The sequence below is a fragment of the Opisthorchis viverrini genome (genome assembly GCF_000715545.1).
Source record: "Opisthorchis viverrini unplaced genomic scaffold opera_v5_233, whole genome shotgun sequence".
Taxonomy (NCBI): Eukaryota; Metazoa; Platyhelminthes; class Trematoda; order Opisthorchiida; family Opisthorchiidae; genus Opisthorchis; species Opisthorchis viverrini.
The window spans coordinates 466,996-530,222 of record NW_008751886.1 but is presented as its reverse complement, the minus strand read 5'-3'; the positions used below and the strand labels follow the sequence as shown (position 1 = coordinate 530,222).

Below are 63,227 nucleotides of genomic sequence, written 5' to 3'. Positions count from 1 at the left end.
GTCGTCCGCTTGTATTTCTTGGTGTTGTGGGACAAGTGACAACCGGAACAAGGCCAATCCAGCTACAGACAAACAGCAACGTTGCTCTTTTTTTGTTTTCCTGAATTAGAGGCCAGACTCAGAACCACCGGCGATGGGCGATACACCTGTGCTACTGGAGGGGTGGCGAGTATACGAACGCACCATGGTGCAACGTAACAGGGCGACCCTCCCTGCAGGGCGTACCCGTCCACCACACGAGGTTTTCATCCCTCGTGCATGTTGCCAGATCTGCAAGGCGGAAAACCATCCAAGCAGTCATAAGTGTGGCTTGTGCATTCGTAAATAACTCCAGCTACCAGATATTTTATCCGGTCGGGGGAAAGTCAGACCAGTAAAACAGCTCAGTCATTTCGAACAAGCGAACAGCAAACAGCCACTGGAAGAGGCAAGTCGCGGGAGCAAATGAATCATCAACTACCTTTTGGGCAATGGGAGTGGAATGGAGATTTTCATAGCCTGTGTACTAGGGCTAAACGAACACGAAGCATTGGTGTGAACCACTTCGTCAAGATCAGTCTTGACAGAGCAATGGTTTTCGTTAAATAAGTGTGGACCAGGGTGATGGTACTCAATGACTGCTCGCTGAATTCCTCATCCAGCCATCTGACCAGGGAAGCATCAAAATCTTCCATTTTGTTATTTCTTTAGTCTCTTCCTGACTGTCCTTCCGTATTTTTCACGTGTACTTACTCGAACTTTCTCTAAATACATTAGCCGTACATCCGGTTTTCCAAGCGCTCCAAGGTTGCTTCTGATCTTCAAATTGGCCAAATCTGTTTCCTTGACCCTTCTTGTAAGCTGACGCCATCGTTGTTCAGCACAACGTTTAGTGATCTTAACTCACTGCGCATGTTACCTGCCAACCAGGCTTTACGCATAAAGATTCAACGTGGACATAGGCACTTCTGGCAATAGCTTTGGGAGCTGTCATTTTTGGTGTGCAAAGCAGAGTTCTTGTGTCCTCCAGCAAATCAGAGTGGTGCCGACGCAGAACAAACAACGAAGTACACTTGTAATTGAGGAACGCCGGCAGGTGCACCACGGCATAGCGCTTGACTCCACGATAGAAAGTGTAGAGGCAGTTGATAACGTCACTCCCAAAACGGAATTACTGAGCCCTAAAAGGATATATATATATATGGCTGGAAACCCCCCAACTTACTACCGTAAACTGCGATTCTTCATGCCCAGTATCATTTCCCTTCTTCCATTCAATATTAGTCACATTACTATACAAACGTTTGTTTCGCTGAAATATAACCGAAACCACCCGTTCCTTGGGTCCAACGTGACCGAGACTTTTGCTGAGTGGCTGTTGTTTTGACTGCCGGTTGCTTATAATTGGCTGCTGCCAACTCTAAACATGAAAAAATTTCAGCTTCAACGCTAAATTCATCAATTCACACATTCTGATTAATATGTTATCACCAGAGGTTTGGACCACCAAGAATGTAGAACTTTTCTTCTTGGCGTGGTGGTTCAACGGAATACATAACTACGGAATTTCGTATTGTAACTGTGAGCCAGGATTTACTTGAACTTTTCTCCTTGTGACATTGTATCCGACTTACCTTAGTTACCCGTTCCTTTCACTGGAGACGCCATAGGGCCAGTAACCACCACATAATTTGTGAGCCCGAATTTTTTACTTCGTCTCACTTTTACCGGCATTTCAGAACCTCCATAGCTCCCACTCTTGGTCCAGTACTTGGTGCAGTAACTTACTTTTTCAACCATGTCTAACGAGAACGAGCTCAATAGTGACTTTCTTAAGAACGCCGTCCACGTGGAACTCGCAGCCTTTGAGGTCCACAAGTCCGGGGTGTGATTTATCCAACTGGAATGGTTCTTCTACTTTCGCCGCATCACCTCACAGCAGATCATGTTTTCTTACATGGCTTCTCAGCTTCCGACTATGGCTACCGCAGAGGTTATTGACGTGATTGATCCCATGCAGGCATCAAGTCAATCCAACAAAATCAAAGCCGCAAAAATTTAACGGAAAGACACCTCAGATGAAGTAGATCTACAAAAATTGTTTGCAGGGGTAGAAATGGGCGATCGAACGCCCCCACAGTTGCTACGACACGTACAAAGCCTGGTCTCGGCAAGTCGTTTGGCGATACGATTTTGAAGTAATTATGAATGCAGTGTCTTCTCTTAAATATTCTCCAAATTCTGGCTAGCCAATCCGATTTCCATCTGTCGTCACTAGCCAAGACGATGGACAAGATTCATGAATGCTTCCCTGACCGTTTAACAGCTTCAACCTCAACACTACATTCAGCCCAGTGACATCCCTGTTATAGCACGCCTCCAGTGAATGCAGACGCAAATCGACCAACTTGCGACCACGGTTAGCATGGTAGTCATCTTAGTGAAGCGGACTACTACGTCACACAAGTCCCGATCGGTTTCATGTAAACTGCGCTCTCCATCTCAGAATTGTAACCATTTATGATATTACGATACAAATTTCAGACAAGGCTCTACGCTTTACATCTTCATGCGCCCAAGCCTCCGCTGACAAGGAAACTCATTGTTTAGTCAGTAGTGGCGGTAGCCGCCGCTGGTCTTCATCTCGTTACGAATAGAACCACCGGAATACGATTCCTCGTCGACACCGTTCTCCTTGTGACATTGTATCCGACTTACCTTAGTTACCCGTTCCTTTCACTGGAGACGCCATAGGGCCAGTAACCACCACATAATTTGTGAGCCCGAATTTTTTACTTCGTCTCACTTTTACCGGCATTTCAGAACCTCCATAGCTCCCACTCTTGGTCCAGTACTTGGTGCAGTAACTTACTTTTTCAACCATGTCTAACGAGAACGAGCTCAATAGTGACTTTCTTAAGAACGCCGTCCACGTGGAACTCGCAGCCTTTGAGGTCCACAAGTCCGGGGTGTGATTTATCCAACTGGAATGGTTCTTCTACTTTCGCCGCATCACCTCACAGCAGATCATGTTTTCTTACATGGCTTCTCAGCTTCCGACTATGGCTACCGCAGAGGTTATTGACGTGATTGATCCCATGCAGGCATCAAGTCAATCCAACAAAATCAAAGCCGCAAAAATTTAACGGAAAGACACCTCAGATGAAGTAGATCTACAAAAATTGTTTGCAGGGGTAGAAATGGGCGATCGAACGCCCCCACAGTTGCTACGACACGTACAAAGCCTGGTCTCGGCAAGTCGTTTGGCGATACGATTTTGAAGTAATTATGAATGCAGTGTCTTCTCTTAAATATTCTCCAAATTCTGGCTAGCCAATCCGATTTCCATCTGTCGTCACTAGCCAAGACGATGGACAAGATTCATGAATGCTTCCCTGACCGTTTAACAGCTTCAACCTCAACACTACATTCAGCCCAGTGACATCCCTGTTATAGCACGCCTCCAGTGAATGCAGACGCAAATCGACCAACTTGCGACCACGGTTAGCATGGTAGTCATCTTAGTGAAGCGGACTACTACGTCACACAAGTCCCGATCGGTTTCATGTAAACTGCGCTCTCCATCTCAGAATTGTAACCATTTATGATATTACGATACAAATTTCAGACAAGGCTCTACGCTTTACATCTTCATGCGCCCAAGCCTCCGCTGACAAGGAAACTCATTGTTTAGTCAGTAGTGGCGGTAGCCGCCGCTGGTCTTCATCTCGTTACGAATAGAACCACCGGAATACGATTCCTCGTCGACACCGGTGAAGAAATTGCAGTCACGTTCAAACACTTTTCAAAGGTGCGGGCAAATCACCCTACCACATACTAATTTTTCAAACTGCGTTGGAGGAGAGGTTATAATTTCTACATTTCCCGAGCATCACACCTATTTCGATGCCCCCACATATTGCCGCGGCCACACAGCAGACGGACTCAAGACGGACTCGGAACGACAGCGCCTTTGTCCCTCAGCTGCACCGCGTCCGTAATCATAAGGATACTTCTAGCAATAAGAAACCGTTATCTGGCTGCGGTAGATTTCGTTAACACTTACTGACGACCGTTCCAAAATTGGACGGAATATAGCAACGAGCAAGTAAAAAAGGCCCAGTATCCGCACAACGCCCTCAGCTGCACAACCCTTGCGTGTGGCGCTGACCTTTTGCGCCAGAAAGTTGCATTTTGTTGTATGTATCAATCAAATATCGTCCCAACCTATGTTCATATTTTTGCAGCACCCCAAATGTGACTGGCTACTGAAGCAATAATACTTCTTGTGGAATAAGTCTGATGGAATACGTTCTCAGAATAGCTGAGACCCCGGGATGCTTAGATTGGGTCCGAAAGTTTAAACCGGTACGCCGAACCGTGTCCCTTGTCTCTTTTAGTCCATCAGAAACACGTCGTATTTTCCGGAAATTCACTTCTATTGTGTAAATACTGAGCGCCAGTGGAGAATAGCTCAACTAGCGTGAACCAGAATCAGCGCAATAAACGAAAATTTTGATCGACCGTGCACTTAAACATAACGGTTTCAAAAACAACTTTTTAGATCGGGTTCCAATGTCCAGTTCATTCTGTTTCTCTGAAATTTAAAAGTATTTATGCCAAAATCATTACATTCGGATTGTATGCATGACGGTAGTCAGTGGCAATAACTTTGCAAAATTTAGCTACCTTTAGCCACCAATGGCCACCGGTGACCATGTATTTCCCGGGTGGGCAAACTGAAAGAGGATGTTTTCGGGTCGCGTAATCTCGCCGTTAAGATGCAACGATCTTTTGCTGAATGGTCAGTATCAATTTCTGCTGACACATTGGACTGACTGCTGCGGAGCGGAAATCCCCTGCAAACGAAAGACAGACATCGGAATAACCAAGGCAAGAAGCAGACAAGTACGCCGCAGAAGCTAACTTCTCTGGCAGCACATCCATTAGCTCCCCACATTTAGGCGTTGCAGAAATAATGTTCAAGTGCTAATCCACAACTGCTTGTCTTTTTGTTGAGGATGTCGGTATCCCTAAAAACCGTTTATTTAATTTCGAGGTATCGCCATTTTAAATTTATAAATCATTGAATTCCTAAATTTTGCGCCTTCTTCGCCATGTTGCACCTCCATCCAAAAAACCGCACCTCTTTCCTATTGGCCAACAAGACTTTATGCGGCTAACTGATTAACTGCTCCCCAAGGTCACCCTATATATATGCTTGGGAGGAAGCAATTGTCAAGCCAATCTATAAAACTGGTGGCCGACTATTGCCCGGCTGCTAACAGTCTACTAGCCCTACCAGAGAACCGTGCAAGCTGATGGAATGAGTTTTGAAGCGAGTTATCTTAAACCACGTCAGTACCAACAACTTGATATCTTTAGTGCAACACGGATCCCCAAACCGTTCTCGCGTGAACCGTAAAGACGATTGACACATAACGGATGCCATATTTCTCGACTTCTCAGAAGCATTCGATCGAGTTTCATACGTCCCACTGCTCCAGAAGCTGGAGTCTTACGGGATTCGAGGGACAATTCTTAGCTGGATTAAGGCTTTCTTATCAGACAGAACATTCATAGTGGAAGTAAGTTCGATCTCCTCTTTGACGCTAGTTTCCATCGGAGCTCCTCAAGGCTCTGTTTGGGACCACTTCTATTTCTGATCTACGTCAGCAAATTTCCAGATGTTCTTTCAAGCCCTTGTCTACTTTTTGAGGATGACCATTTGAGCTTTTGTGGTTCAAATGCCACTGCCTTCCAAATGGATGTAGACGATGCAAAGCAGTGATTGTTCAACTGGCATTTTTCGCTGACTAAAAATGCGTCCATTTATCATTTGGAAGAACGCATTTGAATTCCATGGTTTGAATGAACCAGAAGTCATTACAGGGATAGATACCGTAAAAGGTTTAAGTAACTGGCTCCCTTGAATCACTTTTTTCTCATAAAAAAGTCGGCTCAAAAGGCACTCACCGTCCTTCGGATGATTCGGTGAACCTTCCCTCATATTATTCGCACGGACTTCCGGACACTTGATGGGGCCTGTGTCAAACCGCTTATTGAATACGCCAACCTGGTTGTTTCATAGGACCCTCATTGAGCGTGTTCATCAAGCTGCTACGAAAATAGTTGCCGGCCTTGAATCCGTTGATCATGAAATGCATCTCGCGATACTTGACCTGCATCCACTGTCGTTGTCTCCGAGGTGACCTAATACTTACACCCTGCTTGAACAAGATTCGGTCAAGAGGGTTTTCACCGATGACCAAAATAAAAAACAGTGAGGGCACGGTAAGGAGATTTCCAAGCTTATAGGGCACATTTTCTTAAGCAAAATGTTCCCTCATTTCAGGTTGTTGGCGTGTGAAATAACCTTTCGTCAAAGGTTGTTCTTTCTGCACCGGGTACCCAGTTCGAAGCAATTTTAGACACCTTTTTAGGTTGAGTCCTCGTGGTGGCAAAATTAATGCCTTGAGCAAAGAACATGATGGGAAGTGACCACTAGGAGGAAAAGATTCAACTGATAGTAGACACTGTGTTTGATTGGTTAACACACGTTGTGACGTACTTGGATTAAACCATTGTGGCAGCCTCTGATCAGGATGAACTCCATCGCTTAAAGTCAGTACTCGGTCGAATCCAGGAATACAACTGATGAACTCACAGCGAAAGACGGCAGAAGATACGGTTATGACTTCTATTTCTGTCGAGCCGGAAATTTGCATCGTTCTCGCTGCATCCATTCGAGCCCTTCAAGTTACCTCAAAAATGGTCCGTGAAGAAACGTGTTCCAACAAGTAATACACTATGACTGAACACTCCGTCGTTGTTAGTAATACGTGTAGAGGACATTCGCGGACATTCAACTAACTCCACTTAATTTGTCTAGTACAATCGTTTTCACTAGATCACGCAATTTGCCTACTCCGCAAGCACCAAAATCACGTGAAAAACCCTGCCCCGCCCGCAAACTTGACCAACAACAAGTCAGTTTCCGTCTTGCACGTACCAAAACGATGCTGTTTTTACGTTTACCAAACCCTGCTATACATAGAAGGACACCCACTCGCACGCGCATGGGCGCCGGCAGGAAGTCAACCAAACCCTACCATTCCGCACAAAATTGCGGAACACGTGTAGCAGCTGTACTGCGGAGAAAACACTTCCCCTTCGTGCGGAGCTTCGTTCAGAAACTCTCATGAGATAAGTCACCTTTTGACTTATTCCATTGTTCGCACTGTATTTATAATATACATGGTGAAACTAGTAGCTCTAACCCATTATCGACCATAGTAAAAGCATATTATCATTGAGCATATACTTTCTGAGTTATATTATGGCTGCCAATTATCATAATCTGTGCACTAATACACGCATCATTCAGAATTCGTTCCATCTGCGATTTCCTCTGTCTGAAGTCGATGGCTACCCTTTTTCGGTGAACATGTTATAATACCAGCCGAATCGCAAGCACCTAGTACAGGCGCGACCGATCGCCAAGGGTAGCAAATATGGGTGGTGCTTTACTCTTGCTACAGGTGGTTACGGAATAGTGCTATTACCACAAATTCTTGATTTCTCATGTCCAAAATTCCAAACGATGCCGACTGCTCGATCATACACAGCGCGAGGCATATTTCAACGTGGACGGGCTGGCCAACTCCTTTAGAATAGCTAGATTTAATATGATTCACAAGCGCTACCTTCTTTAAGCCGAAGCATCTCTGTGGTTTAACCGAAATCGTCGACCGATTCCCGGGGAACCGGAGACCATCTGGCCACTGCGTGAATGCCGGAGTCGCTGTTTCAACATACAACTCTACGTGAGATCGAAGTTCAACGATTAATTTACCTACAGTGATGTCGGGGATATTAGGGGCCGGGCAATTTGATTGCACACGTTTCATCACCAATCGAGGTGACATCATCAGTGCGTGACATTAGTGCGCTCCACAATAACGCACTGATGATGTCACCTCGATTGGTGATGGAACGTTTGCAATCAAATTGCCCAGCTCAGCGAACAAGCCAACGACCACCATCTACGCTTCCTGAGCTACCAACATTTTCCTCTATAGAAGACAACTGTTCTTGGACCTTAACGTCATGGTAATGCAAACAGTACTGAGCAATCCAATTTATTCTGCCTAACGGTTTGGCATGCGCTTCACATCTACAAAGTGCAAAGGACTATGCAAGACTAGGTGAGCTCGAACCCTAGTTGCACACTTGCGAATGAGCCGATTGAGGTAGTAGACAAGTTTTCTACCTGAGCAGCAGTATCAGTCTCGGTGGTCATGCGAAAGATGATAATTCTGTCCGCATTGCGAAGGCCAGCGAATCTTTTGCGAATCTGCATTACATATGTGTGGGCGTGAGACCAGCATATCCATCGAGTTTACAATGCTGCAGTGCGCTCCACATTACTATACGGGTAAGAAGTCTGACCGCTGCTCGTCGAGGATGTCGAAAATTTCAGTGTTTGACCATTGTTGTCTGCGGAGCATTGTTCGAGTCTGGTGAGAACACTGGATCAGCAATGCTAAAGTACGTCGAATGTTCTGAAGGAGTAACTCACCCATAATAGATAAACTGATCACACCGTTGGCTTGGCCACATGCCCTGCATTCCAGTCGACCGACTTTCTCGAAAGGTTCTTCTCGCACAACCATATGAAGGGTGGAAACGAGCCCGGGAAGTTCAAACAGTGACTTGGCAGCTAAGTCTAGAAGCCATAACCGGTTAAATCAGCTGTGCTGGTCATTGCCATCTTCCCGGATGGAGACCCTGAGACTGGGCGCATCAGTGGTTAGAGACATTGTCAAACAGCCCAATCGCGCCTTCAATAACACCAATGCACCCAAGCTATTGCCTTTAATGCATAGATACCTTCCCGATCTCCCCACTTAGAAGTCTACTGACAACCCTGTGTTTATGCACCGCGTACGCAGGATGGGCCTCGACGTGCCAATGTGAAGTGTGCGTGACTACAGTCAAACTGAACACCGTGGCATCTTCACGAATTCTCTGCTAGGGGTCGGAGTCTGAAAGCCTACCGGACGCGACACGTATGCAATTCCAGTGACGTCCATGGCGTCACTTGTTCTACTGCCGTACTCTGAGCCAACCTCGCGGATGGATTATTCTCCTGCGTGTTGCACAAAAGGTCGTTGGTTTGTTCTCTGGGTCGAGCAATTTGACTGAAAATGTTTCATCAATCGAGGTGACGTTAGTGCATTATTCGGGAGGACAGTGGAGCTTAGCGATGGGTAAGTCATGCGTTGAGTGCATCGGTTGTTGATATACGTGCTGTTGGTCACGGATATGAAAGGAAATCGTTTTTATGAGTGAATTCATCGGAGTATTGCTTTATTCATCCAAGCACCGAAAATTAATTATGACAAGGTTATCAATAATAATAATCGATAATAAATTACATGTGGAGATATGTTGAAGCTAATTGTTGGGACTGCTAGGAACGGATGTCATGCCAAACAGAGCAGCAGATCTCGAAGTCCAAAGAACGAAGGATCAGTGCTTATGTTGTAGCTTCTTCACATACTCCGTTAGACTTTCGGCATATAGTTCGGGTCGTTGTGTCATCTAAGAAAATGAAGCAGTGAAACCGGAAAGTGGGGAATCATGAGTGATCCATAAGCCGAAATACCTATATCAGTAATAAGCTAATCAATCATTCCTAAAACGAAGGATGGTTAAGTTGAAGTATCAGAAAAATTTCAGTACACGTGTGAAACAGATACTGTGGCAGCAGCTAACTGGTTTTGATGTGACTGTGAAAAAGAGTTACTGTTCAGTGCAGTTCAGACATTTAAGGGGATAGTAAACTAATCTTTCAGATAGCTCATGCTTACTTACTGACAAATACTCAAAGGAGCATTATAGAGGCGAGTTTTGCAACCAAATACCAGGTGCTACGCAGCTACGGAGATATGCCATGGGAAGACAAAAACTCATTATTAGACTTTTGCACTCATTTGCAAGTCAATTTTGTATTGATGGGGGACTCACCTGGAACCTAACTGCATCTGTCGTTTATGCTCTTCTTCAAGTAGAACATATGGTTGACGGAAACTCGGTTACTGTGCCTACCTGATGACACTTATGTGACCCTTATCATTCCAGAGGACCGAAATCTGCCAGGACGAGATCCTGGAATTGTGCCGGCAACATACACATAGGTGACCCACTTTTATGTTCAAGGGCTGCATTCAATGCGGATAGCCAGCTCGTTCTTCATTCTCAAGTAGGAGATGCCCCAGAAGTTTGTAGACAAAATGGATCCTTTGCATGCGCACACTTGTGGGCATGGTAAAGTGCACACAAAGCCCTCTAAAGGCTTCCGTGCAAACGGTATTGTTCGACAAAGATGTCCACTTTGTCTGTTCTTGTTCATTCTTATCATTGATGAAATAACATGACGCTTGGGGGTATACAGGACTCCGGTCTTCAAGTCGATATTGACGAAAACTCCATGAACCTCGGTTAATTATGCAGGTGTTGTTAGTTTCATCTTCGAAAATTGGAAGGAATATAAGTGTTTTTTGGTTTGCCAGAGCATTCCTTCTGGCGTATAGCTTGCAAGTGTGATGAGTTCAGCGATCCAGAGAGAAACGTTGGAGGTTGCGGAAGGTTTTACACATCTCGAAAGGTACATAACTGTACGAGGGCAAGGTCGGTGCGCAAATATCGTACACCAGGTTCACGTTTGCAAATTTGTACCACTTGGATATCGAAAAGGTATACTGCTGAGTCTAATAGTAGCTTGTGACTGTGTTTAAGCCTTTCTCGTTTCGTCACCATCCCTGGAGATATCACCGGTTCGTATCCACCTAACTACGCACTAATGTGGTGTGTTTGGCGATTGGGCGCTTAATTTACTTCAGGAATGCATATTGTTGTAAGGGCTGCGATGAATGGGTCGTCTGCTATGCATGCCGAGTTTTCGTCCAAGAAGAGGGGCTTCAGAGCTTCATTCCCCATACCGAACTCGGTGTGGCGTAAACTGATATACGGACAGCTTATGGATAGACAGAAGGAAGTAGTGTTTACGAGGTAGATGGGTGCCATCTACCTTTCAAAGTCGCGGCCGTGTGAAATAGGGTCAGCCCAATTGGTGTTAGCCGAAGTCCGGCATTTGTTTTACCAGTTTCTGCTCAGAGTGGAGAGGGATTCCTCAGTGGTTAGAGAACGAATTTACGGATCACAGGGTCCGTGGTTCGAACACGACCTCTCCTGTCGACTTCCTCTGTCCAGACTTGGGCAAGCTGGCATTATCCCAGCCCTCATGCTTCCTGGTGGCATGGCAGTTAGGCACCGAAAGAGTGCTATAGATGAACGATTTCCGCTCAGATCGTCTGACAGTGCTGGTAAAGACCTCCGGTGAGTTTGTGCTGGACCGGTTATCTCCAATTTCATCCTACATACAAATCAAGTTTCTCCTCAAAGAAATTGATGTGATGGTGGTTGAAAGGTGGTCTTACCGCCATTGTTGATACTAATGGCTGGTCGAACAATACTCTGGGTGTTATCGGCAACTCAGACACACCACGGTAAACACTGCTTGAATGTATTGACTTTTGGTGGAGCGTCTTCACAAGCGAAATGTTCCGTTAAATGGGGATGCGGTAATCAAAAACACTTTGGGCCGGAGAAAGTCCTTAACTCGAGTTCCGGTCGTGTACATATGCGTGGAATATCCGACGACAGAAAACCACAATCCTATGGTACAGATACCAATCTTGAACACTGGTCCTGAAGTCCACATCGATAATGCTTTGATGTGGAAGGTACACATATTCTGCCTTTGATCGTAACTGGGAGCCGACGGGTTAACAAAAGTGAACTTTATAGGTTCATTCCAGGACGGAGGCGTTTTACCGGGTCTTCGTGGGAGCAGGACATTGGACAGACCGACATGTATGTTGGTGATTTGGCAACTCAACAGCTGTTGATGCTATCAGAGGCTGTCCATAGTTTTTAGACCACACGTAGTTGCGTGTAATCAAATGTCATACAAGCCACCAATGGCTATGAAAACCAGAGAGAATAGTGTAGGCAGATCAAACCTTTGGAAAGTTGTTGATGTTGATCAGTCAGCTTGAATATAGTGGCGAAGGTGAGAGGTCCGGACCAGATGATTTCGTCGCATGTAAGTTTCACTTTAATACCACACTAATGGAACCCGACCATTAACGAACTGTTGAGGTGGTAGATAGAATGACAATATTCCAGCGGGCATAAGGTCATTGATACCGTCACCACGTCCACGCATGAAGTCTAACAATAAGAATTTCATAACTTTGAATAACTTTGATTTAATTATCAGCAGAGTGGTTTAATAGATGTGTTAGCCATCACTAGTGTGATATCTGAAAGTACGGCTGTTCGAAGAAAGCTTCACCTGTCTAAATTACAACTTATATGCACGATGAGCCATTCTCAGACAGAACCACTTGAGAAAGAAATGTTCATTCGAGAGAGGGATTTTCGTCGGTTTGTGGTCCTTAACTACGGAATCTCATTCAGAATGTCTTCCACAGTGGAAAGCTTGATCCTAAACCAACTCACGTTGGTGGTGGTTCCTTTAGATTACCTTCGTTACAGAAATGACTTTAACCTGACCAATATCAAATGATTGAACTACAACAGCTTAATGGCTCAACTGAACAAATATTCGTGACATGACGGTAAGCCCTACAGTGGTTTTCAATCACTTGAGGATAATTCCATCTAGTTTTGTCGGGTCTGACTGACAGTCATTTTTGCCAGTAACTGAGCTCTGCTGGTGAAGACACCTTTTGTTCCCAAAATCTCAGGTAGTAACATAATGAAAAACCTACCTCATGTCATCCAACTCTACTGCTGAGCGAACAACTGTAGCGTTAATCGTGTTAACTTTTGGTGAATTCTATTCACACGAAGAGGCCGCATTGGCCAAGTAACTGACACTGATGACTAGTCAAGTCTTTTTTTACTTCCATGCACGTTTGTGATCCCAACAGCAGTGCATAAGTCTACACAGTTCATACAAATTATCCAGCCTGGTTTGCACATTACAGATGCGAGTCGAAGAACGCAAAAATAAAGATTCACTGAACAGATTTCACTTGGAAATTCACTACTGCAACAGTGGTGAATGCCATTTAAGGTTCGCGAATGTTTGCATTCGAATTGATTTATTGATTGAATTTGAGACGAAGCAACTAAACCAAGTTTGACACCATTCGGAAATGGCTGAATAATGAAGCTAAACACAGCGTACATTGGTGAACACTTCAAACTGGTCGAATCATGGTACATATCGAGCACGTTGGCTATGAAATTAAATCCTCTTGCATGCTTGAGGAGGCCACTTTGGTCAGTCTATTCAGGAGAAAGTGTTGTATACGTTCACTCACTAGACAGTCCTCGATGAGAAAAGTCAGTTCTTTTGGGCCTTTGAATCGAAACTATCTGTCTTTAGGATTTTTCCGGTAACCGTCCCAAATTAGCTGGCGCCCTGAAAAGCAGGCGGCCCTAAACTGTTCGAATTACATTGAGGAGCGTTGGTTAGTCGGCACGCAACAACTTTGATGTGTTATATAATTTGCTGCAACAACCGGATAGGGATGGTGTTTTCCAAGGACAAATTACTTGATAAAAACAATGTGTGGGTATTAGAATATCCATAGGTATACATCGTAAAATTCCAAACATGTAGCTTCAAAAACAGCTGCGCAAAAAAACCTACCTATCAATGAGTGCATGATACATGGAAGGAGGCAATTCTTGAGAAATTTGTTTCTGGCCTTCCATTTATGGATTCCATGGGAACAAGAAGAATCATCATAACGGGGTAGATTTAGCTCAGCTATTTCGCTCATCTCACCAGCTGTCGAAATGCAACCAGAATCAGGTCGGGAAAGGATAACGGGAAGATAATTTGAAGAAGGAATACACAGGTCAGTGAAAACATTACAGCGTGCAAAGGTCATCAGACCCCGGAACGGGTTGAATAGAAGTACTAGGACTGTAGGCCGCAAATTCCAGCTACTTACGCAAGTCGTATTTGTGGCAATGGATAGCCGCAGCTTCAGCAAATTGCTCTTCTGACAGTTTCTGGGCATGTCAAGTTACGTCAGTCTATACAGAAGTTGCACATTTATGCTCGTGTTAATGATACGTTCGTTGTACTGAACAGCAATTTACATCCCAACAGATGGTGCAGTGTTTAAATCAACGTCACGCAGATATTGAATTGATGTTTGAACACTAAGAGGTGGGTCGTTGCACTCGAATGTCCAGATGGTGAATCAGTCTTCGGACCAACATTCCAGAAGCCAAACTGGACAGGAAAATATCTAAACTTCAAGTGTCTTGTTCGAATAAAGTGTAAGCGAACTTGGGTACAAGGTTTTTTTTCGCAAGAGCCTGAAAGACTTACTCAAATGAGATATTAGAAAGGGACGTGAAGACCATTCAAGTCACAATACAAGGAAACGGCTGTCCCAGTTTGAAGGGATCGTAATGATGGACGTAGGTGGCGGCGACTTAGCCAAAATCTCACAAAGTATTCAAACGTGCGACTTTAGCAGTACTCAACAAAACACAACGAAAGCCTGTAGGAGCAGACTGGACAAATCATACTCTTTGATTAGCTCCTTCTATGTATGCCTTTTTCAATGTAGCAAATACGTTAGAAGAACCTGGAGACGGTTATCTGAGCACATCCCAAGGAACATGGGGCATAATAGCTTGAAAGTCCCGTCAGGCGCCATCCCTTGCCACTCGTTGTATTGCAATCAGTGCAATGAACCAGGAGAATAATTCAGTCATAAACCGTCAGGAAACCAACCATTAACTAGGCTTCGCCGAAGCTGCGGTGATTCGATGCTACAAATCCGGATGAATCACTGGATCATGCCTACAGTCCTAGTACTTTTATCCAACCCGTTGCAAAGTCCAATGACCTTTGCACGTTGTAATGTTTTCACTGACCTGTGCATTCGTTCGTCAAATCACCCTTCCGTTATCCTCTCCTAACCTTGGTTCTGGCTACATATAAACAGCTGGCGGGATGTGCGAAATAACTGAACTAAATCTATCCCGTTATGGTGATTCTCCTTGCTCCCATGAACAAAAAAACAGTCCGAATGAACTAAAAGTCAGGTTGGTTACAATGTTTCAATCCCCTCGGAGAGCCTTTCTCAAGCTCCATAGAACAGTGCCACTGTCTGACCTTCACCCAATTCGGCCATAGCAGATCAAAACGTTTTCGAAGTCTTCGTCTCTTTATCCAGTCACCGGGCACTTGGCCTGCATACGTAACCCTGTATTGCAGTAAAAACGTTTCCAGTCTTGTTTGTAGAGGATCTGTGTACACCTAGCGTTGATTTTGGCTTTATATTTATCACAGATTCTAACAGTGCCATGCGGTTTCATTATTCCAACAATCGGTGTAGCCCATATTGTAGTCCATATTGTAATCGGTTCATTTCTTCTTCGAGCTTTGGACGCATCAAGTAATGCAATGACCGAGCCTTCAGGAAACGCAACTGTTCCCGATGAAACGTAACTATTCTCCTTCTCTCCGGAATTTCTTCTTCTTTGGACGCATCAAGTAATGCAATGACCGAGCCTTCAGGAAACGCAACTGTTCCCGATGAAACGTAACTATTCTCCTTCTCTCCGGAAAACTTTTCAGTCTTCGGTACTGAAAATACTTCCTCGCAATCTTGCGTGAGAGATGAACCTCAGGGAGTGTTAAGAGATGGGTTAGCATGAGCATGGCTAACTGTCGTAACCAGTCACGTCCTAACAGACTTGGAAAATTTCCTTCAGTGACGTAGTTGCTTCCGTTTACTGTCACACATTTGTATGAGAGATTTTCGTTTTCCGTCCTCAACAATTCCACCTCTTCTCCTGTATATGTTCAAAGCTGGACTGAGTTTTGCTGAGGTGTACGTTTCTCGGTTGGTCCCAATTTGTCTTGCCATGTTTTTTTCACTACATAATATAACGGCGCTACCCGTATCCAGCTCAAAAGTTGTTGGTGCATTGTTCACATGTAGTTCAACGTGATACGATAATTGAACACGGTTGGTAATAAAACTTGCATGAAATACGTACTCTGGAGTCTCTGACCCTGCGGACTGATTTTCAGAATTAGTCACGAACACTGGTGTTGAGCGAAACACTTTCGCGAGGTAGCGACGTTGCTTACACCGATTACACATAGTTTGCGTGTGCCTGAATGCCTCCGGAACGACAACATTTAGAGTGTGGTCTTTGTCCGATTTGCCTTAAATGATGAATCCATCGCTTCTGATTTCACGGTTGGTTGTACAGATTGTAGAAAGTTTGAGTTATTTTCTGCTGCTCCCAATGACACCGGAGTATCGTGGGCTGTTTCCAATGTTAAGATACTATAGGCAAACAAACAGCGTTTGTTACACCAACAACTAAACGACCTATGAGTGAAGCGTTTCAAAAACTTTCGTAGCCACAGTGCTCTGTAAGTTTCCGTAATTCCGCTAAAATTTCGCATTGAATTCTTTTTTCTCTTGTACCATTGTATGGAGCTTTACTCTCTGAGCGATAACCGGAGTTTTAGGATTGCAATGAATGGGAACAAGGTCATCAAAAGTTTTCCTACTTTGTCAATAGTGATCAAGCTGCGTATCGACCAGTATGTCGTTGAACCACTTATCGTAAGAAGTAAATTCATTTTCTGCTTATCATCCGTAATTTCGTCCGCCAGAAAGTGAAAATCCACCCGTTCCAAGTATTGGTTCCCAGGATTTTCAATAGCAGTGAATTCCTCAAGCTTTCAGATAGACATTTGACTAAATGGATTCGTCAGACCCGCGCCAGCTAAAAGTAACTCAACAAACAAGTAATTAAGGACGCGTATTTCCTGTGTACATGCGGCCAAACAGGTCCCCCTTTTAAAGATAAGTATACAAGTCCGGTCACAGGTTTATTTATCACACAACAGTTCTCTGATAGATTGATGAACGGGCAAGCACGCGTACAAATTCTCGGATAAATTCGATCAGCGACTACATTCGGACCTTACACGCTGCTCATAAGGTGGACGAAAACTAAATTCGTGTATAAAGGAGAGCACTTGTCGAAATAAAACTACTCTGTTGTTGACGCGCAGAACTACCTCCACCCCTTACCTCCACTACTCAGGTGATTCATGACTGTTCACGTTCTTGGCTTTTAGCCGACACGCCATTCCCTTGAGGGAGGCCCTCCGATTCGACTGACTTTGGTATTAGCCTGACTTCTGGTTCACCTGAATGTTTGTGTTCTTTTTACAAATACAGACAATCCTAATGACAACTACCGCATTGCTAAATGTGTTCACATACATGTGAACCGGTGCAGTGTTAGTTAACAAAATGGTCCGGATATTCACACTGGAATACTTTTCAAGTAATTGAACCCAATATACTTAACTGATGCTTTATAGCGATGCCAGTCTTTTTATGTTGGACCAGCAACTCTCTAGCCTCTTGCTAACTACCTGGTCCGAAAGTATCCATATGCTTAATCAGATATGTCCAGCTCGATGGCATACCTTGACTGTGAGCTTCGTTATCAGCGTTGCTAAGTCCTTTATACCAGGACCTGCGGTGTCATCGTACCAAATAAACTGTTTCCATTCTCGATAGTATGTCGGCTTATTAATTGGAAATCGCATTTCTTTAGGTACACGAGGCCCAATCTGAAAGCACAACTATCACAGCAGAAGCTCCTGTTCCGACTATCCAGCAGCGATGGACTTTTTTTTGGACCTTGCTTCAGCACTGTAACCTAGATAACTTTGTTAAGATAAATTAGTGCAAAGTCTAGCCCAAGCGAGGTATTTTGGTCCATTCATCGATATCAGTGCTACAGTACTTCAGACAATCGGTGATTCTACACAAGTGAAAAACGCTAGTAGTAGATTTGCATATCATAAGCAATTTGGGAATAGGCAAATTTGAAATTGTGTCCTGAAAATGCGACAATTTTGAAGCACCTGGCGGGGTATGAGCTGCCCATAAAGCACTCCCAAACACTTGTTGACTATTGCCAACCGTGAAATGCAAAAAGAGAAATGTGGCCTCAAAGTCTAAGCACTTCATTATATAGTAAATACAACGACTGATTTTTTGAACAACAATTCCATCACTGCTGACCGGAAAATCTGCAGTGGTTTACACCGAAATGTTGCACAGTGACTACTTGATTTATTTACCTGCGTAAATCATGCAGCGAAAAGCATGAGCTGTTTGTTCTCCAGTACGATCACGTAATGAAAAAGTGTTTCACCAGCCACAGTGCGAGAGTAAAATCTCATGTGCTCACACGTTACCAATAGCTTATCCATTTATTCCTCAAATTCTGTGTAATGCATTCGTAATTTTCTATGCACATTTGGCTAGCAAGTTTCTGGAGTTTTTCAAAATTTCTACTTCAAGCCAATTATTTCTGGAAGTGAATATCGAGCTTTAATGTTGATGACAAAGTTTATTTACGCTTTTAGAAATCAAGCCTTCTAGCTGAAGGACAGTAATAAAAATGTGACTTGAAACACTTTGTGGGCCTCCAAATACGACCTGTCTCACTTCGGTGGATTCCCGCACCGTTCAGGGAAAAATGGATTGAGTTGTGCTGCGCACGTACCTTTTTTTAATGTCCTGGCTTAATTACTTAACCGGTGTCTAGTCTCAGCTATTTTCCATTGTCGTATTGAAGGTAGATAATGATACGGATTTATCGTGTTGTACCGTGAACTATCCAAGAGGGAATGTTGGCACGCCTGAGAGATAGAAATGTTAGCATGTACTATTGTTTAAAAAGTGCATGTGGGCGGTTCACCCATGGTGAGTGTATGTCTCCACGAGGATTTAAACGTGTATGTGGTCGCAGAACTCATCATTTCAATGTATTCTTATTACAAGCTTGTCACGCCAGACAACTTGTGCTTTTATATTATGGAGCTTAAAATATAGCCAAGTATGCCTATCGACCAACAGTACCAGGTCTTGTCATTGTGCAATTTCAGCTGTGTCCGTGTTGTAGCAGGATGCCTAGCTGATACAGAATAAGTTGATATATAACGGTCTGTGTTGTTGAACATGAAAATGCATGCTTTTATCCTTTCCGAACAATGGTACAAGCTGAGCTTAGATGTGAAGATATTTTAAACGAGTCCGCTGTTGAGTAGGAACCTTGGAGACCGGGTGCTCTGAACAAACACCCGTCACCTTTCCGAGATTTCATGAGTTTTTGTCTTCACGAGTAGTGGTCCACTGAAACATACGTGGCCATCGACCGTTGACATGTTAACACCGGTGTACTCAAACCTCAACGGATAACTTCAGAGACACTTTGAGCCCTTGTACGCACGACGTACTGGTGCGGCTTTTATGGTATGTTTCTGCAGTTTGCTCAAAACTGGTGTAGAGTCTAGCTGATGTATGACGTTCAAAAGCAAGATGCAAGCAAACAACACAACCAGGAAGCCCAGGGCAGTCTGGTTTTGGAAGACGGATCGGAACATATGATTGTCTATCATTGTTAGCTTTCAGGTTTGTAATCTGAAGGCACAAACCATCTGGTGTAACAGCGTCACAGCGGATCTTGATCGAAGTGTTCAAATTCCGGAGGAACGTGCAACATTCATATGCATTCAAATCCTAACCGACCCATGTGTCTTTTTTTTACGCACAGCGTACCTAATTTCTGTGCTTTCTCGGAACATACGGGCAAGAGTAAACTCACACGAAAGCCCCAGGAATCTCGTACTTGACGGCAAGAGTTGAGATCTACTTCCGCAATCAGCAGCCCATTATGAATACGATCAAGACCCTAAAAAAGACGAACAACAATGTGTGACTAGGATGATGACGATGATATTAATAGTAATAATGTTGTGATGGGGATGACAATAATAATGAGTATACGCGGCAGAAAATATGTAAAGCCGCCTCTAATGCGAGGTCAGGTTTTGATTTTTTTCAGCGGATAGTAATGAGACCATGACCTCGCTGTTACCAGTTTCTAGTTCTTTAGGCTTACTTGGCGCGTTGATGATCGAGACAACCAGCGAAGTTTAATAGGGCTTGGTAATTAACAAATATTTTGTAATTGCATTAGCAACACGGTAAGCTTGAAATATATGGTACGATATGCACTCGTAGAATAATCTGAAGTGCTCCTTACCAATAGAATACGCGTCCCAAAAGTATAGCACCATCAGCATTGATAGCGTACTTGCAGTCGGGGCTTTGCTGCCACGAAAGCTTAAAGAAAACAGCACGCCGGTACATGGTTGGAAGTAAGGAGAAGAGTGGGGAATTGATACAAAACGGTCTTACGCCCCTAAGTAAGCCGATCAAAATCAACGAGTATGCTTTTGTGAGCAGCGATAAAATAAATCCATTCGTGAATTAGGTCAACGGGAACTACCTCGTATCTTTAGCGAAACTTTTGCAACCCGGGCTCATACCACCCACCTAAAAAGTTACAACAAGCTCGTCACCGGGACCAGATACGTTTCACATACTGTTGGGTTAGCAGTTGCGTTCAAGGAGAACCTTACCTGGACAAGCACCAAGAATTCACAGCAACTAGCTTGATTTTGGAAGCTTTTAATTCATATTAACATGTGGTAGAATGCCTGGTAAAATGCCCAGTATGTCTCCTAATCACTCCAGTCTGGCCAATTTTATTTGCCACTTCAGTGATTCTGGTTGAGGATAATCTACACCCAAAGAGCCCATACTGGAACACAATTTTTCAAAGGCTTGAGGAAGTGTGAGATCCTCAGATCGGTGGTTCTAATTTTCATGGAAATAATATATAATCGTTTTCCAAACTGTCTTGTACAATACGGTGGTATGATCTCAGCGAAGTGTGCTCCTGATAGCAACAATTCAGTAAATTTTAGAAGGAGTATTTAGAGCATACAGCAAATGCAAACTCGGACGCGTATTGAGGTTGGCCAATAACGAGATACTTTCAAGTGCAAACTGAATCACTCGAGCCGGTCTTCTAATATATGTCTTGTTAACCAGGTCTTTTAGTAATCTTCATGTATCAAACCTGGACTATCCTTTTTTAGCAGTTTGTATGCCATCCTGGCCTCGATATGACTGCTCTTCTTCAAAACTGCGGCAAGAAACGCATGTTTTTGAACTTCTCAAACCCACACACTCGTCATTTGGTGATATGCAACCGTTTCATTCATATTGCGAATTTGAATTACGTGTCTCCGGTGCCCTTGAACCACTTACCAGGCTCTATCTGCAGGAGAGGTTCTATCACGAGAATGTCCTCTCTACGGAAACCAAGAGAGCACTGGTTGATTGTTTCCTCAAGCAACTATTATCTCGCTGAGTTTTAAACCACGCTGTTGTGGATTATCTGATGTCCAACAACACTGAAAATGCAAACTTTTCCAAGAATGATGTACCTTGAAACTCAATAAATGGGTTTTCTTGCATGGATTCATCCGACTACTTTTTAGGACCACAATTTAAGCCAAATGCCCCTAAAATGAGGCTTAACAGCAATTTGCCTGGAACACGATAAACCCTTTCGTTGCGATTTGAGTTATATCAGCTGTCCATCACGAATTTTGTGAGAAGCATTACCAACGTCGGAAACACGCATCCTCTGTTGTTAGCCCATGTTTCAACGCTGTTCGCTACAACTCAACCTCCACCTTAGTGTAGCCTTTCTTTTTTTGCCTGCCGACTTTGCTGATTTCCTGACCATGGGCTTGTGAGATCAGTAGAGCAACCGAAGCGTTCTCAAGCTGGGCGACATGTTGGCCATTTTTTGTGCGTATGTCGCTCAAGTGGGAAGCACGGGCACCGTCAGCTTCTTACATGCTTAACTGGTCGCACCGATACAATGAATTAACCACCTAGTGTGCACCCAGCCTGGTCATTACGGTTCAAGGTGAAGCACCATTCATTTAGATCAGTGGTGTAAAGCCTCAAACAGTCGACGATTTTAAAAACAGCAGAATGGTGAAAATTGGGATCTGATTCACGACAAAGCATGGAAGTGACATATTGGGAAACATGAGCCAAAAATACGACCGTTGTTGCATCTTTCCAAAGGCTCTGATAAACAAACTGTCTAAACCGACAGTTCCTACTCCTGGCGTTTCATAATGGCCAACCACCATATATTAACAATAGACGAATGTGGTCATTATCGACCGTGGAAACTCAAGCACCGCGTTATCTGATTTATCAGTGTCTCGATCATGATACCACCAAGCCGCTCAAACGGTCCATATCGGTTGATATCAGTTAGGTATATAACATGCACTCAAAGTCGTGCACTTGCTTACGACTACGCACTTTCTTTATCTTTCAGCAGCACTGATCTAATGTTTTGGGATTGTGCAGAGAAGTTCTTGTGAATTTATTCAAACCAAACAAAACCTACTCTGTGTCTACAAAGAATTCGCTTTACTGAACTCTTTTATAGATTTGGGCAACGAACAAATTATTTAGTATTTTTAGGCGTTAGGCGGTATTTTTACTCCGCTGAAACTCCTGAGATCTTACTGTGGCTTTACTATCTACCGTGGAAACTGCTGGCATTTTCAAATTGACTCCAACCCTATAAAAAACTGTACTCATTGCCACAGCACCCTTTCGTGGCCCAACTACCATGCCACCAGAAGGAGGCACGAGGACTGGGATACTGCAAGGTTGCCTAAGCCTATGCAAAGGAGGTCGAGAGACAGTGGTAAGTTTCGAACCGCGGTAAATTTTCACTCTAACCACCGAACCCTCTCGTCCGCTCTAGTCATTGGTCCGATTAATGCAATCAATGGGCAGTTACAGTAGGAAGCAATCACGCAATCTGGGGAAATGCTGAATAATGCATTAGAAGGCACTGTTCTTTCCATCCTTCTGTATTTTTCCACTCTGATCTATCTGAAAGCCCAATACAAGACTGTTGTGGGCTTAAACCTACTTGGGCTTAGGTTCAGATGGTGCAGAAATCAGTTTCAAAGTGTCTTACCACCTCTCTATATGAAATTGAGGAGTCTAAACGATGAAAATCTTCCGTGCTGAGGATCCGTGGCACTCGCTCAGTTATTAGAACTCCTGTCAAAGTACTGCAGTGACATGCATACACGGGCATCCCCCATCTGCACATAATCTACATTGCGTGAGAATTTTATCCGTCATTCTCAAATTCGTTGGTTCGCTGGCGTGTATATTTGTATCCACCAAAGTGATGGCATAATGAGCTCGAGTTTCACTATTATTAGAGCTCCCAACACAGTTTATCCTTAATCGTGCAGGCGTTTCAGTTCTGGCACTTTAAGCGAGGAGCACGCGTTACCACCACTCTACCAGCGCACGTTGTACACGCCTACGTCATCACGTCCGAACGATACGATTGGTTCATCGGGCGCCCCGAAAAACGACGAGCCAGTAACTGCCCCAGCTTTGTCGATCGATTGACATACCGCTCAAGAATTCCCAGTAAAGCAGAGCCAAAGACCGCTCTAGGCGTTCCGCTTTTAATCTGAGCAAAAGCCGAGTATGTCTATGTACAGGATGTAAATAAGAGCTGAACCACATTATCCCCGCTGTGTGATCAGAACCTTCGTGTAGCCGGGGTGGTTGGCCGAGAAATATGTGCTGCTCCTGGCAGGTCTGGCAACCAAATGCAAGAGATCGTCAGACTCCGGCAAACAAACGATTTCGCCAAGTGACACCTGGTTGGACAGGAGACGTCCATGAATGTTTGTCAATGACCGACTGGCTGTGAAGAAACCGGAGTGATTTGACAAGCTGTTCTGGTGATTTTTGTCATATTGTTGATTGTTTTCTACCTTGCGATGTCAGCACACCAGACACTCCCTGCTACATCATGGCTATTCTGTCGCATTCTTCTATATGAGTGAATGCCGTGTACAGCTTTACTGAGACAGACAAGTCAGCCGTCATTTGTGACATGACCATTCAAAAATATGTGAATACACTCGCATTTGTGTGGTCGTTTAGCCTGTAAATGAAGTGTGTTTGGACAAGGCATTCTACACTTAGACTAGCATCTTTACCTTGTCACACAGAACACAAACGAGAGATTCATCTGGCATTCAGACGAGTCTTCCGTGAACATCAGATAATAGTAGTTTGGTAGTTCCATACAATCTGGGGTTCAAGTAGAACAAAAGTCGATAGAAACAAGATTACCTAACGAACTACAACAAGAACAACACCAGCCACTGGATATTGGAAAGTTTTCACCAACTTTATGGTAGTGTTTTGTTTTCGGTCTACAAATACCCCCGTCATACCATTCTAAACTCTGATCGCCACTACCGCTGTGTCTGAAGTCCAGCGCCTCTCCCTCCATCTCGAATATTCAATCTTGACCGCATAAAGCAGTTGCATCGATTTTCATATGTCTACCACGAAGGCTTCCCGTGGTTGCAGTGCCTTCTGATATAACGTACTGGGCGAGACTGTGAGCCAATGGTCGGTTTTCAGTAGCATTTGCAGTACACAACATACTGCGACATGCCTTGGTGTATGCTGTTGCGCACATATGCTGAGCTCACCTATCAGCCAAATCGATCCCTGTTGAACGAATTCATGGATGGTACAAAAAACAGCTTAGTATAGACCTTTTAATTTGCTGGTCAATGAATAAGTCTTAGTTAGGCAAGATTTTCCCACAGTAGTGTTCCTTCGTGGAAAGTAAATCGGTCACGCTGGGATCCAGAAGGCCCTGCGAGAAGCAGAGTCATTGAGGAGGACAGCAATGGAGAAAATTCCATGCCATTCCGTGCCGTGTCTTACCTAGGGAAATGGTTCTTTGAAGGAGCTGAAGTGCATAAGTTAGATTATTCCATGATCAACTAGTTCATTAAAGGGTGTTCCTGTAAGGAACTTATGGAAATAATCACAGAATCCGAAACCTACTGACACCATTAAACTCCACCAAATCGCAGTAGGGAAGCCAGCAAGCGTCGACGCCAGCCAAAGAGTTAATCTATTCGGCGGCGGTTGATTATGATGAAAGTTCAGGCATTTCATAGAAGCAAGTCTGACGATGATGGGTGTTCACGCAACCCGGAGGAACATGCTTTAACTACCGTGGGGCCTCTTGTAACTTTTACACTCGCTTGTTAACAGTAAACCTGTCGTGTTCTTTGTTGGTGGATCGTTTTTCAACGCTTGGAGCAAGGGAAGCAGCTAATTACAGAGGTTTTCTACGAGGGAAATCAAGCTGACAGTAAAAAAGATAATCTTCCGGCGGAAGGTAGGATGAATTCATTGAATGCAGTGAACTTTGATTGACCCTAAAAGTTTAATTTTCAGCGCCAGACTGGGCGATGTCAAAAAAGAAGACCCACTTTAAGTCATATGGGTGATCACCGCTTTCGTAATTTCTGGTACACTGGTTTCAATTCCTCCGACTGAGAAAAACCTTATCCTTTAGATGGAGGTAAAAGATCATCCGGCACGTTCAACCATTTTATTGGTGAAAGCGGCTTTCCCACTTCCATTTGCAAAATGTTCATATTAAAACCCCATGCTTGTCACTGTTTTAGCATTGCCGTAAGCAACGAAGCTACTGATAACCCTCATGCATTCAGCACCCCAGATGAGTACAGCCTAAAGTCATACGAAATATGGAGTAGCATGCTTCGTTTAGAGTGGCTAGCAAACTGTAAAACCCTAGTAAAATCAAAAGGGAGTGCAACACTCTCAATAAAATACACCTTCCAAAACCTTGCGTGGACGGAATTTGATGATAGTGGCAATTTGACGGTTAAGTGCCGTTTTTAGTAGCGGAGTGCGGCGGGGTAAAAAAACAGCACATTTTATGTCATAGCCTCCTCGCTCGCGTTTTCGGAAAGAAATAATTCCATATCTTCACTCTCAGAAAAAACCTCATACGATATTTTTACTCATTATGGCTTTAAATCGGTTTAGCTACACTTTCTGAACGATATTTATCCGGTGTTCTGAGTTTAACGGACGGCGCAAAGGCACGTCTCTATTGATGGAGCCATTTCAAAGAGGAAGTCCAAAATATGGGATATTGGTAAGCTCCAAGAAATACTCCACGTGTCCAATGTGAAGTATATATGCATTCACGTGATGAGTAAGGCGAAGCGAAATTTGAGTGAGTAGTAGGACAAATGAGTGAATATTGGAGCCTCACTGGTTTTGTGATCTTGCCGTGTTAGTAGGGGTTTTCGGCCAAGAACAGTGTTAGTCACTGATATCAAGAGCTCCTTAATATCATAAAGGAAGGAGATACAGCAATTCTCTTTGTTTTCTGAAGCGAAAATAAGTTATACTTTCTTTGAGATAAGGACATCAGGTGACCACTAACCCAGGTTCGAATTTTCAATTCGAAAAATCTAAGTAAACCCCAGAGTATGTCTCGGGAATTCTCTCTCGAGTATTTTACGTTGGATAAGAAACAAACCCCCTTGAAGCCGAACACAGCAACTTCCATTTTTTCCAATGGATTGGTACTGGTATCCTACTCAACTGAAGCTAAACAACTCATAAAACTGAATGAAATCTTCATTCATGTAGAACATGCCTCAAGATCAAATAGAATTTCATCTTCTAAACCATTGGAAAGTAATGTGCTGCTAGATCATTTAGGTCCAATTACAATTTGCCTTTTAGAATTCTTCACCAAAATAAACCGAACAGTAGCTGTTGGTTTCATATTAGTTACCTCATGTGAGATCTCTAGCGGGGGTCTCAGTTCAGGGAAACCTTGGAGTCAGTATCGATGTCCCCGGACAAACCGGTTCTTAAAGAGTTGTTGAGCACCCCTTGAGGGGAGCTTTCAGCGTGCACAATATGAGGCTGAAAATACGGTTCAGCATTGTACCATAAGTTAAGGAACCCACTTACCGGGGTACGGACGCCATCCGGGCCGGTGATATATGATGATCCGAAAAAGTGACCAAAATCCGTATGTCCCGGCTTCGTGTCACCACTGGTGAATTCATTCGGAAAGGTCTCCTAAAACCGAAGTAGTTATTGTTGATTGGTTGAATGATTAGAACTGCGGAAAAAAATCAGCTACCAGTGCACAAGAAGCAAGTTTCACGTGAGTATCATCGTACAGGTGTCCAAACGTACAAAACATGATTGTCAGATGAATCACCCTAATATTCCATAAACTAGAGAGAAACTATAGAGAAAGAAGACATATGTAATGCTAATGATGGAGGACACAGCATACACAGCCCAAATCCTCCCTTTTTTACTTACTCTAGTGAATGACCCATCGCAACCCTACCAGAGACGTTCACCTTGTCATGGTGGTCCAGCCTGGGTTTTGTGACGATCCAGTAAGTCAAGATAGCCTCAACTTTGTTCCTCAAGTCTCAGTTACTTCTAACAGAGAGCAAAACAGACTACCTAATAATAGTAACCAAATTATAAGTTGGGACAAATTTACCCTTTTCTTTGAGTAAATGCGGTTGAATGTTTGCTGAAGATTACCAGAGTTTACGTAGCTCTTAGAAGGAATGATGATATTGCAGTCAGGTGAAGATTGGCACCAAGAACTACAAATTCCGATCATCCAACAGCTAACCACAACCACTGGCATATCAACCAGGTTAGATGCAAATCTCAACATATCTGCTGTGCACTGTAGCCCCAAGACTAAGACCTATGCAGCACTCTATGTGTCTTTGAGCTGGACCATCCACGGCCTCTTAGGGAGTTGAGGACAAAGTGCTGAGTCAATGGATATGAGTCATAGATTTAATGCCTGTCAGGCCAGTCTACTAAGGCAGAAGCTACGGGCAAGGTCCTTTCACTCCCTTACCGGGGGCCAGACGTTGTAGTCACAGGAAAAGGCCTAAAACAAAATCATTTTCGAACCTCACCAATCAGAGGTTTAATCTGCGTCTTCTTTTGGTCTGACAGTTTGAGTATGAATTGACTCCTATGCCAACATGGCCGATTAAGAGCTGAACATCCGCACTCAGGAGTCTGTTCAACGTAACGTCCACACTAATCATCCTTTCTCATTAAAATCAATGTTTGTCTTATCTCCGCAACAGATATGCGAAGTACAAATACAGGAATGTATGTCAATATGGTCCGGACGAACGCAGCTTTCCCTAATTTCAATCCTCTGTTGTGCGGTGACAGTAAGCGGCGTCGCATGGTCCCCGAAGGGTGCGCATAGCCCAAGATGCTCTACCAGTTTGGATTCCCGGGAACACCAGAACACTCTGATGCACCTGACCTGATACACCTATGACCTGTTTCACGAGTCCAACTATTACGCTTGTTTATATGTTTTAATGGTATCGACTTCGTTTACACTGTATCAACAATCGTTACTGCATGCATAAGTGATATAACCAGGTCTTTCTCTTTTCTATACTCAAACCATGGCACCAATCCCCGCGAGAATTTCATTGTTTTCGGAGTGTTTTTATGTTAGTTAAGGCATATTTGCCACGCCTTCCAACTGTGTTATGGTACACATTGTCAGCTTACTCTCGCGGTGTACTCTCTAATTTCATAGTGACGTTTTTCGTAAGTTTTTAGCATATTAGGAAGCATACGCAAGAGATTTCACTCGACTCCGTAGAAGGAAGTCAGACAAATCTGATGAACTTGGAATGAAATATCCTCCTTCATAGGCATCTTGCAGAGTCTCACACGCAATGGCTATCAGGCTAAAGTGAGGCGTTCGTATTCAGTGAGAAGTATTTCATAGTTATGTTCGACAGTGAAGGTGATATATGACAATTTGTGACATGCCTTTTTTTATCTAGTCAACTCGTGTGCCCATTTTTACTTCAGTGACTGCTGACTGTAATTACCTATCTTCACATACCATTCGTCGTCAGCGTACTGCGCCAGTGCATGTCGTCCATACTTGTGCTTTTGAGTTCTTGTTTCATCCACCGTTGCAATTTCCCCGTCTACACGGTCTCTTTCGAGCAACGTTACGCAATATCCTGGGCTGCGCTGTGACGCATCATTACCTTTGAAACCCCCTTTCCTTACATATAGTTTTCCCATTTCAGACCACCTGTTATCAATTCTTGTGGCCTACTCATCCGGAATATTGGAGTCATTTATTGAGCGGAAGCGTGACTGACTGTCGGTCCCGTTCGTATGCGTTGGGATAGAAGTCAACTGTGCGAGATACCCGGTTCGCCCATTTGTTCCATTTTTATCTCCGGTTTTGGATGACAAACTGGTTGCCTCATACGCCCGCGTGAATAGTTATAAATCCCGGTATAGCATCCAGATATTCCATCAATTAATACTCGATGTCATTCTCCACTTTTGTAAGGTAAGAGACGAGAAGTCTCAAGTGGTCAGAGTGAGAATTTACTGACTGGAAGGTCCGTGGTACGAAACCAACCTCAACTTTCTCTGTCCAGGTTTGGGCAACCTGGCAGTATCCCAGCCCTCAAGCTTCCTTCGGGTAGCATGGCAGCTAGGCACAAAAAGGGTGTTACAACTGAACGTTGTGTTTTTGTTTTTTGTACTGCGCCAAGACTTATGTTCTGCCTATACATCACATATATGATTTCCCGACCAAAAACTGAGATTTGTTGTGCATGGAGCTTCTAGTGTCAGATATCCAAGGAAATACGGAACCCTGTAGGTTAAGGCTCCTTTGAAACCAATACCATTACTGTACCGCAAATGCGTGACTTTTTTCCATTGTTGCTCAGCCTGAGCAGTAGCTCTCTAACAGAAAGTGGAGGTTGCGATCCTAGCGATACAGCTATTTGAAACGGAAGACAACAAAGTGTAAATTCACGTGACACGTTCAGAACAGATCAAGCACCAAACTCACCGTCCCAACGCGGTTGATCGCCACAGTGAAGTAATTGTTAGCAATGGCAGCGCAACGTGCTTCTATGGGCCACAGTGTTTCACTGAAATATGTGAATATGACTCATTGCGCTTGAGGATCATAATAAAGAAGACGATAACAGTAGAAAATAACAGAAGACTTCACAAGCACTTCTCCATACTGAAAATAAAACAGGGATCACTGAACAATACTACAGAAGAGTCAGATAGAATGGATGAGAATCCTGATTAGTACGAAGACTTCGAGAACCTAACCGTAAAAGGTGGTGGTAAGAGAGGCAAAGTGCATAAGCGATGGGTCATTCCCTCGGTGCATCAAATAAGTAGGCTGCACTGCGCAGTCTCCAGGACCATTTGATGCCCAACCAAGCGAAGAGAAAAAGGGAACGAAATGAGACAGAGAATGATACCACTACGCCCACCCATCAATTCAGAAAATCAAACAACTAATGACAAGCCAGGCAACACCAAAAACAAGACGAGTAGACAAAACAAGAAGGGAAATGCCACTAACCTGAGGGTGTCGATTGTGGCGCAGGGATTAAACACGATTTCGGCTCCGTTTAGACCATACATAAGCCAGTTGAGTGGATGATGCCGTCCGTAACAAATGTTCACAGCAATGCGGCCTAGGATTCAAAAGTGTAATTTTCACTAATAGGCTGAAGGAGTGAGGGAGGGTTACGCGAAACAAGTAGAAGTTCATCACTGGGTTGAAAGAAAGCACCAGGAGTTTGGCCGGGGTTGACCGTATAGGCACACAATATACACTGAACAAGAAAGTTGTATTCGTTCTGGTTCTCTATAGATAAGCTGTAATAAATGAGCTCATAGCTGACAATCGTTCCACCTGGCTAAACCGACTGGAAACTTTTCATCTGTTTCTGGGATCCGTCTACAACTTGAGGAAAGAGTCGTTTCACAACCTCACATGTTATTTACTCATTCGCTTGACCCTATGGAGCCAAGTACGTGGATCGCACGGCACGACGAATGTCTGAACATATACGCGGGCACATTTATGCTGTTCGGATACATACTGGTAATGTTGGATCGGGATGTAGCGCTGTCCTGTCAGAAATGCGACTGGTTTACAACCAGGTAGACGAGAACAGCACTTTCAGAATTACCAGTCAAGTACTCAGGACAAGACCTGAGGCTGTGGGAACTCGCCGCCTAGCCCTGGCAGGCGACGTTGTCATTAGGCTCGATAAACCAAGCCAGTGAAGTCGGAAGATTGTGCAGGCTGTTCGGCTGAACTATAGTTCACTCTAGTTCACATCCAAATACCCGTTGTACATACAAACTACGCCTACCCATTCTGACAGTGGTTTATCATACGTCACCACTCACTGTGACAGAAACCGACCAATGTCTTCAGCTATGCTGATGAACCAGTAAGATTCAGGAACGCTGTGCTTTCATTATGTGTACGGTACATAGTTGCTGCTATCATCTGAGCAATTGCTGTGAAACACTTTGGATAAAGGTTGTCCGTTAGGCACAAGTGTTACAACGAAAGCCAGTCCTGAAGCAGTTTCCATGTCCTGTTTGATGACAGGCCATTGTGTCGAATCACGCAAGTTCGAACCGTCTTAGGATTAACCATTTCCACTTTACAAATCATGCTCCCACTTGAAGCCATGAAATAGATAATGGGGTGCGAAATTCTCTTAAGACCAAGAAATTCCCTTCGCTTCAGTTCAACGTAGAACAGTCAGATCTTCAATAAATATTACTTGAATTTTATTGAATATATAATGGAAGCTGAGCTGGTATACATTGATTTTCTAAATGAACGTGCTGCCCAAAGAAAGTGTTCGGAACGCTACCAAGGGCCTTTCAGTGAGCTAATAGGTAACTGAGTCTGAGCTGCACTCACTACACTCGGCGCTCATGCATTCAACCAACGATGCTCCAAGGTCACAGATGTAGCATACTTTACCCCAATTAGCGCATGTTGATGACTAACGATTGAGCTGTACACGGAGCTTGGTAATCTGGTGGCAAAAGTTTCGACGTGAGATCAGCCGTGCATAGTTGAGTAACGGTAACTCACGGTGTGCGTGTTGCTGAATGTCGATCTTGTATGTATATAAATTTGTTGGTGAGTGCTAGGAAGCCCTTGCTGCCTCCAACGGATGTACTACCACCCGAGCTTATGAATGCCACCTGTTGTCCACTACCTAAAATAGTTATTCTGCGCCAGTGTGTTGTTTTTCTGATAACTTAGATTCAATTCGCTTCTGTTTTACTACATTGCATTCATGTGTCTTGCACCGATTTATATTTTATTGCACTTTACCATAAACGTATTTCATATGCACCGGAATTATTGTTGAATAGCCGCAATTCAAGTTCGTAAAGTTCGATTCCTTTGGACCTGTGTTCAGTTAAGTGCCAATTTCGCAATGGTGTCTACTTAACTGAAACATGTTTGTGTACATCTGCGCATGCCTCGTTGTAACTTTCTAGATATTCCAGAGTGTTAGGACTACAAGGCTACTGGAAATGATATCCTGTGACCACCTTGTTATAGACTGTACTGATTACCGGCCGCTGAAAGTCAATCATAACCTACGTCCTTCGTGCGTCGTGTGGGTGGTGCTGTTGGCCGGTGCGGCATTCGCATACAGCGGGTTTTTAGCTGTTCAGCTGTTACCGCCTGATCTGAAAATTATGAACCAACAATGTGACATTCTGATTTCTCTAGAGCGGGGCACCATTCTGTTTACACCCGGGCCTCTCGGGTTTACACCGGATGGTTTACACTCGGCTCTGCACAGAAGGCTTGTGATATTACCTATTCTGTGCGAGGATCACATCCGGCAACGTATGCCAGTCCGCCATACGTTCTGATGACTTTTGTCTGTGATTGATCGTCCATATATTCGGTACCTGACAGTTTATGCTCTCATTATGAACCGCATTATAGTCCAGTCGCACCGATTAAAAGAAAGTACGTATATCTCTGCAGTTCGTGAATGCATAGACTATCCAGGGTCTACGAGATTGCCAAAATGGACATTGACTGCAGTGCAACGAAACAGAGTGATGTATCGTATTTAGACAGACTCCTATGATAAAGCACATAAACAATAACTGATTTAACGCGAAATCTATAAAGCAGTGTCAAGTGAAAGTTACCGAAAACTTTAAGTACCCAGAGAAAAGCGCAAGCCAACAAAACAAGAACGACTGCCTCAATTCACTTTAGAGGGTCAGAGGGTCCCCCCAAGAACATCCGCATTTGAAGACGACGGGGAATAAAAGTTCCTTGGTTGACCAGGATTCACAGATGCAAATAGGGGGGAATTCACAGCTTGTGAAGATACCAGTGAAAGGCAATGTTTTCCGGTGATAATACAAACCGTGACCTGGGCAGTCCGGCGTGCTAAATATTATGTCCAAGGAAAAATCCATGACATCCCATATTACAATGGAGAATGTGTTGTCAAACCAGATGCAAAATTCAATCACCTACATCCGGGCACCTCAGTGCCACTGGTTTTCGCTGCGAATGGCAAAATGGTACTTGGGCATGCAGCAGACAGTTCACACATTGCACAACGAAACCGGTGTCTTTCCGCGCGTATTTTGTGGGCAAACTATTCTGCGAAAAATCTGGGCACAACCACGTGGGATGTAATAGTAAAGCAGGCTCAAGCAGGCTCTTCGTTACCGTGGACGGAATGGTTATGTATATGCCAAGGAAACAGCTCAAAACCTTAACACAACTTCTGTAAGAATTAAACAAAAGCATCAACTTTCAACTATTATTAACAGTAAAAATCACCTCTCCCGAAATAGGCTGAACTTGGTACTCAGTTTTAAGGAGCTTTGTTGAAATCTCGCATCTAGTCAGCGTTTAAGTTGAAATTTTGATATTTGCCTACATAATGAATAACCATAAATTTCTTGATTATTTTTAGATTTCGAATGTTTTGAGACGAACAGAGCGGATAATATAAGGAAAGCAAATAGGAGCAATAACAATAAGCCGAGCTTGGCAGTTGGGTTACAAACGTTTCATCACCATACCACCCAACTGCGCACTGATGACGTCTCCTCGTACGGTGACGAAACGTTTGCAAGCCGATTGCCAAGCTCGGCAAACAGATCAACAGCCACCTGATCAACAACCAACAAACTCACCCGAGCTGCCACTATTTCAACACATTACTAACAATAAGCCATAATTAGACATCGCCAGTAAATCAAGCCAATAGGCCAGAGCTCATCAAATAAATAACGATTGTAAATGCAATTAGACGCAAATGACAGAATTATAAGATGGAAATGAGTGGTTTGCCGATAGAATCCCGTATAAGAACACATAAATAACCGCTACATCCAAAAATCGTCTGTGATTAAAGTAGGACGCCGATACAAAAACGATATCCACTAAGATCTCTTAAATCACCATTACAATTTCTTCAGCCTTGATCATGACATGTGACCACATTATGCAACCACTCACAAAGAAGTAGCAAAGCGAATATTATATTGAATCAGTAAGATATCGTGATCGGATTTGTATGTAATGTACATCGATTGGAGTACGAACCTACCCAAACAGATATGGAACATGGTGGTTGTACAATACACTACAATGTATTTTAAACTGAAGGTTGGGTTTTTACTGCACTACAAGATAGTAAATGTACTCACGGAAGGTTCCCCAGCTTCTCACCACCGCAAGCAGGAGTTGCCGTTTGTGTATATAAAATATACACCGTATTCTATTTTATATAATAACTCTAGTTAATCACATTTTTGTGTTACTGTTTACATAGTTGATGAACTGTATTTTTGATAACCGATAACCGTACTTCAACGTAAAGAAACCATATGACTAGTCAATATCTTGTGGTGTGTAGGGTAACTGCAAAATATTAGGTCTTGTTTCGAGGACTTGAACTATTGGTCGCATTATCTCGGGGAGAGGACTGTCGTTTTTAAAAAGCACGGCACACAATGGTTGGCCTGCGTTCAACAGAGCTCAAACTTTGAAGGGGAATTAAGAAAGACAAGACCATTTGTGCGGAGGATAATCGCATGAATCAATGTATTCCGTAGTGCACAAATTTAGCGGCATTTGGGCTGGAGAGGTGGAACGTACCGATCGAAGTAAATCAAATAGTAAGCGCATTTAGACTCTAAGCCAGTGTCACCCTAGACCTTCGTGTGCGTTTCTTCAGCAAGATAATGTTAAAAGAAGCACACATCAAGAAAGATGACAGATGAAGGTTTAGACAACCCCTTCTATGCGATTTTATTTTGCAGTATACTGAGCTGTTCTTTGCTGAGCAGTTATGCGAAAAGTCTAGCTGATTTCTCACTGATCGTCTCTGAGCTGTGCGCAGTCCAGCATAATGCTCCGCTCGTCTGGGGGGTTTTAATTTACGCCTACCTTCTTGTATATGGTTGTATCGCCTTTATTATTTGCATTTCTCGTTGTCAACTAAACACATTTCATCATGCCGCACCTCTGGTCGACTAAATGGTCTTGTTTTATTTCACGACACAGAGTAATTGTAACTGATATTACCATGCGTCTGGAAGATCATCACGAAAATGAGTGGAACCGTCAAAAGACAGAACACTCCATCGTTTTTCGTTTGATTTCACTGCCATTCCTGCACCTAATTATTCAAATAAAGTTTTCATTCAATATGCGTTTTCTAGTGAACTGTGCAGTTACTTCATGAAATCATGATAAGCGCACGTCTACTATAATCTGCATAATGCTCGATCTCACTCATCGCGTTTCTTCTGTACTGAAAAACAAAACCAAGACCGGAGAAGGTCAGGTCACTTTTTTGATACCGAAAAGTTCGAACCCATGCGGGGCATGGTAAGTTGTGTAGAAAGGACAACAGCACAAGCAATCGAAACACCGTACAACTGTAAAATGACGAGCGGACAAACGTGAAAACGTGAAGTACACGACAAGGGACCCTCAGACGAGTGAGGCAATATGTAAGACTGCGTCCAGCCTAAAGTCGTGTAACACAAAATCGACTATCAAACGCCATCAATTTTTGCATGTTTTTTTCACGAGATATCAGCTACTTCGGAAGAATTGGCTCTTAGGTTTGGACGGTCGGATATCTTCCGCTAGTAGATGCAAGACTTTCACTACTGTAAATAATATCTCACAAGGATGGCAACCTGGCATCCTCAGATTTGGAGGTTGATAACATGACCGCTGCATAGGTATACTTACTTAGAAGATGTATCTCGAGTTTTGATTTGTTTGCTCGAGACCTTTTAAATAATCCCGCTGGCGCTCAACCAACTTTCGAGTTGAACAGTTTTTTATCTTTTCCAAGATTTGTTTGCGGAAGACTTTCTTCACACGCTCACATAATAGCTAAGGATCAGGAGTTACTACAAGTGTAGATCTTTTGTTTTTTTGTACACGTCGTTAGTAGATTACTCTTCCGAAAACATAATAGCATTGTAGATAAAGAATTGAAGACGCCGAACCTCCGTAGTCTCTCGACCAGACACTACACAGTATACACTGGCTATTTAGAAAAATGAATAAGCATGCATGACAGTGCAGCTGGAATGACTTTTCACGGGGAGCGACACGTACATATACACTCGTAATTAGGATAAAGTAGATGTATCGGCTACGATCAAATACCTAGTCTGGTCACTGAAATGGGAAACACGTGCGTATAAAGCAGATCATTCCTAATGTCTGTTACTTATTGAAATGATACACAATCTCAGCAATAACCGGGACTAACTCCTAAGAAAACTCAGTTAAAATTTATTTCGAATTTCGAGTAATACAAGTCATTCGTTTGCATCTTATGGACAGACGAACTATGAAAGTTAACTGAATACACAAGTCCAGGCGCGTAGCAGGTAGGCACGGATTCTACTCACCATATTTTGTCTCAAAGACTGGATGTCCCAGCTGACTTTCCGTATAGTACGTAGACTGAAGAACGAGAACAATAAAGACGTCTCAAAGGAAACCCACCTCGTTAAAATCACCAACTCGAGGTATATGATTTTTTCTAGACTTTCCAAGTACAGTGCCATCCACATTGATGATGACTAGATAGGGGGAACTAACAGATCTGCGTGAAACTATCCGTTACCTGCAGTATTCCAAAGCACGTCACTCACGGAATCACGCTCAAGGATGGGGGAGACGATGACCATCGAGTGTTGTTCTGCGTACTTTAAAAACAGAAATCACGCCGGTTGAGGTACTCACTTTTTGCAGAAAGCGAATAGATGGACCATGTTCTGCAGATTCAGAAAATTCACACCATGGCATGCGTTCCCTTGTACAAAAGGCGAACGGCATAGCTAGTTTATAGATAAATAATCACAACGGATTGACAGCCTCACTCCATGCCTCCTGCAAACATATAATGTTGACCCCACACTGTCCGGCAACATCAAGAAACAATCCCATCTGATGGTGCAAAGCAGCAATCTAGAAGTATATAGGGCGTAACTCGATGTGTCACGCCTCAAATACCTGATCTGCAACAGGACGTGATGTTGGAAGTACCAACTTATTTTGAATTGCTCCAATTCGTATGAGGCGCGGTGACCTTAGCTGCTCTGGTACACTTGGAAATCGATACGCTTTGAGCTTAAGGTCCAGCCTTTCTGCTGTTTGATAAGCATCCTCCGGAATAGATAAAACACTGCGAAATTAAAAGTAAGAAAAAATGCTGAAATTTGGACGTACTCCAGACGTTTTCCGTAAAACAGCCGACAAAATGCTTCCAGACCATAGGAATCTGATTCAAGCGTTTCAGAGAACTGGTCCAATCCGTTTTCTTCCCAAGGATTCATTTTGTTTCTAAAATACAAGAACGTATACTCTCAGCAAAAACATAGACTCCCGGTTTAGTGTAGTGCAATGTGAGTACTGGCACCTTAAACTGAATTGCCTACGGAAAACCCATCTGTCTCTCTTTTTGCAAGATATCTTACTCCTGTCTGCGCCTCTATTGAACTGTTCTAATCATGGTAGAGCTGCTTTAAATAAGCTAAAATAAGCGTGGATAGTCAAGGACCGTAGGTTTCTGGAGACATCCAAAGGTGTTTAACAGATAGTAGAACACGATACTTCCAAATATAATGGCGATTTTGCTCAACACTTATCCAAATGTCCCGCTGACTTCTCACAGGACGAACGACTGTTTAAATATTTGTGTAGTAAAAGCCGCCCAAAAGGCTTGGATGGACAGCGCAGTGCCAGATGGGAGCTGGAGTTGAGCACCGAACAATAATCAAGAAAACAAAAGAAGGAAAAACTGAAGAGTACATCTCCGGCAAGGCCATTTACTGGTTGAACCGTTATGCGTTATAAGAAACCTGTCATAAATGAGACAGAGGTGAGAGCTGTGTTAAAGACGTAATACCAAACGTTTGACTGACATACTGACTGCAGTCACTGAAGGTAAGCATTATATAAATATTCAAAGCCAACCAAATCTTCCACAAAACAGCCTGCTGTTCTTTACAACACCGTAGTATATATACTAGCCTGAATGGTTTCCGTTCTGTGACGTCATATTCTCCCAGTCTTTTTCGACTAAAGACAGCCACCTTACTGTTTTGTTTGAGCTTGAAATTCGCAGTGACTGCAATAGTCATACTATGTAAAACGGAGTCCCTTATGGCACAGCTGTGACAAGCAGTGCTAACCCCTAACACCACAGGGGGGTCTGTAGACCTACGCTTAGGTTTCTACCAAATGCTTAGCGCTCCATTATTTACGAAAGCAATGATATCATCCTTCCTACAGAGAAGAACAAGCTGTAGAAGGTGGATTTTTAGAAACCCTAAACACCGTGACTCGGCTATCACCAGTTAGATAACATGACGAAAACAATTTAGTTCCACAAACAACACGATGTTGCTCTATGCGCGCCGGCATGAAGCACCATCAGTCGGAATTCTATACAAAATCAGGCTAGGCCATTCTTTTGTAGATAAGTGGGACAGATAGTTGAGTCGTTGGCCCATGGTATAGCCCTAGAAAAAGCCTCTAATATTTAATCAGTGGCTTCAGGTAGGTGACTTTAGCCAGTACTGTTGTTCATCCTGAGCCACTGAGAAGCATCCTTCCCCCACGTTTTGTCTATGGATCCTCATCTTCAATGTTTTTCTACTTCGCCAGTAAACAGATAATCCATATTCCTGTCTGCCGCTTAACCAAATTTCCTTTCCTACTCATTAGCCTAACAGGATGACACTTTCTTAGGTCCAGAGGATCCATTTTACCCAAAGTTTTATGTCCACGTTGAATAGACTATTGGAATTTTTTCGCCCAGACACTGCCTGCTCTCAAAGTGCGTATATTTTATTTATCGGAAACGCGCACACAAAGCCATGGATTAATCAGGCAATTTAAGCCACCCAGGACGACTACATCATTTCAACGATTCACCTGCTGAGTCTGTGGTGTTTCCGAGGAAGTGGCTCGTGGTACATACGGGGTATGTGTTGCAATAGAATGGTAGAGCAATTGTGCTTTATTTGGTTGGGTAAAAATGAGTGATTATCTGTCGTACTCTCAAATCTAGCAGTATCAGGTTAAAAGCTTATAGAAAACGTATCAACTGCCTATTTTTAGCATCGCCTTATAGACCAGCTTATACCAAATCATATGTCTTGCTTTCCTTCGGCACTCCTCTGAGCTCCTTCGTCGAGCGAAAAGCTCCAGTATTGTGTACATGAAGAAGCGTAAATCTCAAGGCGGTAGACAGAGACCTGCGGAAGCGTGCCATGGTAATTCTATTAAAATCAAATTTCGGTACACCAACAACGAGCAACGATGTCCCTAACTTTGCTGACCATGCCTTGTTTCTCTGTAGTGCCAGTTCCAAACATGCACACATTCGACGTGAAGCTTGATGGCCAATTTGGATTTTAAAGCTATTACTTGCACATGAAGAGTTATAGTTTGATGCGGGCATTCGCTTTGGAGTATATTATTCACCTTACTATGCGTAATTGTCTGAAAATACGCTTTTCTTCAGGGTTTGAAGTGTTGACCCAAAATACGCTACTTTAATACCACTGGAAAACAACTGCAATTCACATCCGTTTGCCCGAGATGGCCTAAACTTTATACAAAGACAGCCGAAACACCTTTGGTTATTAGGAGTGGCGAATACAGAAAAGTACATAAAAGTAGCTATGTAAGTCTGGTACGAAACTTTATCTCACCTCTATGACACGGGAAAACTAGTACTGGGTACTGTCAAGATTCGGAAGCTCATACTGGTGAACGGTAACTATAAGAAAAAGTGAAATGTGAACTCCTGAAGAGCGTTAATAGGAATAGAGTGCTTACGAGATGAAGAGGGATTAAGTTACCTGAACTCGCAATAACTTATGACTTGATCGGCCAGCGTAAGGATACTGTTGTTCTCGGAATCAGAATGAAATATTCCAGCTTATTGCTCACACATGCGATATTCCGAGAAACAGGCTAAGCACTCTCCCCCTAATAAAAGTCTTGTGCGCCACAGGATGAACTTCCAGTAACTTTATGCACTGAATCTTAAACAAAACTACGGTGTATGTAAGAGGAAGAGCATTCAAAATAAACCGGTTTTTCTAAAAGGGGAAGCATAATGGTCCAACGGTATGCAAAAAAGCATGATAGAGGACTACACTATTTCCATATGCTTATGTACGGCTTCGAGTGGCTCAAATCGAGAACATATAAGCGATGTTTAACCGTTTGGGAAGATGCTTACAGGTACGGTAACACTGGACGAGATATTGTTACCCAACCTAAGAAATACATCGAGGGGATTGTGAATTATAAATAAGCTAAGATAATTATGGCGGTCCTGCAATCACTCAACAAAAAGATAACAGGTGTAACAAGCAGAATATTCTGTCTGGGTTAAAGGAAGACACCATGGGTACACAGATGGAGTGATAAAATTTAATATAAGATTCTATGGCAATAGAAACGTTTCAGTTTCTTGGGGCTCAAAAGTCTGGTAACCTCTGAAAATGCTGTTTCTACGCGACTAGTTCAGGTTAGACAATGACACAACCTGCGACAGAGACGTCTGATCAAGTAGCGCTCAGTAATAACAACTTGGAGAAGATCTAACCTCAAAGTGCTAGTGAGCTAATAATACGATAATGTGCCCATGTGGGCACTCAGTGAGCATTCATCAATGTCTTCTTTAATGTCGTCACATTATGTTCCCTCTGAATGCCTAAATAAAGCCCGTGATAGTAGTCAAAATGTATTTCTCGGTCAAGTCTCATCTTATGTTTAGTGTGAGTACTTATAGGTGCATTGTGATCTGCTCAGGTTGTTTCTTTTTGTGGCTAGTTTTTCAATCACGATCATTCTGACAGTTACTGGGCGCACAGGCACGAGCAGCTAGAGTTCACTCATCCAAAAATCTCTTTGGAATTGGTTTTGTGCTGACTGGTCCTTAACAACCCAGCATTCATCCAAAAGATACCTTCACAATTAAAAACTCAAGCAGTAGAGTTGAGAGCGCTTATTGTGATGACAAACATGCGGTGAGAAGTGGTTACTTTATTAGGATTTGGTTCTTCCTAGAAGTCTACATGCTTTCAGGGCATCAAGCACATCTGGCTGGAGTTTATAGTTGAAGAATAACTGGAAAACATCGCTTTCAAGAGGGCTGCGGAAATCGTGATTACGTTCATTTGCTTCAGAATTAGTGGCTAGTTGTTGAGACATTATTACTTCACGCAATTTCTAATCTTCCGGCAAAAGTCTGTCGTCAAATTCGGTTCCATTACAATGACAAATCAGGTGTTTGATCGTCCATTTTATCAAACAGGGAAGAGAAATGTGAACGTTCTTTTTTTCACTCTTCTACGGTGACTAAAAGAAACGAGGGAAACATATCGGTTTACATAAATGGTTCTAGTCTGGTAGCAGGTATCAGAACAAACCAAGCGACGGACCATCAGGTATTTACAGTGAGAGAAATCGATATAGGAGTAGATGAAAATTGACAAAAGCAAAAGTATCTGTGGGATGCGCAGCGCTTCCCAAATACAAATGGTTCCACGTATTTTGAAAAACGCGCAATTTTACGCATTAAGTGTGGTTGCTGTAAATTTCTTGGTACAAATTTAGATAAAAGTGGTTAATCGAAATGACAGAGACTCTTGTTTGAATGCCAGAGTGGTCGCATTATAAAGAGATACCAACTTAAGGCAAGTATACCCTGCTTGTCGCGGCCAAACTAAACCGGACAGGGTGTTGCTGCTTGCTCTTCAGCGTCAAAACCAAGTGAATTCCCACTTCATAGGCATACTGAAACAAACTCGTTTGCCGCTAGCGTTTGCCTATGGCATCTGAATGGTTACCTTATAAAAAGATGTGCACGAAATCAAAGATCCTGCCGGTGAAGGCCTCAAGGTATTTATCGCAGGTGATTTTAATGCCTCAAACTAACTTTTGGCGCGAAATGACTGGAATCCAGGCCTTGATAAAGAAAAAGGCCAAGTTAGCCCAACCTCATATCTTCCATTCCCATGTTGTCATACGGACGTAAACGTCTTGTAGACTGTGACTTGATTTGGGAGGACCAGCGATATTGTCAGAATTAGGGTACTAAACGTGAGCATTACAAGCCACTGGACAAGATGACACGTTACCAGTAGACCAATAAACGGAAGGGCTTGTAAGTTAAAAACACGAGTATCGTAGTTAAGCTAATGGCTACGGGCACGGATACATCCACTCCTATCACAGTGAAACTTCTTGAAGTTTCTCTTTCAATGATGTTGACAGTTCGATGTATCCGGTCTTTCTGGGTGGCGAGAGTGCCCGTGGATTAGAAAATCGACCGACTCGTCGAAAAAGGGAGAGATCAAGATCTTGAAGGAAGCTGCAAGCCAGGCAGTTTATAGTCTGTATTTCTGATGGTGGGACCATAAAAACGAAAATCTTCTTCAAAGTTCATTCCACATTTTAGCTCTACTTGTCGTCATAAATTTTTGGACAAACATATTCACATGGCTACTGAGACGTCACTGTCGGTATCAAAAGGACTGCTCGCCCAAAGAACTTTCCGCAATCGAAATTCTAGTTTAAAAAATGAAAAGTACTCGTTATATGCTATAAATTCAAACCATAATACACATGTTAGCTTGAAGTTAGATTTGAGCCTCCAAAATAGACACTGGACTTTAATTTTATTTGCCACTCACTTAAACATTGAACTGGGCATCTGTCTCAATATAATGACGGTTAAGTTGGACTGTATGCGAATAGTTACACTATTCTATACAAACTGGCGAGGTGAACTTTGACTGACGACATTTTGCATGACACGCCTCTGTGAACGCAGTGTCTATTTGCTCAGATTCCCTAGTACTGCAACAAGTGTCACATGTCAAGACAAAAAGCCTTGATAATTCTTTTTCAGTATTTCGATGAACTGTCTATGGATCTTTTTTTGAAGATGAGAGCCCAGTACAACTCGATTATTTAAGAGCGTTTTATCTTAAACGATAATAATTCTTGATAACATCCGATATCCTTCACTAAGAGACCGGACCTTACCGTGGTGTGATGGTTTGTGAACTTTCACAACCAGCTCAAGTATACTGAGGTTGTGCGGTGCTTGACAGAATTATGAAGATTTTGAGCCAGAGGCTTTGGTTAAGGACCCTAATTGTTCTTCTATCCACATGTGGGCGCCCTGGCAATATCCCAGCCCACGAATAACTATATACTGCACAGAGACAAATGAACTCGTGCCACATCGGCCGCTTGGTTGCATTAACCGGGTGGCCTTATTTGCTGCATATAGCAGGGCCGGTAAGCAAAAATAGGCCACAATTTGAGCATCCGTCATTTATCTTTCAAATAATTCTAATTTGTACCCTTTCCAAATCGCTATTCACTCTTTCTCTCTCTGTGCAGGCCAAGCAGTAAGGACTGATGAATCCGCTAGTTGGGCATCGATTTACCAAGAAGTATCTGCGCATCAGTCGGCGCTGACATCGTCAGACATCTCGAACTATTTCTTCAAGCCCTAACACCAAATGTTTCTACCTGACAGCCTTTAATGTCCGCACTCTGATACAAGCAGGACAGCAGGCTGTTCTTGCCATCATGCTGGACTTGCTTGGAATTGATGTGTACCGTATATCAGTAAAAGCCTGTGAAGAAGTCTCACAAGCTGAAGGTTGATCAATGCACGTTTGTCGTATGTGCTTACCCACTAACTGACCATAGTTTCAACGCCGTCAATGGCAGGTTTTACGACGCCCTGAATACCCTGTTGCGGTAAAATAAAGCCCAGATATCATTGTGGTTGCCGGATATTTGAATGCACGGGTAAGAAGGTTTAGCGCATCTTAGACTCATTTAATTGTTTGACCTGGATGGGACCCGAAACATCAGGACAATTGTGAATGATTGCTCCATCTGTGTGCTGACTACAGGCGGTTCTTATTCAGTGCTCACTTTCTAAAAATCCAAAGCCATCTGACCACGTCGTGTCCTCAAGCGGCGTGCCGGAGGCAAACTCAAATGGATCGTACTGTCACCAGTTACCAACGGCTTAGATCAATGGCTAACTGAGGCTCGTTTTGGAGTACATTTGTGGATTTTAACCACACGCTCATCCAGAGTGGCATCTAAAGAAAATAGGTTTTTATCCAGACAGTTGGGAAGAATTAGTGATAGTTCCCACTTTCAAAAAAGGGGCGCGTAGTATGTGTGTTAACCCTGACACTGTTCGAAGCGAAGAAGAAGGCGCAGGTGGTTTTGGATGAACTGACCAAAGTTGTTGCGCTCTTTGTTACGCACATTGTGCTCACAAGCAATAAGGTCAAGCTCCTGGACGTACAGTAACTGCACATGCCACTCACAATCCAGCGAGAGGCATCCGACATTGCAAGGCGTTTTACGTATCTTGGAGACAGTGTACGTTCTGACTGCAGTGTAACAGTTGAGGTCAATGCCCGAAACTTCTGTCGTTACTTTGAGACACCTTTGGAGTCAAAGTGATACATCTCTGATTCTAAGTGAACGTGCGTAATATCCTACAGTTAGGGTTGTTTTGCTGTATACCTGAGACGTGGCCTGTTCTAGAAGCGGAACTGAGGTTTCTTCAGCTCTTTGACAGCCGTTGGCACATAAACATATCTGACGTAGGTTGGTGTCAGTGAATCCGTAATAAGGCAATTAGAAGGCAATTTTCTGGTTGTGCCACGGGGACTTCCAATGAAGAATCTACGTTGGTTAAGCCATGTAATGCGCATACCGAGACATCATTTTCCAAAAAGTACTGTTTTCATGCCTGAGACAGAGCGGCGAAAGCAAAGAAGTTCCAACCCTTGAACTGGCCTATGTTTAGAAAATATATTACGAAACGTTTGGGTACTGTGAGTGGCACTTGCCTTTCGGGGTGGGGACCGCATTATTGTCGCAGCACATGGTTGGAAACACTGGAAGATATGGCTGCTACTCAATTTCAGCGGCATCCATTTGTCAGTTTTTATCCATATTGTAGAGATGGAAAGCTGAAGGTATGAGCATCTCGAAATGATTGTAGTAAGCTAGAACTAAGTCTCTTTCTTGTTCACTTTTATTCTTTTGCTCACAATAAGGGTTTTAAATAAACCGTGGTTGTACGGCAGCAAAGAATCAGTTTTGAATACTAATATCATGCTATCGATGGTGATGACGATAAAGATGAACATCCGATAGCTTATTGTGTTCAAGTGATTGGCTTACTACGCCCTCCTGACAATGCCACATGATTTCATCTGACCTGCACTATGGAATTCAATAAGACGAGGACAACAGCCAAGTGCCATTGCTTGCGACCAAGGTTATGGACCAACTCCGTTAGGATTCTCCCATTTACGAGGGTCTTCGTAATCATTGCCGATATGGATCCCAGCGCCTATATTTTATAGCAAGCGGCAGCAGCTGTAGGTATATTATATGGTCATGTTCACAAGAATTTCTGAACACGCATTGTGATTCATTTATATTCCAAAGGGCCGTCGGTACCACTTAACACGACAAGTGCAGTTGGGCACGCTGTCAATCATAGTGTCTTGTAAGTACTTGCCACTGATAATAGTTTTCAGTTCACTGGTGAAAGCAGAACTCAGAACAGCGGCGGTGATTCCTCTGTTGTTCATCACCTTGTAATTCATGGCCATGCCGAAACCGCCATAGAAATAATCAGATGAGCTGCCAATGCTACCAGCAAAATCACCTCTAATGGACTGAATAAAACAGTTTGTGAATTTCTTAGAAACGATTTTCTACTGTTTATGGCCACAAAGTTATAATGTAACACTGTTTGCATTTGGTCATTAGTCACGTTTGGCCGTTCGTCACGAGAAGAGGAGTCCTAAATTTGATGCCATTGACGCGATTAATATGGTGGATTTTATGCCTATTTTTGAAAAAAAGCTGTATAAAATATTACATTATCATGATTTTTTAGTTATAACGTGTTTATATCCAGATGATACAGTAAAAGGTGGGTAAGCGGAGGTGAAACTCTGCTGCATAATCAGATCATCTGCCATTTTGTCAGCACGCGCTTAAGAATATTATTGATCTTCAGGGTAGAAATACCATGGTTGATCTTTATAAGGTTGTCGGCCCGCTTGTATAGGGGCTTATGGTTCGTTGTAAATTTTGCCACTAGTTGAGCCTACTAGTTCCCTTTGTCTCACTGGATAATGGAGAGGCTGCGGTTCTGGAAACTTTTATAGCTCCACCGTAAAGCTCAATAGTCGCTTCTTATCGGTAAAATCTGCTCTTGTTCTGTTTGGTGAGGTACCTTTTAGTTCTGATTAATTTCCAGCCACAAAGCTTGGTACAGATTGTGAATATCGTGGTTGGCTAAGCTGCATCGTATTCGCCGTGATTTTCTGTGTCTCAAATTACATTTTTCCTTGCGATCACTTCTTCTTAGTAGATCTAGTAGAGCAGGCAGCTTGCTTTCTGTTTAGGTACGGCACGGGGACGCCATGTCTTGTTGTAAAGTTCATGTATTTAAGAAAGAGAATTAAAGGGTAACTGTAGCCTACGGTTCTCAGTAGTCAATTTTCTCGTTAAGCGAGATGAGAGAAATAAAGGATGGCTTAACCCTTGATATATGGTTAGCTGGTTAATATGGTGGTAAAGTGGGTGTCATTTTTGAGATCATGTGTGGTGTTTAAGAGGTAATGCCGTTGGAGAGGCTGTTTGTGTGAGTTAGAGTGTTGAAAAAGTAAAACATACAGAATGGTACCCATGGGTCATGAAGAGTGAGACATATAAACTGCTGAGAAGGCAGCTTTGTTTACTATTCACCGAAGGACTTTGGAACAAGAACGCTTCGCTTAGAAGGATTGAGAAACATCTGGGCCACAAAGAAAGTTGCTGTTGTGGTGAAGACCTGCACCTTCCACTTTGATTGTCGGTTTTGCCAAATACAGCAGAGGCTCGGCAATGACAGCTCGGTATGGTAGATGTCCCACGGACTCGTGTGTCAGTTGCAGTAATGAGCTTTCAAGAGGTTTTTGTTGATGTTAGGACATTCAGCATATACGATGTAGAGTCATTGAAAGTGTGTGCAAGAGAAGCTAATGAGTAAACTTGTCGGATCAAAGGACTTAGAAATTAAGAACGGTCACGATCAGGCTGGTGGATGCAAGCTTTTGGCTCATCAGGTTCAACGCGGATTGCTTTGGTGTATTGAATAGGTAGCTTGTCTTCAGGGACAGACGGTATTGAGGTTAAGAAAGCATGTTGCTGACCGAACCCGGAGCTTAGGTGGCGCGGATTGATGGTTGGTGTACCCAGCGGCACAATAATCTGAGATGTTGAAAATGCCTACTCGTTCCCCCAGTATCTAGGTTATTGACCTAAGTAAGGAGAATGCAGGTCAGTCATCGTAACCCATCGAAGTGCCCTTTTTAGTTTTTGCCATTACCACTAGTAACAGACATCTGATTTTTGGTTGAACCTTCTATCTCCAAAAAAGCTTGAACGGAGAGGAAATTTTCGATTTATACACTCATCTGCACACCAATTTTGCTTCAATGAGAGACTCACCTGGAACGCAGCTAAGTCTCTCGTTTATGATGTTCTTGAGCAACCACATATGCAGATGTGTGTGGGTCGAACATTGTGCAATTTGAGTTAGAGCAGAACGTACGGTTGACGGGAGCTGCGCCAACCTGATGAGCCTTAAGAAGGAAGTAACCCTCCGTGATTTGCCGAACAGTTTTCGGCAATCATATGACTAATGTCCTACGTCTACACAAGATTTAATTTTGATTCTGGAATTGTAGACCATGGTATGGTCTGGTTTCCTGCGTGTTACCCTATATGGTCAGAGGATATTTATGTAGATTCTTTAAGATACTGATACATGTTATGCGGATAAACATTGACTTCTTCGCATGTTTGGAGTTCGGGTTTCTTGTAACCCCATTCAATGTCACCGACAAGCATGAGCTTTCCTACGGACAAAGATATCAAAACCCGGGGTTCTAGGGCCAGCTTCAAGGCTTTGCAAAATGAATTTAATTTTCATGGTTAGAAAGGAGTTACACAGTACCTCCTAACACAACATTTAAATGAATTACCAAGTGTATAAGCCGAAAATATGGAAAATAAATTGACCATCACGCGCCTGTAAAATTTCCAAATGTATGTTGTGGACTGTAACAGGCTACTAAAGCGGGTATTTCAGAACGAAACATTCAAACCTAAAAATATCGGCTCGATTGTCGTTTCAAATCACGAAATACACCTAAGATATCGAAACAAGGATCCCGGAATGATTGACCAGATAATCATGACAAGGCAAAGTCAGCATGATGTGCCGTCATTTGTGCAAGAAACACAGGTATAAGATCCTAGATAAAACCCATTTATTCGCCCAGAATATTTTACGCTCGTCAGACGGGACAGCCACAGTGTCTCCGGAGCAAACCAGCTTTCATCGCACAACCACGCCAGAAAATTTCCACCAAGAAGGGCAAAGCAAAATAGGAAGTTCGGTGACTTATCTCACTGAAGAACGCGCGCCACTGAATAACATGTGTGGAATAATCACTTTCTGGAAATGCAGCCGCATGACGGCACCAGATAATCGGTGTGTGTATTTGTTGCAAGCCTGTTTTGTTTTGCTCTGATACCTTTATGTGATTCCCACACGGTACTTAGAACCTAAGCGTTTTGTCACATGCACAACAGCAGGAGAGTATTTCAAAAATGTGGGGTTTGAAACCAGCATGTGACCTCGAGTCCTGCTCCGTAAAACACACATAGATTCAGACGTTCAAAAAGGGCATCCATATGTGATGTTTGTATATTTCAGTGCGCTACATATTGGAAAGTACAGGAAAACCTCAGATTCTTGACGTATTGCAATATAATGGAATGCGACACTCCAGTGATAGCTGGTGACAGCAGCCTGCTGGGATAAGTATGTTTTTATTTGTCAGTAGGTTGGACACTCAATGAGGGTGACGTCCTTTTTGAGCCTGTGTAGCCAACTTAGCTGGCGTGTTCAAGAAGTAGACTGACGCGGGTTCCATAGAGTAAACTGAATCCCATGCCAATAATACGGGGAAAGGTGCATCAAATTATCCGTCGAGAGCGAATGCATTATCAGCCGGTCTTTTATGGCGTAGTGGTCTGGCTACACAAAACGTTAGTTTACCGGAAGTGTGTGGCAAAGAAATAAAAATAATCACGCTAGGTTGGGTATACAAAAATAAAGAAGTCAGATGGAACAGACTCACTAACAATTGTTCTCTTTAAAATAGTTCGTCGTTGGCCCAGGTCAGCGAATGAACAACAATCAAATCGTGTTGGTCCAGAGGTCTTCTTCTGAACAGTTCCCACATATAATAGATCACGAAGATGTCTGAAATGTTTGGTACTAGAGTTAGTACGTGAGACTCGCGAATGACCGCCGCAAGGGTGAGCGAAATCAGAAGAGATAGTCGAAGCACGTGACCACGCTTGTATTCTGTGAAATTGTACAAGTGCGTGTTTCTCTAGTTTTTTGTATTGAATCAACAAACGATTACGCAATTGATGAAATACGTAGTGTTATAATGGAAGAACAACAAATGTACAAAACGCCTCAATAGTACAGTAATAAGTACATTTTGCCGGGAGCCACTACTTTGCAGTGTCTAGATCAATTTTGGGGGCACTGGTATTTGAACCCCATGATTTCTAGTCATCCGCAAAAGGTAGCCTGGACTTGAGGCACCATACGGAAGGTTGTTGACGCAGATCAGAAAACGTAATTTTCCTTAAAAGGAGCCCCGAGTAACTCCAATGGGACTAGAAAAGTTGGTTGAGCCAACTTTTCCCCAAAATTTTTTTTCCGAAAGAAACGCCTTAATCCAGCGTAGAATTTCCTTTTGAATCTCTCAAGACTCGAGCTTGTGGAGCAGTGGGACGTGTGGGATTGGTCGAATGTTTTTAAGAAGTCGAGAAATTTTGCTTACAATATCAGTCCTTCATCCTTAATTTCGGTTATTTTATCAATAAACAATAGCATGTTTCGCGCAGAAACCGTATGGTAAGAATCCGTGTTGAACTAAGATTATCAAATTGTTAGAAGTAAAATGATTTAAGATGGCCCAATTTAGAATGCGTTCCATCTCCTTGCAAGGTACGCTAGTAACGCTAATGGGCCTGTGGCTGCCGGGCGATAATCGGTCACCAGTACTGTAGATTGGTGTGACCATCGCCTACTTCCAGGCATCTGGCGAAACACTAGGTAAAAGCGCTTTGTCGATGTGAGCGAACGTTTCCTTCAGGATTTCCGCATGGACGTTGTCCGGCCCAGACGCACTGCAGGAGTCTATCTTCTGTGAGGGCTGACGAATATCCTCCTCCATGAAGGGCAATTTGTTTAGATATCGCTTGTAGTTGCGCCTTGACAATAGGGCCTGCATAGGGTTCTTTGTAGATCTCTGTATATTTCAGATTATTTGGGTTCCCCGTATCTGTCTCTCAAGGAGAAGGCGGTTTTCTTGTTGCACTAGCAGCACCCCATGTATTTAAACAGCACATTTCTGTTTTTCCGCGGAGAGATCTACTATGTTTCTGTTTCCAGATTCCTGATTTACAGCATTTTATGAGATACCCGATCACCCGTTACATTCATTGTTATTTTTCTTAAAAGTAGTTGAGACACCGAATCCCTTTGTTTATCAGGCGGCATAATGTTTTTGGGGACGAACACCGTCTCAGCCTCGTGAATGTTCCGGATAATGGTCTTGTATGACCCGTCCACTGAATCTGGTCCCAATTTAAATTGCCCAAGAAAGTTACGACTATTTGGGAAGTTTTCACGGCAGAAGTTTCAGACCCATGTTTGAGGTTCCGGATTAATGCTCAGTAGCAGGGAAAATCAAATGCGAGCACACATTGACCACCATATCTCAGTGCTTCTACAATTATCACCTGGCCAGCGGAGTGTTTTTTGGTTGTTGACAACAAAATCAGCAGAGGTATTATTCGTCCTGGGCGGTATCTGGTGGGAACCGTATTCCTATTCGCCTCTTCTATCCAGTTGGGGTGTTCGGAGTGACAGGGCCACGCACCAGGCACTGTTACACTGAGTGCATAGGGATGTGAATCTAGCTCCAATCGACCTTCTGGCAGGCTGTTCCCACCTTGTAACTGCCGCGTCTTGTTTGTGAAGTTATGAATCCACACACCCTTTCCAGAACTCCCTAAGTTCAAGGGGCTCGTGCTACCTATGTTCAGTTTTAATGAGCTCCAGATCTTAAAATCGTATTTGCTGACATAACAGCTCCTTAATTTTGAATAAATTTGAACCTCCCAGACTTTTTGCTAGCTTGAGGTACTAATCCTTCTCCCTGCTGCACGGGTAGTAGGCCGGATGTCCGTAGTCTGTTCCATATTGCATGGAATTTGCATTCCGCATGCTTTACTGGGTCTTCATGCGTGGAATTTCCCGGGCGCTCGCGGTGTCCCGAGCTTCATTGACCTAAGTTTAATTTCATTTCGTGTTAGTGCTGCGACAGCAGTCCTTAATTCTTTGCTGTGCACAACCCCCGGAATGCTCTATCCCCTTACACCGTGCGTCCCACTTACACGCACAGTCGGAGCCATCGACGTTCCTGAATGGCTTAGGCTCTCTGAATAAATAAGAATTCCAGCTGAGAACATTCTCTAGTTCTAGCGTTACTTCAATGGAGTTCATCATACCTCATGATTTTACGTGACCGGAAATGTCATTCAAGGTGGATATGGTAAATGACCAGTGTGTGTCAAGAGCGACACATTGCGGTAACTCAGTAATGGTCCGCTTCGGTTCAGAGAAGACACCACTAACACAGGCTTTCCACCCGGGTTCTGAGAAGAGCACTCCATATCTTTGCGCAGCTACGTACAAATTCCACTCCATTGTATTCCATACGGAAATATGTGGCGTACCCGTCTGTATATCTCGGCAAATTAACGATTGGGTGGAATGTATTACAACGCTTCCAAATTTCGCAACAGCCTCTGCAAGCCATCACTATGTCTATAGGACGCTTTAACACTTTGACTAGTTTAACCTATATCGAGCCGGCCATGTGCACAAAGATGTGCCCAATACTTTCTTGACCAGGATTTTGAAGGTGTTAGGACAACACAAACAATGGTATGTGTGAGAAAAGGGTTAAATACACCTAGTCCCTAACCTTGATCGCCCAAAGCCCAACCTATTGTTGGACAGGCATTGCCCATATTAGAAAAACTCGCGTGTCACACAGGCTTGTTAATCCGCGCAGGTTTTTCCTGATTTACGGATTTCATGTATATATGATACACAAAATTTTTGGAAGTTTTATTACGGGAAAACTGGCAATAATAAAGGTTGCGTTGAAACAAATTTACAACAGCGACTACTCCAATAATATTTCTCATTTTTTCAGAAGCGGTCCGAGACCATCCTGTCAGAGACCGAGGCATCTCAAAGTGGTTTGTGGTGACCCATGGTCTACTAGTTTTTAAGGTGAAAAACTATCGACGATGAACCACACTTTGTGCTCACTAAATTTTCCCTACTAGTCAACGCCTTACATATACTTGTGTGAGAATTAAGTTTCGTACGTATATCGGTATAACCCGACAAACTAGAAATCCAGAATTCAGCGAAGAGTAGCAACCAGCAAGTATGTATTCGAATTGGCAAATATGTACAGCATATGGAATATTAAAACAAGAGAATAATGAATAGAGCAATGAACAGAGCATCAGTCATGTTCATCACAACTTGCGTATCCGATTTTTGTCCTGTCGCTTGCCGCCATTAGTAGGCTGACCCCTAGCCATTGGTTCTGGCGGCTCATGCTCTACTGCTTGCTGCCGTTCCTAAACTGGTTGAGCTCCTGTTGGTAGGATTTGGTACCGTTTTCAATAGATGTGGCCTAATACTGCGTCAGCGACTCCTGTGAAATAGAAGGGATGGGCTTCATGCTTTTAAGGCTTTTAAGGAAAGGCAAAACCAATGGGGCATCCCAATTGTGAAGTATTGCGTGCGTAACAACACAACAAATAAGGCGTTCAAGCCTGGGCACATCAAGAATAAAAAATAACTGATTCAAACTAATTATGAAACCATTAGTGACTTAAGGCAACCAGGACAGGCATGAATCGAGCGATGATGATAGCGATAGCTTTTGTGGAGCACTGCAGATTGGAACTGCATAAAATCACTAGATTCGGTTTTAAAAGGTATCAGACAGTGAGCTTGTGCTCTCTGCTGCGTGTAGTCGGACAAGCACCAAGAATTTGTGGACATAACAAAATGAATCACAGCAGGATAACACAAGGCTTATATCTCAGTGTTGGGTTTGCTGGATCAGAACAAGCAATGTAGGCCAGTTGCAGATGGGTTAACACCAGTAAGTTGCTCGTAGCTTGGAGAAAGTTGCTGTTGGACTTGGATTGGACAGCCGAAAGGATAAAAAAACTTTACGGGTGAAAAATCAGTGCCATTCCATTATTTGGCGAAATCCACTGTGGTATGTGAACGGTCCCGTGAGACACCTCATTTTGCAGAATTTTAGGCAAATTCTGTGGGTCACTTAGGCGGATTTGTTTGTTTCGAACTGCGGGCCGAAGGCGGGAACAATCGGACTGGCGCAAATATTTCGGTGCATATGGTGAAAAATCCGGATTTTGAACGAAAGTCAGGTGGTAAGAAGGGTGAGAACGGGCTTTCGTATTAGATAAGGCTTGAAACAACTTTGGAGGAGGAAACAACTTGGGCACGAGCAGTAGTGGTTGGTGCGGTAGGTATTCAACAGCGTGGAGTTTGGGCTAAAGGCTACTACGGCTTGCTGAAGACAGAGATAACTTTAAGTGAGCTCCAATAAGGATAATTGTGTCGGCTGATTTTGAAAGCAAGGTCTTTTATAGGCTACAAGCCCAATAGAAACAGAAACGGAAAAAGACAGGATTAGTGGGATTTTGACGGGCGCAAAATGACACGAGAGGCTGGCAACAGTGAAAGAATGTTCCATCGAGCGCTATTTATTCAGCAGGCCCAAAGTCAACGTGAGGTACTTAGTACATCGCAGCACTGCTCGGTAGAAACAGCGAGAGAATGGACCAGTTGGAGAGTGAAGCCCACTTTTGTCCATCGTAAAACGTTTCTAGGAGCGAGGTGCGCTTCACTGGCGTACAGAGTTTCTGGAAAAAAGCTGCGGGCTGGTATGCCTGTATGGAAATCGGGGAGTGACCTAGCTAGAGAAAAGGGGTTTTTGAAGAAATTTTAAGGCCTTACAAAACCAGTGGTTTGAGTCCGAAGGTTCCCATTAGTGAAGGAGTGTGTCGTGGTCAGGTGTTCAATAGCACATACGGACAATGTAACCATCTAGTGAAGTCTCAAACTTGGGCTAGAAGACAACGCATCAGTTGTGCCTTTGATGCAGTTGAGAAAGTCCTCGTGGTCAAAGACAACAGTTGGGTATCCGTATGCACTGCAAAAGAATTGCTTTATGCCATGCAGAAGAAATTCGGAGGAAACAAGCATGCTGACTTGACACAATATTCCAAACTGGTCCCAGAGCAACAGGAATGTTTGGATGAATCCTTGTGGAACAACTGAGAAGTTGGAAACGCAATTTCGACCACACCACTATTGGAAGATCCTAAACAGGGCTAATACGTGAAGTGGTCTGGCTAACCAATAAGTTACTTTACCAAGAGTGTGTGGCAAGGAAATAAAAATAATAACGCTAGATTGGGTATACAATAATAAAGAGGTCAAATGAAGGAGACTCACTAATAATTACTCTCTTTAAAATAGTTCGTCGATGACCCAGGCCAGCGAATGAACAATAATCAAATATGGAGGTCCAGGGGTCTTCTTCTGAACAGTTCCCACATGTAATAGATTCTGAGTGAAATGTTTTGATGCCAGAGCTAGCACATGAGACTCGCGAATGGCAGCCGCAAGCGCGAGCGAAATCAGAAGAGAGAATCGAAGCACATGGTCACTTTTGTATTCCGTGAAATTGTACAACTGCGCGTTCCTCTAGTTTTTTGTATTCGAACGAAAAAACGATTACGCAATGGACAAAATGCGTAGTGGAATAATCGAAGCAAAACAAAGGTACAAAATACCACAACCAGAGGGTGCACGTATTATGATTTCTGAGAAGCCTCGGCCAGCAACAGTTTGGAATGACAGGTCTTGGTTTGCCATTATCAAATGCATCTTTCGCATTTCAGAATGTTTCATGCTGCCCGATATCAGATTGATGCTTCACTACATCAGGGCACAAAAAGTTATTCACGTCTTTTCATAGTGAGCAAAGCCAGTGGCAGCTGTTCCAGTATATTCAAATTTAAATGCTTATATCACGCTCAACACTAGAATAAAATGTGGGGTGCAAAACACATGAACACAGTAAACAAAGGACCGACGCCCGGCAAAGCAAAGACGAGCGAGAGTGGCCAGGACAATCAAGTCTTGGTGGTTTCATAATCAGAAGCTAAGTTGCCGCTCATGGCTCATTAAAATATTTTCAAAACACTATCGACGAGACGTCAACATGGGTGAAAGGGTGTAAACAATGAAAAGTTAAAGGGCGCACCAGCAAATCATGAAGTTCTAATCGTTACACGCGAGACAACGCACGATCACACTGAAGCCATCAAACCCCTGACTCTTGCGGAGTGCCTCCTGTTGCTAGGTTTCACAAATTACCCCTCTCCTCCGAAAAAGCACTATGGACCTCCAACCTTGAGTTTCCTGCACACGCAACCAGGTTAAACGTCAACCGATAAGCGAACGGTCATGTATGAAGTAGCCGCTGACGGCAGTAGGGATGTCAAAAAACACCGGTAGATAATCCACGGAGTGTCTGTAGATTCTTACCAGGCATTCAACCTTATGGACAACTGAAGCCTCCAGTCTAAGTGATGAAGTAAGAGCTTTACAAATGGATGGACCCATCCGTTATTCAGAGACAGTAACTGATGAGAATTAGGAGTCATTCCCCCAGACAACTAAGCCGGCAGTGTAGTCCACGACGTGCTGTTCAGCACAACCTACAACATTTCGGCGTCATTTGGTATCCGCTCACCAGGTCTATAATGACTTGACAGTCCGTATGTATAGCATGTGCCGGAAATGCCGCAGGAAACTAAAAAGATATAGACAGGCTTTGCAAGGCCTGCAAAGCGCCGAAATATATACAGAACGTCAAGCAAAACGGAAAAATCTGGGTGTATGGTGATCTGTCCGGTGAATGAAGCTAAGACATACAGCATAAACAGTGGGCCGATAAAATCATCGCGCATTGCTAGTGATTTAGTTGTGCTTACATAAAATCTGCAACCTCATACTCAAGCTTCTGAATAACCGGGAGAATTTTCCGAGACTATAGCTCAACTCTACGGGAAGATAAGCTCCACATTTTTCGGCTGGAAGTCCATTACGGGAAGATGAGTATTACAAATACGCTAACAGTAAGCTTTTGCACAGAGATTCTGAACTCTAGTGGCTGTGGAGCTTTGAATGCGAAAGTGGAATTGGGCAACCAAACAGGCTGAAACCTCAGTAACCTCAAATACAAACTGCGGCAATTGGAGTATATATTCTTGTTGCGACTGGTACAGTTTACATGCACATACGACATTAGTACAGATTATGATTATAAACGGGCGAAGGCAATGCTCCACATCCGTCTGCTTCCGAGATTTTTAACAGCAGACTGAGGCAGTCGTCTATCTTAGGCCTCCTAGCCGTACCTGTGAGAATTTTCCGGCAGCTGGATGCTGATGCTACTGGGTGTGTGCCGAGGCCGGAAACTTGATACAAGCTGAGCAATATGAAGAGATCCATTGGAAAGAACCCCACCACAACTAGTTGAACAATATTTTCATTGATCGAACATTCAGCGCTCTTGCCTTTTATATTTTTCATGGTTTCTTTTGATCCATGGATCATCGGAAGGCGCAGGGCAGGCCAGCAGAGTCTCAGCACAGTCAGTTTGGTCAACACGCTTGACCTTTGGAAGCCTAACTTACTGTGTGTTTCAGGCGTTAACGCAAATTTCTCAGCGAAAATAATTTTTACCAAAATAACGGTTTTGATGCTTTTGGTTATTTTCACCCGAATCGGCTTAAGACCTTTTCTTGCGAGGTCCTTGATATCACACAGATGGGAGATAATCTAGGATTTGTGCCGACAATACACCTACGCAGGAGGCTCGAGAGGCTGTCACCTTAGTAATGAGTTTGGTGGGTTTGCAAACAATGAAGAGCATGCGAAACCCGCCGCTGAGTACTTCGCAGCGGTTGCGTTGAAATACCTTTAATATTACCGCATCGCCAATTACACCAAAATTTGCTATTGAATCACAAATAACTCAGTCAAAACTAAATGGCTCACCTTACCATCTATCCCTGCAAAATGAAAGCCATCTAAATAGGAGTTAAACATCGACTCAAGAGGCAGTAAACTGGGACGCAAAATGTCTCTTCCCAAAGATGGAAGGATAGTGGATCCGCATGACTTGTATTTTGTCAGCTTTTGTAGTGTACTAATGAATGTCAAAAGAAATTTAAGGTTTGATTAGTCCAGGATTTCTAAAATTTGAGACATTTTGTAGTGTAGATTTTGTAGATGGATCCAGCTTTCAGCAAACGGGGATAGGAGGAACCAGTGCACATATCGTCGGCTATTTTCTTCCATTCGTAGAGTGCGCAAAGTGATCCCTCGTCTTTATTGTTTCAACTTTGCGCCTGTGCAACCATCTTGCTTTTTACCTGAACGTAAACCGTTCTTTGACCATGTCAAAAAATGTTGTTTAAATTAAAATGTGGGCTTAGCTATCTAGTGGCCACCTTGCCACGAGTCGAAACGTGAGTCAACATGGTCAACTAACACGGTAAACTAAATGGCCTAACGTGGTGCCATGACCAGGAAAAATGGTTGCGATATTTTTGTCCATGAACAACGGTCGCTCCGAAGGCCCCCAATCGTGTTGTTGCAGTGATCGTCATACTCTTGGAAGCAGAAACCTTATATTTGTTTTGCTCATGCCTGCCTTTGTTAACTTTCTCTACACGCATTCTCCTTAAACTTGCATAAGCACTTTTCGCAGCACCACGGTGACTGATCTTTAATAAAACTTGAAGGGCGTGGTTCCAAACGGGAGTTATAAGACTGTATTTCAAGTCGGAGTTTCGCTTGCGGCATCTCAACAGGAAGATACTCTGGATCACAGATATTACGGAGGAGACCTAGTCTATGCTTAAAGAAGCTCGCCAAACTTCATTTTTTTGTTTTGACTGTCATGTCGAATTTGCAGTGGATGCGCGTTTTTGCAGCGTTCTATACTAGTGTAATAAGAGACTAGAATAGACATAAGTTGATAGTTTAATTCTCCTGAAGACGGTTTCAAGAAAGGTAGTGACGGACAATAGACTTGTAAGCTCATCAATCGATATCGTTGTTTGCGTGCCCGGCAGTCCGCTTTAAAATGTACGGTCAGTATGTGACTAATGTATGCCGCTGGTCTTCGAAACTGGGACACAATCAAAGATAAACTGTGTCAACCGGAAAGTAAAACTCATAAAACACGTGTTTTAGGATGCTTGGTGCCACAGCAGGATTTTACGATTAAGGTAGTGGACCGCACATTCATCATGTTTAATTTGTATGGGAATTCACACAGACTGCCACACATCACGGACACGTCTATTCACAGCCACACACTTGTTTTACTATTCCCCAGCAAGGTTTGAGAGATGTGCATCACAGAAAAAGAACTTTTCCAACTAAAGAATAAAGTCCAGCTTTCAAAGTCGCACCACGCCAAAGGAATCAATAGGGACATGAAACCCAGAGTAATCTGTTTCAAACACTATAAAGTCGGGCGGGAATACCAGCATCAAGTGGCTTTTATGCTGATAAGCTTTAGTGCGTCTAGGCCTCTGAAGGAACTATGGCACAACTTGTAACGCTAACAGCCAGCTGGATCAGGCAACTGCATTCAAAAAATCCCAACCAGCTGACGACCACACCAAATGTACGTAACAGCAAGCAGAAATAGCGCCTGCCAGGTATCTTGCTCATCCGAATAGCGAGGTCAGGAGATAGCGGTTAGAGGCCGTCTGAAATGGCCTGACCTAGTAGTTCAACCGCATTAAGGGATAACAGTGAGAAAAACAAGGTGAGTGTACCCAAAAATTCGCTGTCTGTCAGAGCGAAAAATTTCCCGATCACGTGAAATCCATGAATATGCCAAAGCATTGTAAAGACCCCAACTCCCAACTCGCCCAAATTGAAGGCATTTGCAGCGAAAATCGATAATGAGGCGAGCACCTCAATCAGTTGGTGAGCATACTAATGAGCATCGGCTAAACAGCGAGGGAACAAACCACTTCAGGGGGCAGCTGAAGAAGTGAGGTATATATTTTAGATGGGTTGGTATGGTAGATAAGCTTGATAAGGCACTTCTCTGACTGACAAAGATTACCTCGTGATAGGAGAAAGTTCGACCGAAATTCAAGAAAGCCTCAACCGACCAATCCAAAAAGAACAGGGTAGCAAACCGTGCGGCAACCGGAACGATCAAAACGATCATCTCCGGAGAGCGATGCAGATTTTGTGCTTATCAAAGCCCAATGGATTAATTGATTATTAACGTCAGCCACAAAACACGTTCAGAACTGACTACTTCCATTGGAACACTGGTCGGCGCTGAATTTACGCATGATTATGAGCATATGCCACGGTTTTACTGTTTTTTATAAGGCCTTCCTGATGCATACCGAGCAACAATGAACAAGATGCAGAGTGCTGAACTATATGAATCTTTCCTTAGCTCGATGTTTGTCCTTAAAATATCATTTCGTCGTAATTAGGGGTAAATATATTTGTGATCTGGGGTTACCTGGAAAAGAAAACTGTCCACTCATTTAGGATGATGATCACTGCACGGGGCAGTCAGAATGATGACACCACCAAAGTATCAACAGTGTTGTGACAAGGTGAACTGAAAACATGAAGCCCAAATTTGTCTTACATAAAGTCAGAGTAGCTCAACACGACCACGATTACCATCAAATTTAGTGAAATTTGAACACGAACTTTTGTCTGTCCAAGATTATGGGCAGGTCAAAATGCGACATTTCACTGATTAAACCACTGGAATATTTTGATATCTTCAAATCACCACCAGCCGTCGGGGCTGCGTCTGAAAAGACAGAGAGCCCTCGTTCCAGCTTACTCTCAGGTAGGTTTGAGGAGCGTTTTCTGAGCAACTACAAGAATGACGAGTCATCTATTTGATTTCAGAATCATCGGAGTGCAGCACGAGGACATTCAGCGCCTGATGCATTCTGGTAGGACAGAATTGGGTGCGGTCACCAGCAAAAAAGAAGCAAGCCTCAACAAGCTAGCACAAGAATACCCACAAAAATTCTTATTATGTTTCTAGAACAATAATTTCAGGACTGCCGCGGAGGAAAGAGGAAAATTCGTTGCTAAATCATGAAGTCTCACTAATTTTTCAATAAACTCGATGCATAACAAAATCAGCCCCAAAATCCCACACATTAACACGACTAAGAAACCGCGAATAAGCACAATTGAAAATCTAAATGCGTGCGGATGATCCAAGACATTTTGTCGACATGTTGATGGTTCATGGCAATCTTGAGAATTTGGTCTTCTTGTCTTTAATCGTTCCCGAGAAGTTTTAGGTGGGTTTCTATGTGTCAGAAAGCTGGTCACCATTGAAAAAAGTTCATATAGAAAAATTATTACATGGTTTTGAGTGGTTCAGTTGAAAGGGTGTGACTCCAGGCAGTCAGATCTGTGCACTTATTCACTTTTTCCATAGACTAGAACAGACGTGTTCAGGAGGATATTACGATCGACGTCAGAAAATCCGACTTAACCAGTTAGCAGATCCGCGAATGTTAGATAATGCAACGTCCAGTTTTTTCCTAACTGCGGTCAATACAGCCAAAAAGGCAAAGGTTTCTGGACGTAAGTGGTAAGAACGTTTTGTGCGCTGTGATTTTCTGAAGAGAAGACCAGAAGCTACCTCATTTCAAGACTGGTTTTTCAGCAGTGATTTCGCTATCTATTCCAGTGTTTTCAAGTCCGTAGATCGGTTGAGAATTGAGAAAACCGTCCGATTCGTGCACCGGATGATAGGTTAACCACAAGAGTATGAGAAGTAGAATGGCAGGGTAATGCATGCTGTTTAGCCGGAAAGATAGCACTTCTATACAGTGGACAAGCAAATGGCAGAACAAAGGAGTAAGAGACAAGTTCTGACAGCGCTGTGTACTACAATTTCATAGGGCGTTTGTGGTCCTCAACAAAGTGACGCGTGGACAGCTTACCAAAATCTAAAACTTTCTTCAGATGGATGGCTTCTACGACTGTCTAGAATTTCCACAGGAACACTAATGTACAGTGGCCAACCAGAGCTCGGTGCATCTAGGTTGGATGCTAACAACCTTCTTTAGGATGTTGACCGAACTGGCATAAGGACTGAGTTGATCATAAGTAGCGGCTTCATCTATGGATAAATAAACTCTTAGGACATTTTATATTACGTTCTACTCACGACACAGTGCGAAAGTAGTCGGACGCTGTGGTTCAGGAGATCGCCCTTGTCTGGAGAATATAAAACTTGGCAAAACGCTACTGAAAAGACTGCTGAAAACTCTTCGACAGCCCGCTACCGGTTTAGTCCAACCTGGGGTTCATTGGTTGGTCACAGTTTCCGAGCTTCCGTCAATCTTATTTTCTACTTGATAGACTTAGCTGGGATCCACTTTTATCTTATTTAAAATCAAATTATTCTACGGATGAGTGCATTTTGCGAGTCAAGCATCTGGCGTTGAGTAGACTTACTTAAACTCATTGAACAGGTTCCGTACTTGATGTGCCAACGACGGAGACCTTGTAAAACTTATCCGTAAAATCCATACAAATAGAGAGCTTCTACTATAAGAACTCACAATGACAGAAACACCACGTTATCTGTGACTGAAAGGTGGTCAGTAAACGTATGCCAGAAATGATTCGGGAATATTGAGTTTGAATTATAGAACATAAGGCGAAAGCGGAAATGGCTAACAAACTTACCATACTGAGGAAACTGATGAACCACCTGTAGAGGCTATTGAAACCACGGTGTTGAATGGTTGGGTTTGTGGATCGGAATTCCAAATAACCCTTAAAATACTAAACAACTGTTTATACTGTTGCCATACCTTAATAATGGTAGTGAGGGCTTTGGGCGTGAGGAAACCTATAGTTATTAAGCGTCTCAGGCTGTTTTGTACGCATTGCTGACACTGGCCTAAAGTTTAAAACTACCACTATCCAACAGTGTCTCACGATTCACTTTGTAATGAGCAAAAAGTATCGAAACAATACAGGAGAATTAGATTTCGATACTAGGCTAGCGAGCCTCAGAAGTTGGGGTATGCTTAATGGTCTCGCACTAAAACAGTTAATCTCGCCGGCCTCATCCAAGGAAATATTTTTGCAATACATTGGTCGTCCTTTCACAAACGACGAAGCTTTTCCAACTGATTGAAGCTTTTCAGTATTTTAGCCCGAATTTACTTCTTTTTCGGAAAGAAATTTTAGTTGTGACGTGAAAGTGCCATAACCAAAACACGGGCTGTCAGTAGAGTTCACAGAAACAGGAAGCTTCCGTTGGTCTCATTGTGATAATTAAGCTTCGTACGTATATCGGTACAACAGAATTCAGAGTGGCGACCAGCACGTATGTATTCGAATTGGCGAATATGTGCAGCATATGGAATATTAAAACAAGAAAATAATGAATAGAATAGAG

At 43.2% G+C, this 63,227-nt stretch overlaps 2 protein-coding genes across 2 annotated transcripts; both read right to left on the bottom strand.

The window, feature by feature from the left end:
* Positions 1-9,337: 9,337 nt before the first annotated feature.
* T265_14636 (hypothetical protein) lies at positions 9,338-36,819 on the bottom strand (the record flags this gene model as incomplete). The annotated part of the gene is made up of 6 exons (XM_009174522.1): positions 9,338-9,585; positions 19,762-19,848; positions 26,910-27,020; positions 29,842-29,923; positions 30,376-30,490; positions 36,765-36,819. Coding segments are annotated over 6 exons (522 nt in total), but the record flags the coding sequence as incomplete, so codon positions are not given.
* Positions 36,820-37,371: 552 nt separating this feature from the next.
* Positions 37,372-37,694, bottom strand: T265_14635 (hypothetical protein; the record flags this gene model as incomplete). Its single annotated transcript, XM_009174521.1, has 2 exons — positions 37,372-37,543; positions 37,588-37,694. Coding segments are annotated over 2 exons (279 nt in total), but the record flags the coding sequence as incomplete, so codon positions are not given.
* Between the last annotated feature and the right edge of the window lie 25,533 nt (positions 37,695-63,227).